Here is a 72089-nt window from a genome sequence, read left to right as displayed (position 1 = left end):
GGCATTCGCTGATGATCTTGCTCTCCTAGCCAACAACGTTCAAGAAGTGAAATCACTACAAGAAATAGCAGAGATAGTAGGCCTTAGAATATCATTTGAAAAAACGGAGATTATGCTAACTCACCCACCACTTGCAAACAAAATTACAGTAGGAGAACAGGAAATCAAAATTGTTGATAAATTTAAATATTTAGGCGAAATAATAACATACAATCTAAATGAGAAGCCATCATGTCAGAATAGAATAAAAAAACTGAACTACGTAAATTACATTACTAAAACTACATACAACAAGAAAAGCCGATCTATAGATGCAAAATTAAAACACAGTTACACAACCAGAAATAACGTATGCAGCTGAAACTACCTTCAAAACAACTAATACAGCAGAAATTGACAGAATACTAAAAATAGAAAGAAGAATTATTAGGACATGTATAAATAAACAGTACAAAATAAATGGACATTGGAGAATAGCATCAAATGAAACAGTATATAAGAAAATAGAACCTGTCATGAGCACGATCAGGAAGAAACGGATCTCATTCTTTGGACATCGGATGAGAACTCCAGAAAACAGAATTAGTAAAAAAATAATGCAAAAATTGTGGAATAGCAAGAGCGACATTAAATGGATCACAGAAATTAAGGAAGATATAAAAGAACTCCAAATTACAGTAGATGACCTAAAAAACAAGACAGAGAAAACCAGAATACTGCAAGACCCGCAAACCAGACTACAAATGAAAATCAATAAAAGTAGTACAGGAAGAGTGGTCTCAGATGAAGGAAGAAAGAAAATATCTGAAAGAATGAAGAAATATTGGGCAGACAGAAGAGCAAAACACCTTTCATATAAGAATAGACTAATAATTATATTACCTAAATATCATATTAAGTTATTGTTGAGCCAAATTGTATCCCTGTGTAACAACTTGTTTACAACTTTGTATTTTTGACTAGAGTGGTCCAATGAAGGCCATAAAAATATATAAAAAATATAAATAAATAAAGTCCCTCCTTCCTCGGATGAAGAAGCGACTGTGCGGCAAGGATCTCCAGAATGACGATCAGGTTATTTTCGGTTTGAAACGTTTGCTGAATACCGAAAACGTACAACTCTACAACCAAGATTTCTGCTAACTTCAAGGGAGAGATAATGGCTCTGAAGGGTGTGTAGCTGGTTAACGACTATCACCAAGTCACAGGTTGACTCTCTATTCCCGAGGCGACAGATAAAAGTTTATGATTACTCGTCGCAGATCATCCAGTAGCAGAATACGATTACAGGGGTGTTCTGGACAGTAAGGCCTCACAATCTTTTTCGTGGAAATTCGTAAAGCTGTTTAAATAAAGCAAACGTTATTAATATTCTACACCCATGTTTACAAAACATAGAACACCTGGAACGACTAGAGATGTGACATTCGTTCAAAAAATGGTTCAAATGGCTCTGAGCACTATGGGACTCAACATCTTAGGTCATAAGTCCCCTAGAACTTAGAACTACTTAAACCTAACTAACCTAACGACATCACACACACCCATGCCCGAGGCAGGATTCGAAACTGCGACAGTAGCGGTCGCGCGGTTCCGGACTGCAGCGCCAGAACCGCTAGACCACCGCGGCCGGCCCGGGACATTCGTATTCAGAGGACATGCACAGTAGTATGTTTTGCAGAAATGATTAGCATTTGAACCATATCGGCCCGCGGGTCCTAGTTCAACATCGATATCGCGGCGCAGCACCACCTACCGATAAAATGTGCCTGCGGCTCTCGTTGCCGCTATAAACCGAAGGTAATGAATAAGTGTGACTTGAGCATGCGTCCAGGATACCTCGCAGACGTATGCGTCACCGTACCGTCAAATCAGTGAGTTTGAAAGAGGGCGCATTCTTGACATGAGACAATGTGACGCATACATCCGGCAAATTGCTGCTCAAATGGGACGAAGCGTTTCGCCAACGCGATTGGTGTGTGCAGAATGGTCCACGGCAGGCCGTGGTTCACGACGAGATGTGTCAGGTCGCACCACCCAGAGTGGCCGCGCGGTTAGACGCGCCGTATCACTGATTGTGTGGCACCTCTCGCCGGAGGTTCGAGTCCTCCCTCGGGCACGGGTGTGTGTGTTGCTCTTCGCAAAAGTTAGTTTAAGTAAGTTTAATTAAAGTCTAGCGACCGATGACCTCAGCAGTTTGGTCCCTTAGGAATTCACACACGTTTGAACACTTGCACCACCCAGACCACCTGTAGAGAAGATTGGACACCTCATCCGAAGGGCGTTGCAGGACAGACCTGCGTCATCCTCGGCCCTTGCGCAACAGTGTAACACATCGTACAGTATCATGGGTGACAGTCCGTCGCCGTTAATTACGACTAGAATTGCATGCACATCGTCCATTTCTCCGCCTACTTTATGTGCAGAAACATGTTAGACGGCAATGGTGCATGTAACGACGTCATTGGGGACAGGAATGGCATTATACAGTGTTTTCGGACGAATCCAGGTTGTGTTTGTTTGAAAATGATAGCAGCATTTTGGTTCGACGGAGTCTCTGAGAGCGTCTTCACAGTTACTGCATTCGCACACATACACTGCTAGCTCAATGTTTTATGGTGTGGGGTGCAATTGGCTAGGCGGCTGTTGTGGCCGAGCGGTTCTAGGCGCTTCAGTCCGAAACGGCGCTGCTGCTACGGTCGCAGGTTCGAATCCTATCTCGGGCATGGGTGTGTGTGATGTCTTTAGGTTAGTTAGGTTTAAGTATTCTAAGTCTAGGGGACTGATGACCTCAGATGTTATGTCCCATAGTGTTAGAGCCATTTGAACCATTTTTTGCAATTGGGTAAAACTACAAATAACAGCTGGTGCGTGTCCAGGGCAGTGTGACCAGCGTGACCTACATGAATGACATCCTGCGTTGTCATACACTTTCCGCACAACACCCTAGACGCCATTTTTCAGTAACACAATGCATGACCACCTGCTGCTGCACGAACTCGTGCCTTTTGTTTTGGCCCGAAAGACTTGCCGCTAATCAAAAATGTGTGGGATATGGTGAAACGACGTCTGCAGAACTGTGACCCACTGCCAATCACCACAGACGAACTTTGCAACCAGGTGAATGCAGCGTGAATGTCTATACCATAGGACGCCATTCGCGCCTTATACGCGTCGACACCATCACGGTTGGAACAAGTTATCAAGGCCCATGGCGGACCCTGTGCCTACTAGGCAACAGGACACATCCTGAAACGAAGTGACTGAAATGCTTATCATTTCTGCAGGTCAAACTACTGTACATGTCCTGTGAATGAACTTCCTATCTCTCGTCGTTCAAGGTGTTCTGCTTTTTCTAAACGTGAGTGTACACCTTCATTATATTTGCAGCCTCCCCCCCCCCCTACCCCTAAAGGGCTCCGAATTGTAGCGTGTAACATGCCGGTGCGTAACGTAATTGTGTCGGCGAGTAAGAAACTGCATGCTCTAATCGAGTTTCGAAATCGAAGATTTCATCCACACAAGAAGCACGCTCTCCTTCTGCATGACAATGGCACACACGAGCGCTGCGACATCTGACACTGTCCGACGCCTTGGGTTCGCTGTCATTCTACAAGGAAGGTACTAATAAATTGATCTCTCGTTGGGAGAAATGTGTTCGTCTCTAAGGTGACTGTTGAGAAATAAATATAGAAACATGAAGAACAAAGGCGTAGAATGTTAATAACAACTGTTTCATTTCAAATCCTTTACGAGTCTCCACATAAAAGTTGCGGAGGCATTATTTTTCAGCACGCCCTCGTAAAATTAAGTAATTGCCAGGTAACGAGGACGAGAGAGACGAGGGCGAGGTCGGGATGGGGAAAGGGGGGGGGGGGAGGAAGGAAGAGGGAGCATACCAGCCAACCTTTCCATGACGGGACACAAAAAAAAGAATATTGTCACTCATGGTTACGCGTCCGTAATAGCGCTTTGGAAGCATCGTGTGGAGTCCCTTAGAAGGGAAACAAACCACCCATCCGCGCATAAGGTGAGTGCGAGGTGTTGGTCAGCAGAGCGTGGTGCCGCACCTTGCGTCACGCCTCATGCCACGTGGGTCTCTCAGGTCGCGACTCCGCCCACCCACCCCAACCCCCCCTCCGTCCACCCCGCGGTCTCGCTCTGATTGTACACCATTCACCGGCTACTTTGTTCCGATTTTCTGGAATCAAGCATCGCACTGTCACGACGGAGCAATTTTTTAAATTGCACTGTTTTCGCTCCCCCGCGGAGCTAATACCAAGGCTCCAGGGTTGTAGGCGGCCGCACACCCGCTAGCAAATAGCTCATCTGCCCTCGTCTGCTCCGCAGCGGCTGTAATTCTGCACTGTTTGTTCTCAGTCGCTCAGTCATACTTTGCACTATTAGAATGAAATTTTCAAAAAAATGGCTCTGAGCACTATGGGACTTAACATCTGTGGTCATCAGTCCCCTAGAACTTAGAACTACTTAAACCTAACTAACCTAAGGACATCACACACATCCATGCCCGAGGCAGGATTCGAACCTGCGACCGTAGCTGTCGCGCGGTTCCGGACTGAGCGCCTAAAGCCGCGAGACCACCACGGCTGGAAATGTAATTTTTACTCTACAGTGGAGTGTGCGCTGATATGAAACTTCCTGGCTGATTAAAACTATGTGCCGGACCGAGACCCGAATTCGGGACCTTTGCCTTTCGCGGGCAACGGTCCGGCTCACAGTTTTAATCTGCCAGGAAGATTCATATCAACGCACACTCCGCTGTAGAGTGAAAATTTCATTCTAGAAACACCCCCCAGGCTGAGGCTAAGCCATGTCTCCGCAATATCCTTTCTTCCAGGTGTGCTAGTTCTGCAAGGTTTGCGACTTCAGTGGTGACACCGGCAGGAGTGACCGAGCGGTTCTAGGCGCTACAGTCTGGAACCGCGCGACCGCTACGGTCGCAGGTTCGAATCCTGCCTCGGGCATGGATGTGTGTGATGTCCTTAGGTTAGTTAGGTTTAAGTAGTTCTAAGTTCTAGAGGATTGATGACCTCAGAAGTTAAGTCTCATAGTGCTCAGAGCCATTTGAACCATTTTTTGCAAGGTTCGCAGGAGAGCTTCTGTGAAGTTTGGAAGGTAGGAGACGATGTACTGGTAGAATTTAAGCTGTGAGGACGGGGCGTGAGTCGTGCTCGGGTAGCTCAGTTGGTAGAGCACTTGCCCGCGAAAGGCAAAGGTCCCGAGTTGGAGTCTCGGTCCGGCACACAGTCTTAATCTGCCAGGAAGTTTCTTTGCAGTATTAGGTTTACTTAATTGTTCATTTGCTGACACCCACAAACCTGGTTACCTACAGTACAACATAGGTACTCATTGTTACAATTATTTTTTATAGCACACTGATCAGCCAGAAAATTTTGACCATCTTCCTAATAGCCGGTACGTCTACCTTTGGCACGGATAACAGCGGCGACGCATCGTGGCATGGAAGTAATGAGGTCATGGTAGGTCACTGGATGGTGCTGGCAACGAGTTTGCACGCACAAGAAACCTAATTCTCGCGAATTCCGAGAAGAGGGGTGATGAGCTCTGACGCCAAGTCCAACTACATTTCAGATGTATACGACCAGGTTCAGATCTGGTGAGTTGGGGAGCTAGCACATCGAATGGAACAAGCCACTGTGCTCCTCGAACCATACCGCATTATCTTGTTGACAAATGCTACTGCCGTCGGGAAACACGATTGTCACGAAAGGGTGTACGTGGTCTGCAGCCAGTGTACTATGTTCTTTGGCCGTCATGATGTCTTGCACGAGATCCACTGGACTCATGTAGGCCCAAGTGAATGTTCTTCAGAGCATAGCGGAGCCGTTGCCAGCGTATTTCTGGCCAGCAGTGCAGTTGTCAAGGAACTGCTCCCCTGGAAGATGACAGATTCATGTCTGCCAATGGCATGGTGAAGAAGGTAGCGGGATTCGTCAGAAGATGCAACGTTCTGCCATTGCACCAACGCCCAGTGCTGATGACCACGTGCATATTTCGGTCGTAGTTACCGATGTAGTGGTGTTAACATCGGCACATGCATGGGTCGTCGGTTGCGGAGGTTGCGCTCTGTGATCAGACACCCTTGTACTCCGCCCAGCAATAAAGTCAGATATTAGTTCCGCCCCAGTTCGCCGCTTAACCTCTCTTACTAGTCTGCCCAACCTACGACGTCCGACATCTGTAATGAGGGGTGGCCGCCTAAGCCCTCGACGTCTGCACATGGTTTCACCTTGGTTTTGCCATGTGTTGAAGACACTCACCACAGAGCTCTCCGAACACAAGCCATTTAGTACAGTTTCCAGGTCATCACAATCTACCCTCGGTCAAATTAAAATACGTAGGTCGCGCGCCTTCCCCATTCTACACACGGAGAACGCGCTCGCTGATACTACGTGCACCGTGCGTGTGTGACCAGCAGTCATTCCTCGCGAAGTGATGCTGCTACCGCCTGGACGGGTTTATATCGATAGTAGGTCGGTAGTCATACTGTTTTGGCTGGTTAGTGTATGTTCACTAAAAGCTGTCATTTTTGCAATTGCTCTCCCAGAAACTACCAAATAATTAATAAGACTAAAAACAGCCGACCAGTTGCAATGGATAAAGTAATCTTTACCTTGGTTTCGACAGATTTAAATCTGTCTTCTTCAGAAGGCGGCAGTATTACATTAATATGGAATGATGTATCATCGTCGTTTTTACAAATTCCTGCATAGATCCATTAGTCCAAATTAAAATATAGCCCTGAAAATAGGGTTTGTCAAGTAAATAAAAATTAGTACATGGATGTTGCAGAGCTCTGCAACATCCATGTACTAATTTTTATTTACTTGACAAACCCTATTTTCAGGGCTATATTTTAATTTGGACTAATGGATCTATGCAGGAATTTGTAAAAACGACGATGATACATCATTCCATATTAATGTAATACTGCCGCCTTCTGAAGAAGACAGATTTAAATCTGTCGAAACCTAGGTAACGATTACTTTATGCAATGCAACTGGTCGGCTGTTTTTAGTCTTATTACGTGGAACCGTTGCTGTTGCGCAGCTATGTTTAAAATACCAAATAATTGGTTATTAACTAAAATTCCTCCCCCCATGAACCATGGACCTTGCCGTTGGTGGGGAGGCTTGCGTGCCTCAGCGATACAGATGGCCGTACCGTAGGTGCAACCACAACGGAGGGGTATCTGTTGAGAGGCCAGACAAACATGTGGTTCCTGAAGAGGGGCAGCAGCCTTTTCAGTAGTTGCAGGGGCAACAGTCTGGATGATTGACTGATCTGGCCTTGTAACATTAACCAAAACGGCCTTGCTGTGCTGGTACTGCGAACGGCTGAAAGCAAGGGGAAACTACAGCCGTAATTTTTCCCGAGGACATGCAGCTCTACTGTATGATTAAATGATGATGGCGTCCTCTTGGGTAAAATATTCCGGAGGTAAAATAGTCCCCGATTCGGATCTCCGGGCGGGGACTACTCAGGAGAACGTCGTTATCAGGAGAAAGAAAACTGGCGTTCTACGGATCGGAGCGTGGAATGTCAGATCCCTTAATCGGGCAGGTAGGTTAGAAAATTTAAAAAGGGAGATGGATAGGTTAAAGTTAGATATAGTGGGAATTAGTGAAGTTCGGTGGCAGGAGGAACAAGACTTTTGGTCAGGTGATTACAGGGTTATAAATACAAAATCAAATAGGGGTAATGCAGGAGTAGGTTTAATAATGAATAAAAAAATAGGAGTGCGGGTAAGCTACTACAAACAGCATAGTGAACGCATTATTGTTGCCAAGATAGACACAAAGCCCATGCCTACTACAGTAGTACAAGTTTATATGCCAACTAGCTCTGCAGATGATGAAGAAATAGATGAAATGTATGACGAGATAAAAGAAATTATTCAGGTAGTGAAGGGAGACGAAAATTTAATAGTCATGGGTGACTGGAATTCGTCAGTAGGAAAAGGGAGAGAAGGAAACATAGTAGGTGAATATGGATTGGGGGGAAGGAATGAAAGAGGTAGCCACCTTGTAGAATATTGCACAGAGCATAACTTAATCATAGCTAACACTTGGTTCAAGAATCATGAAAGGAGGCTGTATACATGGAAGAAGCCTGGAGATACTGACAGGTTTCAGATAGATTATATAATGGTAAGACAGAGATTTAGGAACCAGGTTTTAAATTGTAAGACATTTCCTGGGGCAGATGTAGATTCTGACCACAATCTATTGGTTATGAACTGCGGATTGAAACTGAAGAAACTGCACAAAGGTGGGAATTTAAGGAGATGGGACCTGGATAAACTGAAAGAACCAGAGGTTGTAGAGAGTTTCAGGGAGAGCATTAGGGAACAATTGACAGGAATGGGGGAAAGAAATACAGTAGAAGAAGAATGGGTAACTCTGAGGGATGAAGTAGTGAAGGCAGCAGAGGATCAAGTAGGTAAAAAGACGCGGGCTAATAGAAATCCTTGGGTAACAGAAGAAATATTGAATTTAATTGATGAAAGGAGAAAATACAAAAATGCAGTAAATGAAGCAGGCGAAAAGGAATACAAACGTCTCAAAAATGAAATCGACAGGAAGTGCAAAATGGCTAAGCAGGGATGGCTAGAGGACAAATGTAAGGATGTAGAGGCTTGTCTCACTAGGGGTAAGATAGATACTGCCTACAGGAAAATTAAAGAGACCTTTGGAGAGAAGAGAACCACTTGTATGAATATCAAGAGCTCAGATGGCAACCCAGTTCTAAGCAAAGAAGGGAAAGCAGAAAGGTGGAAGGAGTATATAGAGGGTTTATACAAGGGCGATGTACTTGAGGACAATATTATGGAAATGGAAGAAGATGTAGATGAAGATGAAATGGGAGATAAGATACTGCGTGAAGAGTTTGACAGAGCACTGAAAGACCTGAGTCAAAACAAGGCCCCGGGAGTAGACAACATTCCATTAGAACTACTGATGGCCTCGGGAGAGCCAGTCCTGACAAAACTCTACCATCTGGTGAGCACGATGTATGAGACAGGCGAAATACCCTCAGACTTCAAGAAGAATATAATAATTCCAATCCCAAAGAAAGCAGGTATTGACAGATGTGAAAATTACCGAACAATCAGTTTAATAAGTCACAGCTGCAAAATACTAACGCGAATTCTTTACAGACGAATGGAAAAACTGGTAGAAGCCGACCTCGGGGAAGATCAGTTTGGATTCCGTAGAAATGTTGGAACACGTGAGGCAATACTGACCTTACGACTTATCTTGGAAGAAAGATTAAGAAAAGGCAAACCTACGTTTCTAGCATTTGTAGACTTAGAGAAAGCTTTTGACAATGTTGACTGGAATACTCTCTTTCAAATTCTGAAGGTGGCAGGGGTAAAATACAGGGAGCGAAAGGCTATTTACAATTTGTACAGAAACCAGATGGCAGTTATAAGAGTCGAGGGGCATGAAAGGGAAGCAGTGGTTGGGAAAGGAGTGAGACAGGGTTGCAGCCTCTCCCCGATGTTATTCAATCTGTATATTGAGCAAGCAGTAAAGGAAACAAAAGAAAAATTCGGAGTAGGTATTAAAATTCATGGAGAAGAAGTAAAAACTTTGAGGTTCGCCGATGACATTGTAATTCTGTCAGAGACAACAAAGGACTTGGAAGAGCAGTTGAACGGAATGGACAGTGTCTTGAAAGGAGGATATAAGATGAACATCAACAAAAGCAAAACGAGGATAATGGAATGTAGTCAAATTAAGTCAGGTGATGCTGAGGGAATTAGATTAGGAAATGAGACACTTAAAGTAGTAAAGGAGTTTTGCTATTTAGGGAGTAAAATAACCGATGATGGTCGAAGTAGAGAGGATATAAAATGTAGACTGGCAATGGCAAGGAAAGCGTTTCTCAAGAAGAGAAATTTGTTAACATCGAATATAGATTTAGGTGTCAGGAAGTCGTTTCTGAAAGTATTTGTATGGAGTGTAGCCATGTATGGAAGTGAGACATGGACGATAACTAGTTTGGACAAGAAGAGAATAGAAGCTTTCGAAATGTGGTGCTACAGAAGAATGCTGAAGATAAGGTGGGTAGATCACGTAACTAATGAGGAGGTATTGAATAGGATTGGGGAGAAGAGAAGTTTGTGGCACAACTTGACTAGAAGAAGGGATCGGTTGGTAGGACATGTTCTGAGGCATCGATGGATCACAATTTTAGCATTGGAGGGCAGCGTGGAGGGTAAAAATCGTAGAGGGAGACCAAGAGATGAATACACTAATCAGATTCAGAAGGATGTAGGTTGCAGTAGGTACTGGGAGATGAAGAAGCTTGCACAGGATAGAGTAGCATGGAGAGCTGCATCAAACCAGTCTCAGGACTGAAGACCACAACAACAACAACTAAAATTATATTCTAGGTGAACCAGAAAGTAAAGGGAAAACGACTAATTTATAAAAGTAGTTGAAAGTTGCCTCTCTGATGACACATATTTTAATACGACATTGTATGCCGTTAAATACATATTGTAACGTCTGTTGAGAAATTATTTTTGCACTTTCTGGATGGTATGATGGTGACTTTTGTAAGCAGTATCTTGAAGGTATTCCTCCATCCACCTACACACGCACTCCCACCCAACCTCCCCACCTCCACCCCCCCTCACACACATACACACGCCCTGCCCACACACATGCACATACATACACACACACACACACACACACACACACACACACACAAACACACAAACACATAGACGCACATGCAAGAAGAAGTCAATTGAGAGTAAATCAAAAGACTGATTACGCCCACAACTATTTCGAAATCATTTGCCCATGGAAACTACGGTTCAAGAAATCTATATTGTTGTGAGCTGGAGCATCGTCCTGCTCAAAAGGCGTGTGCTTTATCTGGTCTTCAGCTACAGTTTTTACAAATTATTGTAACATCTGTATGAGACGCTCCCTGTTCACTGTGCCACGAACAAATGTTGACAAGTAGTCTTGAAGATACCATAACAAAAAGTAAGAAAATAGTCGATGGCGTAGTATTAAATTGGCTTGACAGAGGATGAATTCGTCTACCTTACAGACGACAGTACAAGACCACTTTTACGAATATTTTCTACACTTTATGGCGAATTTGAAGAAATCTACAACAGGTGGCGAACCTCAATTTGTGAATATAAACCAGTGTGCCTTATATTCAAGTATACGTGCCATTAGCAAGGAAAAGAGGGCAGATCTCACTACAAGACGCTAGTGACCGACGACTAGTGGTGAACACAACGCTCACGTGCCAGAGAACTATGATGTCATTTATTGTGATGGCTAGCTACATTTGAAGTTCAAGCTGACCTGAGACAAACTCCCCAAAAAATACAAATGTCACGTTGTTCTTTGTTTCTGTGTTGTGTTATCACAAAATTTGTAAATTACACGTAATTATAATTACCACAGACTACAGCAATATTGTGTTGAATAGAAATTTCGATTATAATTATAACAAAATTTTCATCAGTTTTTTCAGTTTCTGGAGTTATTCAGTTTGGCCTCTGAACGACGCATTAATTATTACGCTTTTGAAGAATTCTGCGTACAGTACAAATAAAACCATGAACACATTTTCGAGGTTTACATCTCTCTGGCAGTGCTTTAAAATAATAAAACAGAGATTCAAAGGACAGCAATGTTCTGGCTGCTGCATAACTACGAAAATGCTTCGCGTAAAACAAACAACACCACAAAAACAAGAGGTACTCGGACGGACACGCTGCAGATCAGGAACTGTGCACGTTCACACGTTTCCATTTCGTAGTGATTGGTAGCTAGTTTCAGCCATTGTCCAAGATCATCCCGGAACTGCGACACAGTTCCACTTAAGACAGGCAGCAATGCAGCAGTCCTTTCCGACATTGTAAGATGGGGACGGTGACGTTTTTTTCCTCTCCAGCATAATCTCTAGACAGCGTCTATTACCTCGCCAGTAGCAAAGTTCTGCTTGAAATACGAGCTCGACCGCACAGACCTTACTGCGTATTTGCTAATTAAATTGAACAGCAGCTGAAGTACGCCTTGGAGCGCAGCGTTATCCCGCAGTATTTGCGGTCGCTCATGCAGCAGCGCTGACAGAGTGTGTATTCTGCTGGCTCTTCGCGGAGCGGCCATTCGTATTATCTCAATGAGCCAGTCTTAGTTTTAATTAAAGGTCGACAGCTCGTGTTTGTTATGTAAGCCGCGCGATGGATGAGTCCAACTTTGTCATTGCGTCTTCTTTCAAATTGTTCGCTACTGGAAAGCTCTGTCAGCGTGATAGTCTAACTAATTATTTTGCTCGGTAATAACTGACAATAAGAATATAACAGAGATGACAACCTGCAATTAGTGTTCAGGCTCCGTTGCATCCTGGTTGGTGAAAAAAAAATGTATTCGTCGACTAAAGGTCACAATAACAGGTCCTTCACTGGCATATGTTAGTGGTCACAACCTGAACCAAGTATCTTTCAATTTAAATCATACTTCCATATTTCTAAATCTTATTTGCTACGATTCATGCACTAATAACACTGAAGCGCCAAAGAAATTGGTATAGCCATGCATATTCAAATACAGAGATACGTTAACAGGCGCTGACCGCTGTGGCCGAACGGTTCTAGTGGCTTCAGTACGGGACCGAGCTGCGGATATGGCCGCAGGTTCGAATCCTGCCTCGGGCATGGATGTGTGTGATGTCTTTAGGTTAGTTAGGTTTAAATAGTTCTAAGTCTAGGGGACTGATGACCTCAGATATTAAGTCTCATAGTGCTTAGAACCATTTGAATCACTTTTTTGTTAACAGGCAAAATACGGCGCTGCGGTCGACAACGCCTATATAAGACAACAAGTGTCTGGCGCAGTTATTAGATAGGTTACTGCTGCTACAGTGGCAGGTTATCAAGATTTAAATGAGTTTGAACGTGCTGTTATAGTAGGATCACAAGCGATGAAATACAGCATCTCCGAAGTAGCGATGAAATAAGGATTTTCCCGTACTATCATTTAACGAGTATACCGTGTATATCAAGAATCCGTAAAACATCAAATCTCCAACATCCCTCCGGGCCGGCCGTAGTGGCCGAGCGGTTCTAGGCGCTTCAGTCCGGAACCGCGCAACTGCTACTGTCGCAGTACGAATCCTGCCACGGGCATGGATGTGTGTGATGTCCTTAGGTTAGTTAGGTTTAAGTAGTTCTAAGTTCTAGGGGACTGATAATCTCAAATGTTAAGTCCCATAGTGCTCAGAGCCAACCATCCCTCCGGCCGGAAAAAGATCCTGCAATAACGGGACCAACGACGACGGAAGAGAATCGTTCAATGTTACCCAAGTGCAACTCTTCCACAAATTGCTGTAGATTTCGGTGCTGGGCCATCAACTAGTGTCAGCGTGCGAACCATTCAACAAAAGATCATCGATATGGGCTTTCGGATCCGAAGGTCCATTCGTGTAGATCACTGCACGACACAAAGCCTTACGCCTCGCCTGCCCCGTCAACACCGACATTAGATTGTTGATGACTCGATACATGTTGCCTGGTCGGACGTGTGTCTTTCAAATTGTAGCGAGCGGATGGACGTGTACGGGTATAGAGACAACCTCATGATTCCATGGACCCTACATGTCAGCAAGGAACTGTCCAAGCTGGTGGAGGCTCTGCAGTGGTATGGAGCCTGTACAGTTGGAGTGATATGGACCCCTGATACGTCTAGATACGACTCCAACAGGTGAACCGTACGTAAGCATCCTGTCTGATCACCTGCATCCATTCATGTCCATTGCGCATTCCAGCGGACCTGGGCAATTCCAGCAGGACAATGACACACCCCAGAGGTCCAGAATTCCTACACAGATGCTCCAGGAACACCCTTCTGAGTTTAAAAGCCTTCGCTGGTCACCAAACTCTCCAGACATGAACATTATTGAGCATATCCGGGATGCCTTGCAACGCGCTGTCCAGAAGAGACCTCCATCCCCTCGTACTCTTACAGATTTGTAGACAGCCTTGCACGATTCATGGTGTCAGATCCCTCCAAGACTGCTTCAGACATTAGTCGAGTCCATGTCACGTCGTGTTGCGGCGCTTCTGCGTGCTCGCGGGGCCCTACATGATATTAGGCAGTTGCACCAGTTTCTTTGGCTCTTCAGAGTATCTATTGATAATTTAGGGCGTTCTGAAAGATTCTTCCGGCTTCGCAAGAATGTATTTCCTACAAGAATTAAGAAAGGGCAATGACATAAACATGACATGCAACGTGGTGTTTACGTGCAAGCCGGTGACAAGTGAAATAATAAGTACAGAGGACTTGCATGATACAAGTAATTTATTACTGATCAACAGTTTAACCCAAAGGGCACAGTATTTACCCAAATTTTGGTACAAGTGTCTCTTATTCACAAGTCAGAAAATACATTACACAATGCCTTTGTAATTGAATTAGGTGCAAACAAGAACTTCTTATAACTTCTCTACTAACTATAAGCGCTTCAATAATAAAAGGTAAAATCAGTTTCATTTAACAAGGGCACTTGAATAATAAAGGTGAAATAAGTTTCTTCTAAATAGGTCACCTAGGCAAGCTCAATAGGACAATTCACATAATTTCCAATTTCCGCTACCCATCAAGTATTTCTCTTTAACACGTAGATAAGTTCGACTCCCGCCGCTCGTAAGGTATAATTCAGAACACTAGTCTCCTTCCATTATGGTTTTGAAGGTAAATATATAAGCAGTATAGAAAACGGAACAGACGCCTTGGCGTCCCAATGCAGAGGAAACTTAACTTAATGCAAGATCCCCACTCACTGCCATCCGAAGAGCTCAGTGGCCGCCGTATCGGTTGCCATTTCCCCCGCGGCCTAAAGAACCTCCATTCCCTATGGTACTGGTCGGCCAAGGCGTCGTACTCAGGACATCGATTTAGACGTGGACTAGGTGCCCGCTGCAGTGCTGCAACAGAAAAGCACAAACACACAGCCACAGCCCGAGAATATAGTAAGATAAAATTCTGCAAAGATAGATCACATAAAGTCAAAGGCAAATTAAAAATGCTTAAAAGCATTAACTGTAGACTTCAAATTTCAAAATATGTAAAATTGCCCCAGCACAAACATACCAGTTTAAAAAAGGCAACGATAATACAAACCATAATATTATTACACCAGTATGTCGCAGTTCCAATACAATATTGACTCTCATAAGAAAGGTAGAAGCTAGTGATAACACGGGTAGCCCGATTGCAAAACTATAAAGCTTGAACGTCTGCATCTTCAATAGACAGCTGCGTGGTACATAGTTCACTAGCCAAAACGAATAACGGATTGCTCAGCGCCCTGTGTAGAAGACCATGGCCCAGTCACGCCTCAAGAACTTGCAATAACAGGGCAGCTTCCGCACTCCGAGCCACATACACCGGTCAAATCCAGCTAACTCCACGCAAACACAAGTTTCACTCTCTGAGCAGCGACACGTACCGGCCGTTCCGAAGCTAAACCCAGTCTGCCCGCCAGCCCACCAGTACCACCACCGGCCAACGAGGCAAAGATAAGCAACGCCACAGGGAAACAATCGATCCGGGTGAATCGCGCCTCCCCACGTATCAGACAAAATGGGGAGAAATGCATGCTTCAACGTAATTGCAGATGCTATCCAAGCCTGTAGGTTGCGCTGTGGCATTTGACCATGAACACCACCTGTGCAGTGTCCTCAATACGTTGGAAGTGTCAGTCTTAGTCAGGACGGTGTTATGTACTTGTGAGGTCATCATGTAAGAGCAAAGTGAATTCCGACATAGGCAAATTGTTAGTGCTCTTGTGGAAAGGGCTTCCGTGACCAAAGGCTGCGGAGTGTTTCTTGTTTCAAGGCACGCCGCATCGAAGTTTCATACCCATACAGGGACGGAGAAAAAACATCATCCACTAAGTCACAACACGGGCGAGAGTGTGTGTTGAGTGATGAGCGGCGGCCATTGAAGAGGACTGTGAGGACAAATATAGAACGGCCGCTGCAAAAGTCAATGCAGGACAAAACGTCGCACGCGTGAACCCTGTCAGGACCAAAATAACACCAAGGGCGCTCCATACACAGGGAATTGAAGGGATAGCTGGAATTCCAAAATCACTCATCAGTGATGCAAATGCCCGTAAAACGAAAACGTCGTGCCAAAGGCATAAAACTTGGGCAATGGAACAATGGAAGAAAGTAATTTGGTCGGATAAATCCGATCCACACTGTTTCCTACTGTGTCCGAGCTTACGTCCCAAGAATGAAACATGGGGGCGGTTCTGTGATCGTGGCATTCCATTGGACCCATGTCTACTCTGCATGGTCGCATTACTGTCAAGGATTATGTGCCCCGTGGCACAGTGTTTGTTTCCCAACGTGATGCTTTATTCCAGGTCGACAGGGTCTCTATTCACATAGCTCGCACCATCCAGGAGTGGTTTTGAGAGCACGACAATGATTTGTCGCATCTACCCTGGCCACCACACTCATATTATTCAGCATCTGATGTTAATTTCGGAGACAAGTGTGCGTAATCGTTATCCATATACGTCCTCAAGTGTTAAATGTGTGTGAAATCTTATGGGACTTAACTGCTAAGGTCATCAGTCCCTAAGCTTACACACTACTTAACCTAAATTATCGTAAGGACAAACACACACACCCATGCCCGAGGGAGGACTCGAACCTCCGGCGGGACCAGCCGCACAGTCCGACTGCAGCGCCCAAGACCGCTCGGCTAATACCGCGCGGCCATATTCTTCCTCATTACCTGAATTTGACACTATTTTCCAGAGAGAGTTGTACAAGGTCTCGTGAAAACCATACAGTACCTGTAATTGCCCATCCTAGTACGGTACAGTACCTGTAATTACCCATCCTGGTACGACTGGAAGCTGTTTTTAATGCCAACTGGTTTCCTACACTGCATGAGGCCTGGTAATGTTTAGCGTTTTTGGCGCTTCCATATTTTCGTCCAACCCCTGTAGAAAGTTGAAGCGAATTTTAGCCTACGCATATAAACTAAAAGTTGGGCTTGGTGGCAGTTGCAAGCTGCCGATTCTTGTGGTAGCAGCAGATATCTCTCTGGCGCAGCTTGCTCGCTGGTTCACTAGTTCGTTACCCAAGTGCCTCAAGTTGAGACTGCGGTAACAAAACAACAGTAGGTTACACATGCGTGACATGATTTTGGCCCAGAGAACAGCACTTCATCTCTTTTACCTCATAACGATCGACAGTGGCACTATGAGTTTCAAGGCACAAGTTGTTCATATAAAGGGACGCATAAGATCACCCAGTGTGCTCGTTTAAGAATTTTGCATGTTCTCTACATAAGCCGTCGTCCCAATCGACAGTTAGCTACTCCTTACGTGTCGATTTCAGTCTTGGTGGGACATTTGTTGCTAAAAGCCCTTCATGGTTCAAATGGCTCTGAGCACTATGAGACTTAACATCTGAGGTCATCAGTCCCCTAGAACTTAGAACTACTTAAACCTAACTAACCTAAGGACGTCACACACATCCATTCCCGAAGCAGGATTCGAACCTCCGACCGTAGCGGTCGCGCGGTTCCAGAGTGAAGCGTCTAGAACCGCTCGGCCACTACGGCCGACAAGACCTTCATGACAATGATAAAGATCAACGGTCAGAGTTTTGTGAATTCATTCTGGGCATGAAATCCCCTCAGTTTGCTTTTACAGGGACATAAAAAGTGAACCTTAAAAAAGTGAATATTTCTTTTGAAAATAAAAACTTTGTAGTCCTAAGTTCATTCCAAATTTCTATCTTTCACCATGTAGATGATATCGTCTTGTGAAATCTGATGAAGCCTTTAGAAATGCCCTGTATAATGACGAAATTTTTACACATTTTACACATCTGTTATGCACCGAGTGGAATATCATACTTGTTTCATCTCTGTGTACAGATTTATTGTTCTCTTTGATAAATTTTCATGGGATCATCGGCCGAGTGAAAGTTTCGCTGAGTTTCCTACTCGTAATTTTCAGGTATCAATCAGAAAATATTTCGTTAGTGACATTCGAAAGCTAGCCTTCAGCTATTAACCTCGTTTCTATTTTAGCTGTTCATGGAATAATCGAACCCTTACCTTGCCTGGGTAACAAGCATTTAACGATTACGGGACGTCTGTTACTTTTAATTCACAGCTTTTTTAAACGTATCACCGCTATGTCTATGAGGCTTCCAAATTTCAGTGCAAGCTTCCTTGTGGATTTTTGGAACAGTTCAAAAGGATTGGCTTGTGAGCATTACAAAATCATAAATAACTGTATCTTTGAAATTCTATCCTGTGACGCACCACCCGTCGTTGGACTGCGGCCTCGTAGTGAAATACTTGCATCTACAGCTGTGGTACTAACGTTCTGTGGAGAAATCTGCTTAGTACCTTGATTTGCATATCGACACACACTGGATTGTGGCAAGCTCTTTCCGTTTCACGAAACTTGAAGTTGAGCTATAATCTATATCCCGATACCACAAGATTTAATTAACCTTTCGCTGATAAAATGATCACAATTCACTCCAGCGAAATATTTGGAACCAACCAGTGTACCTCGCAGGATGAATACACCCCACAGGCGCATTGCCACTGAAAATTAGTGTACAAGCGCAAAATTTTAGTGCGTTTCGTATTCGAAATTTGTTCGTGAAATGAAGGAATTGAAGACGTTTGCAAAATTATAGTTGTCTCTTCTCTTTCATCGCAAAATATACTGTGCATGGGGGCTTAATTATTTAAAATGCAAATATTTTTATTAGCTGTATGTCCGATTACGCAAGTCTCGTAAACGATTGGCCCTGACTAGTATTATTACGCAATCTGACTGCATGAAACAACAACAAAGAATGAAATGAAAATTTCAGTTAATACTATTAATTAATTAAGTACCCAGCAACTATAAAACCTATGAAACCAACAAAGCACAAGTGTAGCTGTTCTGTATGTGGTAGTATGACTCAACGCACATCTGGCACGGTTCTTCTTCAACAAGACAAGAATTTTTAAATACCAATTATACTGACGTGATAAAAGAAAATTAGAAATACTATAATTGTGCAAGAAAACCAAAATTACACTCTAATACAAGAACACAAGCCAGATGCTTTGTTAACTGAACCTGTAATGATGCATTATTTAGGTCACTGAAATAATAAAAGAATAAAAGAAAATACCTCCATATATATTGACGAAATGCACTTTGACCATTACAATATCTCCATTAGAACAACATCTGCTATCTCTCCCATCAAACCACTGCATAAAACATGGAACAACACTCTCCACTACCACATCTCACTCTGACTTCACGACAAGCAGTGTCCACCACAACTTCTCGGTAACAACTGCTTGCCGCTACGTCTCAACAATCACTACCAGTGGAGGCGGCGGAACAAAACTCTCTAGCGCGATCTTTGGCGCTGTGGCTCAGTGTAGCCACCTTTCAACTATGAGATGAGGCGAGAGTCAGTGTGAGAAACGAACTGTACAAAAAGTTGTTTTCCTGTACAGGGAACATCCCACCAGTGACGACTGTCTTCAGAAACGGAAGAAATGAATGTACGACTACAGTTTCTGTTCTCACTTTCTCTCACTTCTTCTTTCCGCCGTACATAGTGAGATGGTGCCAGGAAAACATATGCAAATAATCTCTTCCCAGCATACGGTGGGTCAACAAAAACGTTATTAGTTATTAACAGTTTAAGTGATAGTAGTGGATGCCAATAAAAAGGACATTATTAGTTATAAACAATTCAAGTCACAGGTAGTGTATGCTGAATTTGTACTGCCAACGAATGGAAAACAACTCTGGTCGGATGTACCTATTTCTATGCCCATATTATATATAGTGTTTTAGAATTTGAACGTGGAAAGAAAAGATAAATAAATGAAAACACCAATGATGTATGTCAACAATGTTCATGTTAACGCTAGATAATAACATTTTTAATTCATAAACACGAGAGGTTTATCCTTTGCGGTACCTATTTTTGATACTGACGTTTCATTATACACAGAACACATTCAAGCACTACTAACTGCAAATATGCACCACAGAGCGTCAGCCACTTTAATTTACTTTCAGTGTGTATCCTACTCTACCCAACCCATACGGCCCCTCCTCGCTTTTCAGTGAACTGACGTCGAGGGAATATACGCCGTCTGCGATGCTTTTGGATATACGTAAATCATGTTATGTGTGGCAAGTCTTTGTAACTGTTTGCGTGAGTGGGTTGCGTCAGTAATATAGTCTGCGGCTTCAAAGGCGTTCGTTGGAGCTCTCGCTTTGATCTCCGGCGTTGCTAATGGCGCTTAATGTATCGACTAGAAGCTGTTTGTGGTCAACAGCAGATGTTGTGTCGTCGGGGGAAGGATTAGTGGAAGCGGAGTACAGTTGAGAAAGTGGCTGCGTTGTTCTCCGTTCCTCACGTCACTGCACACACGACTCAAGTAATTGGAAAAAAGGTACAGCGAGTCCCGATTTTCAAGACAGTTACACGTAAGTACACTGGTATTCGCAAATATAAATAAGGGTTTCCATAAATGTTTACTCTGATAACAAAACTATGTAACTCTTTATTGGATACAGTAATTGAAACGTGCGTTTTGCCACATAAGAGGAGTGGCTAGAAAAAAACCGGACTAGTACTGATGAAACAATAAAACGAAGGCTGAAGGTCGCGTGGCCTGTCACGTGACTCTCGCTCCGCCTACTGCTCGAGTTTCATCTGCCTCCTGCACTCAGTCTGCCCGTGGCGTCTGTTTTAAGTAGTTGACGTTTTGTCTGTGCGTCGGAAAATGTTGAGTGTACAGAAAGAACAGCGTGTTAACATCAAATTTTGTTTCCAACTAGGAAAATCTGCAAGTGAAACGTTTGTAATGTTACAACAAGTGTACGGCGATGATTGTTTATCGCGAACACAAGTGTTTGAGTGGTTTAAACGATTTAAAGATGGCCGCGAAGACACCAGTGATGACACTCGCACTGGCAGACCATTGTCAGCAAAAACTGATGCAAACATTGAAAAAATCGGTAAACTTGTTCGACAAGATCGCCGTTTAACAATCAGAGCAGTGTCTGAGTTAACAGGAGTTGACAAGGAAACTGTTAGGCAGATTCTTCATGAAAGTTTCAACATGAACGAAGTGTGTTCAAAAATTGTTCCAAAGTGTCTCACAATTGAACAGAAGGAACGCCGAAGAATGATTTGTTCTGACATCCTGGAAAACATTGAAAGTGATCCCACCTTCTTACAAAATGTTACTACTTGCCATGAATCGTGGTTTTTTACTTACGATCCCGAAACTAAACGCCAATCGATGCATTGGAAAACTCCTGGTTCTCCACGACAAAAAAAAGCACGAATGTCAAAATCGAAATTCAAGGCAATGATGATTGTTTTTTTTTTTGACATCAAAGGGATTGTGCACATTGATTGGGTACCAGAGGGACAAACAGTGAATCAGCATTACTACATTAGCGTCCTGGCTACCCTACGTGAGCGAGTATGGAGAAAACGGCACGATTTGTGGAGAAAAAAGTCATGGATCCTTCACCAAGACAATACCCCAGCTCACAGTGCGTTGTCAGTGAAGACGTTTTTGGCAAAACACAACATTCCCATCTTATATCATCCACCCTACTCACCTGATTTGGCCCCCTGTGACTTTTTTCTTTTCCCTAAAGTCAAGTCAGCTTTGAAAGGAACTAGATTTGAGACTGTTGAAGCAGTAAAAGAAAAAGCGACGGAAGTAATGTATGGACTTACCGAAAATGATCTGCAGCATTGCTATGAACACTGGAAAATTCGTATGGAGCGGTGTAGAGACCGAGGAGGAGAGTACATTGAAGGAGATAACATGAAATTGTAAATAATTGTAAATAAATGTTTTTTCCAGCATCAGTCCGGTTTTTTTCTAGCCGCACCTCGTATGCCTCTACTCACTAAGTTTTGAATCTCACATAAACATTTAATACAGGTAGCACCCCTGGCAACACGCAAATAATCAAGCCGTTATTCACTTTCTTGCCACACATTCTGCGAAATGTTTGTGCTAGTGGCACCTCTGATGCGTTTTTGCAGTATCACAATATCAGAAACTGCTGTTTTATATCCCCAAAGAAAGAAATCCTAGAGGGCAGCGTCAGGTGATCCCTGGGGCCATGGAATTGGGCTGTCGCTGCCAATCCGCCTGTTGGGAAAAGTTTCGTTAAGAAAATCGCAGACTTCTATAGCCCAATGAGGAGGAGCACCATCTTGCTGAAAGAAGATGGTGTATTTCATATCCTGTATCTGCGGAACGGCATAATTCATCAACATGTCTAGGTAAACATATCAACTTACATTACATTGAAGGAAGACAAATGGGCCAATCAACTCGGTCACACGTTAACCTACACCACACATTAACCTTTAGCCAGTCCGAAATGTGTCCTCATACGACGTTAGGATTTTCTAATCACAAAATCAGGACATTAATGCAGTTAACTGAGCCACAAACAAGAAATGTAGCCTCGTCGGAGAAACGCACGTGCATCGAGAAATCATTGTCCTCATCCACACGGTTCAGCATGTCCATTGCAAATCGTTCACATACAATCTGAGATATTTACGAACCACTTGGTGCACTCTACTCTTTAGCACTTGAAGCTCCGGCGAAGCTTGTCTAATCGATTTCTATGGTGACCTCGTGAAAGTGGTTTGAACAGCCTGCACAGTCACCTCCGAAACAGACGCTCTGCCGCTCTTTGCACGTTTCTGAACCGACCCCGATGCTAAAGACGTTTTCATCCATGCTCTGATTAATTTGACCTCAGGTGCTTTCTTTTCATAATATGACAAAGACTTTCGGTGACTTGGTTTCTGCTAGCCGCACAACTCACTGAGTTTTGTCCTGAGGAGAAGCCATTTTTACGATATAGCTCACACACAACTCCTTGTGGCGAAAATGTTGAATGAGACACAGCGATATAGAAACTTCGTTGAGTTCCCTAGTAGACGTATAACAAAAAACAAACCGTATCATCAAAAATATGAATAATATTTAATCTTGAAACCAGGGTAAACAATTATGGCCTGTGTGCCATAGAGCAAGCAAACACATGTTTCCTCGTTAATGATGACTTCTCTGGAGACCAGAGGCTACTTCATTAAATTCTATAGAGATTTCTGAACAACCGATAATGTAAAACCTCTCTTATTCTTTGAATTCATGAAACTGAAATGTCTGTCAACAGTCCTGGCTAGTCTGATACCGCGTTTCTTGACTTTCATACTATTCCTACCGACTGCCTAGTGAACTAAGTACGTCCTAACATACACTGAAGAGCCAAAGAAACTGGTACACCTCCTCAATATCGTGTAGGGCCCCGCCAACAAGCAGAAGGGCAGCAACATGATGTAGCATGGACTCGACTGTTCAAATGTGTGCGAATTCCTAAGGGACCAAACTGCTTAGGTCATCGGTCCCTAGACATACACACTACTTAAAATAACTTATGCTAAGAACGAAACACGCACCCATGCCCGAGGGAGGACTCGAACCTCCGGCGGTAGGGGCCGCGCAGTCTGTGACATGACGTCTCAAACCGCGCGGCCACTCCCAGCGGCATTGATTCGACTAATGTCTGAAGTAGTGCTGGAGGGAATTGATACCATCAGTCCTGCGGGTCTGTCCATAAATCCGTAAGAGTACGAGAGGGTGGAGATCTCTTCCGAACAGTACGTTGCAAGGCATCCCAGATATGCTCAATAATATTCATGTCTGGGAAGTTTTGCAGCCAGTGGAAGAGTGTTCCTGGAGCCACTCTGTAGCAGTTCTGGACGTGTGGATGTCGTATTTTGCAGCTGGAATTGCCCAAGTCCGTCGGAATTCACAACGGACATGAATGGATGCGGGTGATTAGACAGGATGCTTACGTACGTGTCACCTGTCACAGACGTATCTAGACGTATCAGGGGTCCCATATCACTCCGACTGCACACGCTCCACACCATCACAGAGCCTCCACCAGCTTGAAGAGTCCCCTGCTGATGTGCAGAGTCCATGGATTCATGAGGTTTTCTCCTTACTCGGACACGTCCATCCACTCGATACAATCTGAAACGAGACTCGTCCGACTAGACAACATGTTTCCAGTCATCAACAGTCCATTGTCGGTGTTGACGGGTCCAGGTGAGGCGTAAAGCTTTGTGTCGTGCAGTCATCAAGTGTGCACGAGTGGGCCTTCAGCTCGGAAAACAGTTATCGAAGATGTTTCGTTGAACGGTTCGCACGCTGATACTTCTTGATAGCCCAGCATTGAAATCTACAGCATTTCGTGGAAGGGTTGCACTTGCGTCACGTTGAACGATTCTCTTCAGTTGTCGTTGGTCCCATTCTTGCAGGATCTTTTTCCAGCCGGAGATTTGATGTTTTACCGGAGTTCTGAAATTCACGACACACTCATGAAATGGTCTTACAGGAAAATCGACACTTCATCGCTACTTCGCAGATCCTGAGTCCAATCGCTCGTGCGCCGACTATAACACCACGTTGCAACTCAGTTAAATCTCGATAATCTGCCATTGTAGCAGCAGTAACCGACCTGACAAGTGCGCCAGACACTTGTTGTCTTATACAGGCGTTGCCGAGTGCAGCGCCGTATTCTGCCTGTTTACATATCTCTGTATTTGAGAACGCATGCCTACACCAGTTTCTTTAGCGCTCCAGTGTAGTATTAGATCAGTTAAGTGTTACGATGGTTCAAAATGGTTCAAATGGCTCTAAGCACTATGGGATTTAACATCTGAGGTCATCAGTCCCTAGACTTAGAACTACTTAAACCTAACTAACCTAAGGACATCACATACATCCATGCCCGAGGCAGAATTCGAACCTGTGGCCGTAGCAGCCGCGTGGTTCCGGACTGAAGGGCCTAGAACCGCTCGGCCACAGCGGTCGGAGGGTTTATTAACAAACACAATACACTATATCAAATTCCTCAATCCGAGTCATGGAAGACAGGGAAAGATTCTATCCGCATTAACTAAAAATAGCGAAAATATAGCGAAAAGAAGATGTTAATGTAGTATTAAGCTAACTGAGGAATCTTCTATCGCAATACTCCAGAACTTGTCTCGCTTATAAACAGTAATATCAATGCCCTCGTAGTACTAGGGACAGAAACCTAGCGGAAACCTTATGTTAGTAGCTGTTAAGTTCTAAATACCGACTGGAATCTGGATCGCAAAGGTAAATTCAACGACGGTGGTAGAGGCGTATTTGTGACCGTAAAAATACGATAATGTCTAATGAGATGCCGAGTGCCAAATAATTTGGGTGAAGATAAGTGTAAAAGGTGGAGCAAACATGATCACTGGATGCTTTCAGAGATCAGTAGTGACAAAACATTTGACAAGAAATTTGTTAAATATTACTCGTAAATTCCTTGTCGTGTCATAATACGTGCATCAGGTGAACATTTCAACTTACCAGCTACAGAATGGGACAATCTCGCGAATAAGGAGGATAACGAGGACAGGAAATCTATGAAATTATCGTGAACGACTTATCTAAAATTACATTAAGCAGCTAATCAGAGAACCGACTAATGAAAATAACCCACACTGAGATGACAGATTCATGAGACACCTCCTAATATCGTGTAAGACCTCCTTTTGCCTGGGGTAGTGCAGCAACTCGACGTGGGGTGGATTCAGTAAAGTCGTTGGAAGTCCCCTGGAGAAATATTGAGCCATGCTGCCTCTATAGCCGTTCATAAGTGCGAAAGTGTTGCCAATTGCAGAAATTAGTGCACTAACTGACCTCTCGATTATGTTCCATAAATGTTCGATGATGGCCAAATCATTCAGTGTAATTGTCCAGAATATTCAAACCAATCTGGAACAATTGTAGCTTGGTGACGCGACATCTTTGTTTTGGAGTATGCAGTCCATGAATGGCCGTAAATGGTCTCCTAGTATCTGAACATTACCATTTCCAGTCAACGATCGCTTCATTTGGACCAAAGGATCCATTTCATTCCATTCCATATAAACACAGACCACACCATTACAGAGACACCACCAGCTGGCAGAGTGTCGACGACTTTGGGCCATAGATTCGTGGGATCTGCTTCACACTCGAACCCTACCATCAGCTCTTACTAACTAAAATCCGGACTTATCTGACCAGGACACGGTTTTCCAGTAGTCGAGGGGCCAGCCGACATGGTCACGAGTCCAGGAGAGGCGCTACAGGCAATGTCGTGCTGACCTCGGTCGTCTCCTGCGATAGCCTATTAATGCCAGATTTCGCCGCACTATCCAAACGGATACGTTCGTCGTAAGTCCCAGATTGATTTCTGCCGTTATTTCACACAGTGATGCTTGTGTGTTAGCACTGGCAACTCTAAAAAGATGCCGCTGCTCTCGGTAGTTAAGCGAAGGCAGTTGGACACTGTGTTGTTGTCCGTGGCGAGAGGTAATGCCTGAAATTTGGTATTCTCGGCGTACTGTTGGCACTGTGGATCTCAGATAGCTATAATCCCTAATGATTTCCGAAATGGAATGTAACATGTGCCTAGCTCCAACTACCATTCCGCGTTCAAAGTCTTTTAATTGCCGTCAGGAGGCCATTATCACGTCTTAAACCATTTCACTTAAATCATCTGCGTACGACTGACAGCAACACTGCCCTTTTATACCTCGTGTACGGGATACTACCGCTATCTGTAGGTGTGCGTATCCTTATCCGATGATTTTCGTAATCTCAGCGTATAATGTCTCCTGATCACCTATAGGCCCGAACCTCTCTACTCAATTTGCGTACAGTAGGGAATCCATTATACCATGACTAAGTGCGGATATAAAAAGGAATATAATGAAAAAGAGGGAGATATTTCCGCTCAGAAAGAGCGACAAGAAACAAATTTTAGATTACATGAGTGATTAACATGAAAATTTCATCTCCAGCACTGACAACGTTAAACATCAATGGACAAAGTTCTAAAGTATTATACAGTGTGCTTCAAACAGGTTTTGTATGTTCCAAGCAAAGTTGTGACGGATGGAAGAAACCCTACGTGGCTGAACAGCTGTGTTAGAGAGCTGTTACTAAAGCAAAGAGACCTTCGTCAAATGCGACCATATAAAGCAATGCGGTAAGCGATAAATAAAATAAAATGTAAAATTCCAGCTTCTGATAGGACGAGAAACTAAGAAGTTTTGCCTTTAGTAATGTCAGTCAACATATCAAAAGCATCGACTCAGCTACTCGGTGATGACACAGGCACAGAAGATAAAATAGAGAGATGGTCGAAATTCTGAATATTATCTTTCGAAATTACTTCTATTCAAAACATCGTAAAACAGTTCGTCATTTTAATCATTGCACGAACACCGAAATGGTAGGTATTTGCATTACTGATCGAGGAATAGAAAATCAACTAAAAGTACTTAATGGAGAAAGAAACTGGACCCCGTGATACACCTGTATGATTCTATATGGATAGTACGAAAAAGCTTGCTCCCTTTTTAACATCGGTATACCTATTTAGCTGGAGTACCGAAGAGTTCCAATTCCTTGCAAAAGTCGCACGCCATTCACTTTTTCAAGGAGATTGATCAAATAGATGGTTATACTATAGCGTTTCCGCCAATTTGTTTCATGTTGGTTTATTACCCAGTTTACAGACCGGAAATGTTCTCTGTTTGAATGAACTTTGATTCTGCAAACCACTGTTCTGTGAATTTCGGCCCGTTATGTTTGTTCCACACATCCTGACAGTAGTATACGAGGTGTGTAAGGAAATTAATGAGACTGGCTTTTTATGAATCAAAGTTTTTATTTTCTTTCAAACAGAAATATTGTCCCCTTCGGCAGCTACACACCGGAGGAGTCGTTGTTACCAGTCTTGGCAGCAGTGCTGAAAGGCTTCAACTGGTAGGGCCTTTAAAGTGTCCACCACATTTTTTTAATGCTCTTCAGAAACTCAAAGTGACGTCGTTTTGAGACTTTTTCAACTGCGGGAAAATAAAAATTTCAACTCAGATCAGGTAAATAGGGGGGCTGTGGAACAGCAGCCTTTGGAGGCAAAAAATTCCGTGATGGAAGTGGCCGTGTGACATGGAGCGTTGTAATGAGGCAGCGTCCACTTGTCTGCAATATCCAGTCTCACTCGTTTCACCCTTTTCTTGAGACTTTCAGTGATAGCCTTGTAAATCATCTGATTTGCAATACGTCCATGAGGAAATAATTCTTTGTACACGATACCCCTACTGTCGAAACAGGAAATTAGCACTATACTGATCTTTGATTTGCTCATTCAAGCTATTTTATGTCGAGGAGATGTCTCGGTGTGCCAGTTCTCCATTTACCAGTGTCAAGATCACTTGAGATCACACGACTAAACCATTCGTGGTTCTCAAGAAGATCAACACACACGTTTCTCCGATTGTTCTTCTTCCTAGTTGTGAGGTTTTCCGGCACCATTTTGGCACAAACTTTTCGCATGTGCAAAACTTCGATCGAAATTTGATGTAGAGTGAAAGTGTTTAACAGGTCACCCCCGATCATTATTGTTAAACGTGGGTCTGATTTGAAAATAGCACGCTCACGTTCGGCGTTTTCGTCGGTTTTTGAAATTGAAGGTTAAGCGAGATTCATCTTGAACGCGTTCTCGGCCTTCCAAAAATGATGTGTGTGAGCGAAAACCTTTACTCTTGATGTGGAATGTTCCCCATTGGCCAGTTTCAACTATACAGATGTCGCGAAATTTCATAGCATAACTTTGCTCTGAATCCCACTGTCCCGTTTTCGTAACACACAACAAAAACACTATTTCACTGACGGCGCTCTGAATAATCACGCAATGGCTTTACGGAGCTGAAACTCGAATTGAGCATCTGGAAGAGATGAACACACCGGTCTATACAAGTAGAACAACACAGCTCTACCAGAAACCTAGCAGTGTTGTCAATTTCATTATTTTCTCTCACTCCTCGTATACCGGCGTCCACATTGGTACTGCATTCCTTTATTCTCAGAAGACGATCGAGATTGTTTTGCAGTGCCGACCAGTAGGAAGCGGCGGAGTGGGGGGTGGGGGGAGGGGCTTATTCACGAGCGCTCATTTTGTTCATAGGTATCAGTGGTCATGAGGCAGTCAGTGTGCTACCGCGAACGAAAAAGTGTAAAGGGTGAGGGCTGGGGATCAGATGGGGAGGCTGTATTGCTCACCCGCTGCCTCTGCGGTGTGCCACCACGTGTGTGGTTGTTGTTGTTGTTGTTGTTGTTAGTAGCGCAACGCTGAGCTGTACTGCGCTGTGTTGCTGTTTGGTTTGCAGGCGCGAGCGCACGAATGCCCCGTCGACCAGTCCGGCGCGCGCTGTTTTCATAACTGCACAATTGTGAAAAGGTGTTCTGATGATAATTATGGCGCTCTTAATAAGCATTTGCGGCTGCCGCTGCCGTCGGGCGTGCATTGTCCGCGGCTAAAGCGCCACGTCATTAACTAGGTGCAACATTAATTACGATCCCGTAAGTAAATACAAAATAGGCAGCGGTGCGTGATCGGCAGGCGCGCGCGCCCGCATCGACCCGCGGGGGGCTTCTTTGTGCGACATGCTTCATTACGGAGCGTCCCAGCGACACGGTCCACGGCCGTTAAGTGGGCTCACCAGGGCCAGTCAGCGGGAGCGCCGGCGCCGAACACCGAGCACCGGGCGCTGCAGCCTGTTGAGCACGTTGCCTCAAAAAACACAACACGTACTCCACTTCACAATGCGTTTCGGAAAAGACGGCATCATCAGGTTATTCTGAGTGCTACCACACGGATACTGTCATTCCTCTCTGTCTTTCTGTCTCTCTCTCGCTCTCGCTCTCTCTCTCTCTCTCCGGCCCTCTACTCCCGTCCTCTCTCAGTGCACGTCTCCTCTCGACAGGCATCTCCTCTTTCCCCGTTTATTTCGTCTGTGATAGTAATTCCGCGAAGTGCTATTCCCTGACTGATAGATAGGGAAAAGTTTTCGTATAATAATCGATATTGTTGTCTTTTTTCTGTTCGAGCTTTTACTCAAAGATGACGATTTGGATGGAGGGCCTGCGAGGAGAGGTGAAAGAATGACATAGCCTACGCGTCTGTCAGTCAGCCACAGTATTATTGCACCTGAGAGTGGGAGTGTCTCCCTCGGCGTATCGTGAATCAACGCGTGATCGGAGTTGTAGTACGTGCACAACTCACGTGAAAGCGTTGACAGTACGATACGTTTTGCTTACTTTTCCTGTACTTGTCTACTCTAAAGTCACCGTGTGTTTCCGGAAACGGCCAAGTGCCATAATATCGTGCTTAAGTAATAGAGAGGGAATGATTACTTGTTTTGCGGTCAGTACTGGCAAACCACATATGGGCTCGTCTCTTAACGATCAGTAGTCATGGTGTAAACAACACACTCAAAATTTGGAGGAGGAGGATATTAGTGTTCAACGTCCCGTCGACAACGAGGTCATTAGAGACGGAGCGCAAGCTCGGGTGAGGGAAGGATGGGGAAGGAAATCGGCCGTGCCCTTTCAAAGGAACCATCCCGGCATTTGCCTGAAGCGATTTAGGGCAATCACGGAAAACCCAAATCAGGATGGCCGGAGACGGGATTGAACCGTCGTCCTCCCGAATGCGAGTCCAGTGTGCTAACCACTGCGCCACCTCGCTCGGTCTCAAAATTTGGAAATTTTTGGTAAGTTCCTATGGGACCAAACTGCTGAGGACATCGGTCCCTAGGATTACACACTACTTAATCTAACTTAAACTGACTTATGCTAAAAACAACTCACACACCCATACCCGCGGAAGGACTCGAACCTCCGACGGGGGGTTCAAATGGTTCAAATGGGTCTGAGCACTATGGGACTTAACATCTGAGGTGATCAGTCCCCTAGAACGTAGAACTACTTAACTAACCTAAGGACATCACACACATCCATGCGCGAGACAGGATTCGAACCAGCGACCGTAGCGGTCGCGCGGTTCCAGACTGAAGCCTCTAGAACCGCTCGGTCCGACGGGGGGAGCCGCGCGAACCGTGGCAAGGCGTCCAAGACAGAATTTTTAATAGCTTATGATTTCTTAGCGGTGGTGGTGGAGGGGGGGGCTGAGAAGGAAGCACAAATACCGCACACTCCATCGAGCTCATGCTTGCAAACCAGTAGGTCGCAGGATCGAATTCAAGCCGCGTCACTGAAATTTTCAGTGTGACTTATTTAGCCTTCACCTCTCAACGATTGAGGCACTATCAGGAACGAAACGTGGTTCGGATCACACGCTGCAATGCGGGTCTCCTTTCCCCAGATTGGCAGGTGGGATGGGTTAGGGAGACTCGAGCCCCACGTGTCCTGTACTTTTGATCAGACAGTGCTTTATGATTGCTGAAACTGACTGCTACAGTTAAGTAGCATAAAGTTAGGATCTAAGAGTTACCAACTTCATCCATAGTTCGCAGTATATCATGTGAGAAAAGGGCAACCTGAGTTTCGCAAGTGCGATGCTTTCTAAAACGATGCTCATTCGTGGACGTAAGCTTATCAGTCTCAAGAAAGTTTATTATATTCGAACTGAGAATATGTCCATGGATTCTGCAGCAAACCGAAGTTTGGGATATTGGTCTGCAGTTTTGCGGGTCCGTTGTTTTACCCTTTTCATATACAGGAATCACCTGCGCTTTTTTCTAGTCGCTTGGGACTGTGCTGGGCGAGAGATTCACGATAAATGCTATCTTGGTAAGGGACCACTGTCGTAGAGCACTCTTTGTAAAAGTGAATTGGGATTCCATCCGGGTCTGGTTCCTTATTTTCTTTCAAATCTTTCAGTAGTTTCTCTACGCCAGAGATGATTATTACTATGCCGTCCACAAGTCTGCCCGATAGTCAAATGAGGGTATGTTTGTACGATTCTCCTGTATAAACGGTTTCTTGAGCGTGAATTTCAAAATCTCGGCTTTATTTCTGCTATCTTCGACTGCCACACCAGACTAGTCAACAAGAGATTGGATGGAAGCCTTAGACCCGCTTAGCGATTTTACATAGGAATAGAATTTCCTCGGGTTCTCTGCCAGATCTATTAAGGTATGATGGTGGTAGCTGTTGTAAGCTTCGCACATGTTTTCTCAGACGCAAGAATCTCCACTAACCTTGCTTGTCGTCATTTGCGCATTCTCTGCTTCCTCAGCATCTCCTGAATTTCGTTATTAAACCATGGTGGGTCTTTTCTATTCTTTATCCACTTAGCGGGCACACAACTCTCCAACCGCAATTTACAGTCTGCCTAAACTTTGCCCTCAATTCCTCTACACCCACCTTATTGAAACTAAGTCATATCAATTCACTCTCTAAATGAGGTACTAACAACTGCTTATCTGTTCTGTCTAGCAGATACACTCTCTTAGCCTTTTTGGCTGATTTATTTACTTTACTAATTATAGCGGCTATAATGACATTATGATCGCTAATCCCCGTTTCCATACTGACATTGTCGATAAGGTAGGGCCTATTTGTATCTATAAGATCTAAGATATTTCAATTGTGTGTGGGCTGCCGAGCTAGCTGCTCAAGACAGTTTTCAGAAAACGTGTTCAAAAGTATTTTTCGCACGATTGTCTGTCTGAACCCTACGCAATGAATCCATAGACGTCTCAGTCTGTACTCAGTAGGTTAAATTCGCCACCAACTAACACTACATGATCTGGGTATTTAAGTGGCTTTTATTTGAATGACTCAAGAACTGTTACAACCGAATCGGGTGGCCGATAGAAATGTCCTACAGTTAACTTGGTTTCACCTACATGTGTTATACGCGTCCAGATAATTCCACTGTCACACTCAACTTCGACCTCAATAGAGACAATATTTTTGTAAACAGTAATGAATATTCCCCCTCCTGTAGCCTCTAATCTGTCTTTTCGATACACGTTCCACGACCCACGAAATATCCGCTTCCGATTACAGCCAGCCCTCTGTCGCAAGAAGAATTTGAGCGTGAGAAGTTTCCCAGAGGGCAATAAATTTGGGAAATTTATTACGAATACTTCGACAATTTGCTGATAAAATTTTGACAGTCGGAGTGCACTCTGAAAGCGGTCTGACTTTCCTTGCTGGCCGTAGTGGCCGTGCGGTTCTAGGCGCTACAGTCTGGAACCACGTGACCGCTACGGTCGCAGGTTTGAATCCTGCCTTGGGCATGGATGTATGTGACGTCCTTAGGTTAGTTAGGTTTAAGTAGTTCTAAGTTCTAGGGGACTGATGACCACAGCAGTTAAGTCCCATAGTGTTCAGAGCCATTTGAACCATTTTTTTGACTTTCCTTGCTGCATATCGACCGACGATGTTGTTAAGGAAACAACAAAAGAATTTCGTTACTGCACGTTCTGTGTGTTACCGTCAGTCTGTCGGCCACGTTTGTCGAGCGGCTGCCCGCATACCTTCTGACGGTGGGATCTGAGAATTACGAGAGAGCACATTCCGGGAAGAGATGGGCAACATATTGCTACCGCCCACATATATCTCGCGTAATGATCACAACGAAAAGATCCGAGAAATTAGAGCAAATACGGAGACTTACAAGCAGTCGTTCTTCCCACGCACAATTCGTGAATGGAACAGGGAAGGGGGGATCAGATAGTGGTACAATAAGTACCCTCCGCCACACACCGTAAGTTGGATCGCGGAGTATAGATGTAGATGTAGAGAGCGCCTACGCAGCAGTCTCTACTCTGTTTATCCTCGCAGTAGCGGCCTGGTGTAGTCCTCTTCGAACCTTTGAACAAGTCTCCTTGTCACTTTCTGACTTCCCACAGCTGCGTCTTGCTAGTTATCGGGGCTGCAGACTTCCGAAGTAGTCTCGTTCGCTTCTCTGCTACTCTTCAGTTGCCCCTCGTTCGTGTCCCTACTTGGGAACTCTCTTGGAACTGCTAGAATTCCGAACTGCCTCCAAGCGTAGTTCCGATAGCCAATGAAAAGATCGAGTGCTGCTTTGGTGTAGAGGGTGTTTACCGGCCCAAGGTCTCTCGATCGTCGCTATGCGTTACGACCATATGATAGCATCCCGCGTCTGATTTCTTATAACTCCAGACAACTGTTACGCATAGATCCAAATTGAAAAATCTCAAATTCACTGGCAATCTTCGAAGCTCTCACTGTTTACTTCGTAAAGCCAGTGTAGTGACCGTTTGTTAAAGAATTGTTTCTACATGCTCATTCACGTTTGGAAGAATCGGTCTTGAAACCCGTCCCGAAAAGCCCTAGCTTGAGGAGAAGTGCGAATACCTTATGTAAATACTCTAAGATTGTTGGTTGCCGTATTCTCAGTACGAGTCTCGTCAACAATTCTCTTTCTCTTAAGCTGGAAATGTAAAAATCTATGGAGCGAAGTAACGAGGTAGTTATTATTACGCCGCGCGGGATTAGCCGAGCGGTGTAAGGCGCTGCAGTCATGGACTGTGCGGCTGGTCCCGGCGGAGGTTCGAGTCCTCCCTCGGGCATGGGTGGGAGTGTTTGTCCTTAGGTTAATTTAGGTTAAGTAGTGTGTAAGCTTAGGGACTGATGACCTTAGCAGTTAAGTCCCATAATATTTCACACACATATTAAGTTATGATTACGGGCATATATATTGGGTGAGTGGGGTACAAATCATAGCCCTGTCATCACGATTCACGTTTTCCTTCGTTTTCTGAAATCACATCAAATGAATGCAAACAAACTCTGTCTAGATTATTTCCCCATCTTGTTCACCTCAATTACTCCTCATTTCTCTTCTCTGCTTCCTCTCTTATTAGACATATTTGTAGATTAATGACCGTGATATGGATGATAAATTTAACATTTAGCCTTTCCTTTTTCCACATTTAAAGTGTGATTGACTGTACTGCATTATTTTGAAGTGAAGCTGAATTCTATGAAGTTGTGGATTCGTGGGAAGAGGAAGAAATGGAGAGATGAACTCGCTAGTGTCACGTAGTCTACACTTCTCCAATGCGGAAATGGCGTCCATTGCAGAACTGCATAAATACCGATGAGCCAAAGCTTTACAGTCGCTGCCAATCGCTAGACTGAATGCCGCTTTATGGCGCTACGCTCCAGTGACGCGGTTAGAAATATAGCGGGTGGCTACACTTAAAGAGCAGCTACTCACTGAGGTCCATTGAGTGCTGTAATTATCGTATGGCAGCTACAGTTGGTAGATATACTGATGCGTTGATGTGGGACTGACTCACGCTGCAAAAAATTAGTTCCAATATTGGCCACCAGTTGCGAATCTGGCGTCGTATAACACCACGTCAAAGTCTCTGGTGCTCATATAGAACAAATTGTGTAAGCATGATTAATAATAAAATCAACATTATTTCTTTCTGATTTGTTTGACGTTTTCTGTCCACGTCCCGCTCCTAATCCATTACATATGCAGACATTTTTATTCGTATTTTTTGCATTCACACGGCCAGATTTTCACGTAGTGGTCATATTGGAACCTATAAAGTTTCACTGCCACGCGATAATTACAGCCCAAATTGGATCTCTCTGGGTAGCTGCAATTGAATTGCAACCACCTGGTATGTAAGTGGAACAGAGACGAATTACTCTAGCAATGATACATAACGTAAATAGTGGAATCCTTTGACATAAGCGACTTTGTGAAAGAGAACTTTGTTCCGACCCTGAATCTGGAGACGAGCATCTCGAAAACAGAGAGGCTGGTGGGTTGTTACCGTGCCGTTGTCGTGAGCATCTGTTGACAGTGGTTTCAGGACGGTGAAGCCAGAATTAGGCAACAAGGTGTTGGACGGCCACGACTCATCACTGAATGTGGAGGTCAGAGGCTATTGCCCATTCTGCATAACAAGAGAGGTCGCGATCTCTGGAAGATCTGGTGACAGAGTACAGTCTTGGTCAAGGCGCAAGTTCATCGAGGCATACCATTCAGTGCACATTGCTCATCATGGTGCTGCACCGCATACGACCCCTATGTGTTTCCATTTTAGTCCAACGACATCATCAATTACGATTGCAGTCGGCAATGGATCATCAACGTTGGTCCGAGGATAAATGAGGACCTGTCGTCTTGTCGGGTGATTCACATTTTTTGTAACACCAGGTCGATGGTGGTGTCCAAATCGCCTTCATCCAGGCGAACAGTTGCTTGAAATATCCATCGCGCGACGGACACATGCCAGAGGAACAGAATTATACTGTTGGGGACACTCACCTGGGCTGTCATGGGGCCTGTGGTAGTACTCGAGGGCACCATGACAACTATTAACACTTCATGCTTGATATCTTCCCCGGCGACGACAGCATCTTCCAGCAGGATATGCGCTCGTTTCACCTGGCCAAGATCGTCTTACAGATGTTGGAGGAGCATGAGAGTGAGCTCAAGTTAGTATCTTGTTCACCGAATTCGACGATCTGAACCCGTCGGGATGCATGTGGGACGCTCTGGTAACACATATCTACGGAAACCTATCGAGGACTTATCGATTCCACGCCACGCAGTCTCATTGTTGTCACCCTGCAAAAGCAGTGTAGAGAGGTGAAAGAGAAACCACTACTCTGTGGCCCAGTTCGCTTAAGCACACTGGTGCAGTTGTTTCCTTAACTTGTACTCGACCTATACAAGAAGTAGAGGAAATGTGAAACGTCCATTGGAATAAGGCCTTAAGTGAAGCCCATGCGAATCTAAGGTTATTTCTGTAACATTCGTAGCCAGGTACGTTTGCCTAAACACTGCCTGCAGGTATCAAGGTTATTATGAAGATAGTCTATGGTGTGAGAAATGGTGGAACAACGTGTTATTGATCGGTCATACACGATTCTTCATGTTGTTATGTGGGCGTTTGTGAGTTTGTCGCATATCTGTTGAGTAATACCTGTCTATTCGTTCAATAATTACTATGGAACTGTGTGTAATCAAGTAATGGCGTGGAGTAGTTTAATATGGTTAGGTGCTGTATCATCAAGTTTGATCGATAAGCAAAATTAACACAGAATGTATGTAATTATTTTAGACTGTTGTATGCTCCCCACCGTAAGACAACAGTCAGGGGTCAGACTTGTTGCGTATCAGATGCAAACGACAGATTGGGCAGCTTCGAACGTTGTCCTGAACTTCACTAAAGTATTTTGGAAACGTCGGTTCGTACGAGAACAATTCTTTTTAAAATTCAGCAGGAAGAACGGACACATATTCCATACTCATTGTGTAAGATGACACTGGAAATGTAAAGTGTTACCGAAAATTAAACGCTGTAGTAATATCAGAACGCGTGCATGTGCGCTACTAGACTCTCCACTCGCACATACGGAAGGGATAGACTTGACTACGTAGTCTACTCGTACGTCAATGTTGGAAAGAAAGAACGAACTTTAGAATTCCCAGTGCTCCTTGATAGCGAGAATCTGAAGAGGGACGAGGAAAGGTAATGGCGTCGTGTTAGCAGAAGAATCTTATAGATATCTCCTAAATCATGGCGTCCGGAAGGGAGACTCCAATAAGATTCCAGTGCAGTCACTGTCCGCCAAATTGTTAAAAATCACCTGCTTTTATATTACGAGTAGTCTTACTAGCTGTTCTCAGCCACACTTTCCTGTGACTCGGTACAGTGAATTGGAAAGAAACAAAAGAGAAAGGACACGTTTCTATTATTATGGGAATTGGATATACGTCCTAATCTGCTTCTCTCCCCTGTCTCTGTCCATCTTCTCCTCCCCCTCTCTTTTTCGATTTCATCCTCCTTTCTCCTCTCTCTGTGCATCTCCTCCTCCTCTTCTCTCTTATCCCCAAGCTGCGTCCATCTCCTCCTGCCCCTCTCTATCCCGCTCTCTCTGTCCATCACTTCCTCCTCCATCTCTATGCCCATCTTCTCCTTCACCTCTCACTTCAACTTCTCTTTCCCCCTCTCTCTGTCCACCACCTCGTTTCCGCCTTCTGTGTCCATTTCCTCTCGTCCCTCTGTCCATCTCCTCTTCACCCCCACCCCCCTCTCTCTCTCAGAGGTTTACTTATAGTTACTATACGTTCAGATTCTGTAGTAGTGTTCTATTCATAAGCTGATAAGCAATAAATACAACGTTTCTGTTTGCTAACAGCTTTTCACTGTTCGTACCAATGTTCATTAGTCTACTGTGTAAGCATTTACAATAAATCGGCCATGTGTACTAGGCACGTATAAACATGCGTCTATTCGAATGCAGCGTTGTGTTAAAATTTCAATTTCAAACCAGTCAGTGAACTTTCTTAGACTTACGATTTTGCACAAATGAATGTTTATATTTTTATCGATTTCTTCTATAATTATTACATATGTGATTATCCATTATTTGTTGCTCTCTAGTAAGGATATAAAGACACGCACGTATTCAAATAAAACGTTGTGTCGAAATACCGAAGCAATCGCTGAAAAACTTACGGAGATTTAAAATTTTGTATGCACAGACATTTACATTTCTACTTATATTGATGTAAAAAATTGTATGTAGAAAATTGTAGATCAACGAAAGTTCTTCAGAGAGTGCTTTGAAATTTCCACATGAAGTTTCATTCCAATACGTGCGTGTTCTTAAATACCTACTGAAGCGCCACGTGGTATACATAAATGTATATACAATCTGTAAAGGGAATACATTGTTAGCAAAAATTTCATGCTCTTTGTTCAAAAGTCTGAACTTCTGGAAGTTCTTCATCCTCCGAAAGTTCGTCACCGATTCCTGTGAAATTTCGACGCAACGTTGCATTCGAATACGCCTGTGTTTTTATACACTTACAGGAGCACCATATGGTAAATAAATATACAGATTATGTACATTACATTTTATTTATTATGTATATAATATTTATTTACTTACTTATTTATAGACAATATGGTGCTACAATAGGTTTACAAAAACACGCGTGTACCAGAATACAACCGTGTGTCAAAATTTCAAAGCAATCGGTGAAGAAATATCGGAGATACACGTTTCTGAACAAACGAACATTAACATTTTTATTTATGTGGAGAGGTAGCATAAAAAGTATAGTTTCATTTGCTCGCTTTAGAGTTGCATCATTTATAACGCGCATAAACAGAAATATTTTCTGTCGTCGACTACTGCAGCACATGCCATTTTACAGAACGAGACAGAGAGAAGGTATTTTTTGTTTGCGCTGTGAGCCTAGCGCTGGGCTGTTGTATGCCAGGCTGAAGGTGGATGCCCGTTTTTGTCGCGCAGAAAAGTTTTTCTCTCCAACTTGGCTCTCCCGCAAGTTACGCAGTGTAAGAGAGCGCGCGAAAAGTAAACATTATGTGATTGTTTTAGCGCGTGGAAGCAACTTGCCCAGATATTGAAGCGAACTCTGAGCAAACTCCACTCCGGCATAAATTCGATAAAACTTTTATGATTCTGTTTACTTAACTGCGTAGAAAGACATTATTGCATTAAATTATTCATATTCTGTCTGTCAATTATTTTATCGGCTGATGGACTGGCTGTTACGTAACGAGTGTACACTGCACACTTTGTGCCACTCCCGATCGATTTGTGTGTGTGGATGTGACCCGTTTACTTGTGCATCAAGAATGGATTGTGCGTGACCAAATACGGTGACAAAGCAATTTTTATTCACTGTTTTGCTGTTTCTGCTGTTTGAATTCTTACGAACTCGGAGTTACAAACTAATGATTTCCGTTAAAACTGTGTCAACACTTATTAATTTTCGTGGAAAAACGTTATAAAATGTAGACAGTCGGCCCATACCGGTACATAATTTTCAAATATTCTCCTTATTCACTATCTCATTACTTCTGCATTATAGCAACGAAAGTATCTCTTTTAAGCGGCCTACATGTCACGTTTCATAAAACAAATTATTAAAAAAATTATACTACCAATAATTAATTACAGACCGCATCGATGGGTGAAGTGGAGAGTATACAAAATGCAGAGCGGCAACATAAAAAAATCGTTTCCGAAAAACAGAAATTTTCTAACATCAATCATAAATTAAAGCGTTAGGAAGTTAAAAGTCGTCTTGTTCTGTATATTCAAACTTTCTCAACGCACTCTGAAGATCGCTGGACGGTATACAAACGAAATTTCAGAAGATGTTAAATTTATGCGGCTGCACGCCCGAAATTTTATGGAACGAAAGGCATCTTCTTTAGACATAAGAGATTCATGTAAAATATCCATTTTCAAGATTGGTATTCCCTCACAGAGTCCATCATCAATGGCATCTGACACAGAGAGTAAACGACTGACTGAATGTATGTCAACATCTACAGCGCAACAAGATTTGTATACATAACAGTAGAGATTTAAGCTTATTATAACTGTAGGAGAGCGAGGACAGCCTGCAGTGTTGTAAGATTTTTCATCATTTATATGAAGTCATCAATGATGTCAAGAAACGTTGCCAGATTTCTCACCTCACCTCACCCTTCTGATGTTATAGGCCATTTGCTCTGTGTTTAAATGGTGGGAAATTCAAAGAAGCCCACTTACGCTACAGGTTTCTCCCAACCCCTCCGATGTCACAATGGAAGTGGGGCAGGTACTCTAAGTAGAAAATGGTGGAAAATTGAAGGTGGTACTTTGATCTGTTGCGTAAAATTCAAGGATAGTCTGCATGACGTCATAATCCAAGATGCGACCTGGGAATACGAGGACAGTCTCTATGAAATCAGAAACCAAGACAGCTTACCTGGAGATATGAGGACTAGCTCTGTGATCTTAGAAACCAAGATGGCAATCCAAGATGGCGACCTGGAGATGCATTGTTCTCACCATATCCCACGGCGCATAATACCACTCTCTCATTTGCATACTAGCCATAGCATTCCGTCCACCTAAAGTGCTCTATTATCTTGTCCGGGTGCCACATTCGGGTACAGTGCTATACTATATTGTCTGGCAAATATGCTGTACACTTCCATCCAGGAATCGCATTGGCATGGATGTGTGTGATCTCCTTAGGTTAGTTAGGTTTAAGTAGTTCTAAGTTCTAGGGGACTGATGATCTCAGAAGTTAAGTCCCATAGTGCTCAGAGCCATTTCTCCTTCTTCCCACGAATTTTTATGGTACACTTACTCATACATTACTTTTTAGCAATCACATTCTACCCAGTTTTTGTCTAATCTAATAGTGAACTACCATGTCCAACAACGGTTCATAAATGCATCAGCTGAACTCCTGAGTTTCACCCTATGAAAGATGTGCTATGTCCGGTCAACATAGCAAAAACTTCCACTATGAAGTCCCTCTTTAGATGTAGTACAATGCTTTATACACTTATTATGCAGTGGATTTCTGAGGTAGTCAGTTTTGAGAGTTCTCTGTGGTAATCTAGATAACATTTATGTATACTTAGAGCAATTTTTTCCAATTTTTGTGTAATGTAGAGCATTTTGCTATAACTTAAGCGTGATGTATTTTTTTCTACAGCTAATGTCTTCCTCACTCTGTGACATTAAAAATTGCAACAGCCGAACTGTCGTTTCTTCTCGTGCAAAAATATGCTACGTCTCTTCCCTATAGCAATTAGCAGACTAAGTATGTACAGGGTGTCCATAATTAAACTTCGTTTCAAAACGCTGTAGAAAGAGACCCACTGCTCAGAATGACAACAAATTTGAACAGCATATTATCGACGCAGAGGGAAATGTCGTGGAACAAGAAAAAAAACGTGGCAAAAACTTTACCAATAGATGGTACTATAATCGTCTTAATGTAAAAAATGTGGATCAAAACAAAATGTCCAGACACTCTGTGACCAAAATGGTACAGAAACAGAGGATGACAGACTAAAGGCCGAAATACTAAATGTCTTTTTCCAAAGCTGTTTCACAGACGGTGACTGCACTGTAGTTCCTTCTCTAGATTGTCGCACAGATGACAGAATGGTAGATATCGAAATAGACGACAGAGGAATAGAGAAACAATTAAGATCGCTCAAAAGAGGGAAGGCCGCTGGACCTGATGGGATACCAGTTCGATTTTACACAGAGTACGCGAAGGAACTTGCCCCCCTTCTTGCAGCGGTGTACCGTAGGTCTCTAGAAGAGCGTAGCGTTCCAAAGGATTGGAAAAGGGCGTAGGTCATCCTCGTTTTCAAGAAGGGACGTCGAACAGATGTGCAGAATTGTAGACCTATATCTCTAACGTCGATCAGTTGTAGAATTTTGGAACACGTATTATGTTCGGGTATAATGACTTTTCTGGAGACTAGAAATCTACTCTGTAGGAATCAGCATGGGTTTCGAAACAGACGGTCGTGTGAAACCCAGCTCGCGCTATTCGTCCACGAAACTCAGAGCGCCATAGACACGGGTTCCCAGTTAGATGCCGCGTTTCTTGACTTCCGCAAGGCGTTCGATGCAGTTCCCCACAGTCGTTTAATGAACAAAGTAAGAGCATACGGACTATCAGACCAATTGTGTGATTGGATTGAGGAGTTCCTAGATAACAGAACGCAGCATGTCATTCTAAATGGAGAGAAGTCTTCCTAAGTAAGTGTGATTTCAGATGTGCCACAGGGGAGTGTCATGGGACCGTTGCTGTTCACAATATACATAAATGACCTGGTGGATGACATCGGAAGTTCACTGAAGCTTTTTTCAGATGATGCTGTGGTGTATCGAGAGGTTGTAACAATGGAAAATTGTACTGAAATGCAGGAGGATCTGCAGCGAATTGACACATGGTGCAGGGAATGGCAATTGAATCTCAATGTAGACAAGTGTAATGTGCTGCGAATACATAGAAAGATAGATCCCTTATCATTTAGCTACAAAATAGCAGGTCAGCAACTGGAAGCAGTTAATTCCATAAATTATCTGGGAGTACGCATTAGGAGTGATTTAAAATAGAATGATCATATAAAGTTGATCGTCGGTAAAGCAGATGCCAGACTGAGATTCATTGGAAGAATCCTAAGGAAATGCAATCCGAAAACAAAGGAAGTAGGTTACAGTACACTCGTTCGCCCACTGCTTGAATACTGCTCAGCGGTGTGGGATCCGTACCAGATAGGGTTGATAGAAGAGATAGAGAAGATGCAACGGAGAACAGCGCGCTTCGTTACAGGATCATTTAGTAATCGCGAAAGCGTTACGGAGATATAGATAAACTCCAGTGGAAGACTCTACAGGAGAGACGCTCAGTAGCTCGGTACGGGCTTTTGTTAAAGTTTCGAGAACGTATCTTCACCGAAGAGTCCAGCAGTATATTGCTCCCTCCTACGTATATCTCGCGAAGAGACCATGAGGATAAAATCAGAGAGATTAGAGCCCACACAGAAGCATACAGACAATCCTTCTTTCCACGAACAATACGAGACTGGAATAGAAGGGAGAACCGATACAGGTACTCAGGGTACCCTCCGCCACACACCGTCAGGTGGCTTGCGGAGTATGGGTGTAGATGTAGATGTAGATGTAAGTCGGCGGCAAATGACAGATGAATCGCAGTACAACTGCTATGGTACGAGCTACACATTGCACCATCCGTACTGTTCAATGTGCATGACTGCACAAGTTCGACAGTCAACAGTTATAACCCTGTTACGTAGGTAAGCCCATCGGATGGGTAGAAGCGGTTTTTAACTGCCCTGAGGTAAAAAAACCGCACAAAGAGCAAAATGACATCGGTTTCTAATTGTCATGAGACTGGTGCAAGACATCTTCACTTTGCTGTCCACCGTTTCCGCCACAAACTGAAATCGCGAAACAGCATATTCCACAACAGGTCGTAGTGTCTTGGTGGTCACGTTCAGAATGCATTGCGCAGTTTGTACCTTCAGTCGAGCAAAATTAGTAATTGGAGCACTAAACACAATATCTTTCAGATAACTCCAAAGTCAGAAGTCACGCGAGTTAAGACCAGGTGATCGGGACGGCCTGGCTGTAGGGACACGACAGCTGATAATTCTAGAATTCCCGAAATGCATCTGCAGCAGCCGCTTCCCTGCTGTGCAGTCCGAAGAGGAACGCCATCTTGCATATAAATGATCCTAGACACACATCTACGCTGTTGAAGAGTTGGAATGATGTTGGTGCGCAAAAGACTCTCACAGCGTTTACCAGTGACTGTGTGGGTAACGGGATCTGCAGGACTCATCTCCTCAAGAAAATACGACCCTATAGTGAAAGATACCGTCAACCCGCACCACACTCTTACCTTTGCAGAATGAAGTGGTACTCCTTGTTTGTGCGGATTGACATTTCCTTGAAGGGGGAAATGGGCTTCGTCTGTCCACAGAATGTCCATTTACTTGCAAGAAAGAAATTCCAAACCGAACGTTTGTCTTTCTGGTATGTCAGCAGGGCCCCCTGAACAAGGGGTAATTTTTTATGGACAGCAATGCAGGGTATTTCGTAGGACTTTATGCACCATGCTCGCAGGCATGTCGAACATTCGGGAAATTCCCCGTGCACTGTATCTTTGCACATCACCACTCGACGGCTCCTTCAGTACTGTGGCCACTTCTTCGACAGACGTCAGATAACTCCTTTCCTTCCTTCGCCACATTGCACACCAAAAGAATTCGAATTATGTAATATTTTTCTCCAGACCCTTAGCAATCATCGGACCAATACCTCTTCTCATACCCTTGATTGTCCAGATCTGCTGCAGGCTCCTGAGTCACAATCACCGTTTTTGTAAAAGAGCTTTACCAGCAACACGCGATTCTTCACAGCGACAGTTATGATCGGCGTCTGGCATGCAAACTGAGAAAAAGCCGTGTGCCATGCCTCTGTTGGTGTACATACTCTGACGCTTACAGCGCCATCTACTGGTCAAATTTTCGTCTTTTTCTGTTCAAATTGGACGTCATTCTGAGAAGTGATTCTCAGTCTACAATGTTTTGGAACCGTAACTTTCATTAGCTATCCTGTGCGTGGATGATTATTCTATTCAACTTGAGCTACATTTCTGTTACATGTTCCTGCCCATAGGTAAATGTTTCCAGTTCATCCTTGAGACATGTCGCAATTGCTTACTTATACAGATTACTGAACATGTAAATCATTTTCATCTTCATTTGTGCCTTAGTAATCGTAAATGTACATAGTATTCAACAAGTTCGAGGTGTCTGAAAATTTTCACTTTTTTGAATTTGGGTGAAATTGTAGGGTATACAACAAATACAGGGCTATTACAAATGATTGAAGCGATTTCATAAGTTCACTGTAGCTCCATTCATTGACATATGGTCACGACACACTACAGATACGTAGAAAAACTCATAAAGTTTTGTTCGGCTGAAGCCGCACTTCAGGTTTCTGCCGCCAGAGCGCTCGAGAGCGCAGTGAGACAAAATGGCGACAGGAGCCGAGAAAGCGTATGTCGTGCTTGAAATGCACTCTCATCAGTTAGTCATAACAGTGCAACGACACTTCAGGACGAAGTTCAACAAGGATCCACCAACTGCTAACTCCATTCAGCGATGGTATGCGCAGTTTAAAGCTTCTGGATGCCTCTGTAAGGGGAAATCAACGGGTCGGCGTGCAGTGAGCGAAGAAACGGTTGAACGCGTGTGGGCAAGTTTCACGCGTAGCCCGCGGAAGTCGACGAATAAAGCAAGCAGGGAGCTAAACGTACCACAGCCGACGGTTTGGAAAATCTTACGGAAAAGGCTAAAGCAGAAGCCTTACCGTTTACAATTGCTACAAGCCCTGACACCCGATGACAAAGTCAAACGCTTTGAATTTTCGGCGCGGTTGCAACAGCTCATGGAAGAGGATGCGTTCAGAGCGAAACTGGTTTTCAGTGATGAAGCAACATTTTTTCTTGATGGTGAACAGACACAATGTGCGAATCTGGGCGGTAGAGAATCCTCACGCATTCGTGCAGCAAATTCGCAATTCACCAAAAGTTAACGTGTTTTGTGCAATCTCACGGTTTAAAGTTTATGGCTCCTTTTTCTTCTGCGAAAAAAACGTTACAGGACATGTGTATCTGGACATGCTGGAAAATTGGCTCATGCCACAACTGGAGACCGACTTCATCTTTCAACAGGATGGTGCTCCACCGCACTTTCATCATGATGTTCGGCATTTCTTAAACAGGAGATTGGAAAACCGATGGATCGGTCATAGTGGAGATCATGATCAGCAATTCATGTCATGGCCTCCACGCTCTCCCGACTTAACCCCATGCGATTTCTTTCTGTGGGGTTATGTGAAAGATTCAGTGTTTAAACCTCCTCTACCAAGAAACGTGCCAGAACTGCGAGCTCGCATCAACAATGCTTTCGAACTCATTGATGGGGACATGCTGCGCCGAGTGTGGGAGGAACTTGATTATCGGCTTGATGTCTGCCGAATCACTAAAGGGGCACATATCGAACATTTGTGAATGCCTAAAAAAACTTTTTGAGTTTTTGTATGTGTGTGCAAAGCATTGTGAAAATATCTCAAATAATAAAGTTATTGTAGAGCTGTGAAATCGCTTCAATCATTTGTAATAACCCTGTATTTACAGAATTCTATACCAGCATCATGTAGTGGTTCTGATGTGTCTTGCAGACAACATACTGAAGCACAAAACACATCGAAATTCGTAGGAAAAACTGGACTCACCTGAAGCGCTGAATTGCTCTGATGGGTAAGCTCTGTAAGCACACGGCAGGCACTCCCATAAAAGGTGTCATTCCTATAAAAGGTGTCACCTAAGATTCTCTGTGCTCCACTGTGCACTGGATGGCTGCGCTACCATACATCAAGTTTTTGAATGAAGATTTCTGAAGATGAGTACACTCATTGTTGTATCTCGTTTCACTGTTCTATGGCAGTACCCAGCAGATGTTGTATGGCAACTCACTGACACTGCTAGCATTTGAGAATTGAACATTGCAGTTTTTTGTGCTGAATTTTGACATAAGTGATACCATTCATGGTCTGATAATACTACTTACGTGTCACTAAATTGTGGGCTTCAAAAATTACCACTGCATCGAATTCCAAGCTGACGGCAAGCCAATAAACAATCCATTTACTATCACTTGCATTCAACTTGTATGTTACAAAGAATAACATCAAAGTCATAGATGCACTATAAAATTCTAGTAGTTCACTGAGTGGTACAAATGTTGGTGATAGCGAAAACTCAACTTCCGGAAACAGTTCTGTGCAATGATTTGATTTCAGGTTTACCATCATGAAGGCCATCTGTATGCTGATTTGATTTCTGCTCCTGTGTGTCAAGGAGCTGTTACACAGATTGAGACACTTCTTTATCCACTGAAATTTGGTTTAATATCAACAAGTTCAAACATGAACATAATTCTGCACCAACGTCACGCACTGATGCCAATAAATCGTTCATAATGCTGCTTGCTGGTGCAAAACACTCATCGAATATCATAGTAATGAATAATTCTGAAGTGTTCTGATGTGTTAGCTATATAAGAGATCATCAAACATTTCCATAAAATTTATCTGCTTGAGGATGCCACTCAACACGCTCATCTTCCGTACAATGTATGGCTGAGCTAGCATACATCAAGTTTCTGAATGTAGATTTTTGAAAGCGAAAGCACTGCATGGTACTCGCAGTGTTGTACATGTTCGCTGTCCCTGAGCAGCTTTCCACACATATTGTATGTAAATCCAGTAACACTTCTGCCATTTCAGTTTTGAATTCTGGTATAGTTGGGACCATTTTCATGTCATTAAATTATGGATTTTCAGAAATTACCACTACATTAAACTTCTGATCTGATGACGTGCCTATAACAACAAATTTCCTGTCATTCACATTCAGCTTGTAGACTGTTGTGAATAACAGCACCTTCTTCTTAGATGTAGCATGCAATGATATCAATTCGACTCGACAGTTGGCACAGATGTTGTAAATAATGTTAACATGAAGTCAGGAGACAATTCTGTTGCCTGCTCCAATACATCAGGTGCTGCATTATGAAGTCTGTCTGCATACTGAGTTGATTTCTACTGCTTCTCACATGTATCAGGCACTGCATCAGCTTCGTCAGGGAGCTGTTGTGGTAATTAAGAAGTCAGTAAAGACCATGGAAACATACATATTCATACAAACACATAACAGTCATAGAGAGAGAAGAATGGGTTAATACTAACAATCAGTTGTGCAGTCCACGTTTTCTGTCTGAAGGATGTCAGATTTCTGATGACAGTTTTCATTATAAGCCTTTCACTATGGCCTGTGGAGCACAAGTGACAGGTCAACTTGATAGCTAGTAAGGCTGAACATTAACGCTGAGTGGTGTGGGTAGATGAATGCAGTGCCTCAGAAAGTGTAACCACGATTTTGGACTGGCAATGTTGAAAGGTGTACTCGTATCATCAGTTTTACCATTTTGGATTCTGACTCATTGATGAAGTCTTGCATCGCCATCTTGAATTCCAAACTTATTGTTAGAACCATACGTCGCAGATCGTCAACTTGGATTGCTCACCCTGCACACTGCACCAAGCTCAGTCATCCAGTTAACAGTTTTGGGACAAGTTATTCCAGTTTAGGGTCAATTTCTTACATTGTGGGAGCATTTTGTTACAGTTTTACGTCATTTTGTTATTGTTTTGAAGACCATTAAGTTGCAATTTTTTGGTGAGACTTGGAGCAATATGTTACAGTTTTGGGACAATTTGTTACTGTTTTGGGACAATTTGTTACAGTTTTTGGGGTATTTTGATACAGTTCAAACTCCTCATGAATTAGAGTATCTCTAAGTTAGATGATTGTCAGAAGCACATCACTACAATTAAACATATTTCAATACCGTACAACATAGCAAGTTTGTAGAATTCCTCCAATTCTGCGTGTATGGCCATTTCACATATCATTTCCTGACACCTGCTATTGAAACCAGTAAAGGACCTCCTACATAAGCGCGCTTGTTGAAGGAATCATGCAGGCATTTGTCAGAAAGCGATTTAGAAATCCTATGGAAGCATGTAAGGTTGCAGGTAGGAGTCCTACTACCCCACCAACCGATTGCAAACATGAGGACACTTCATATATTGCTCACACCTTCAGATTCCTCAATTGCCACAGTTTAGAAATCCACTGTAAATGTTAGATGTCTTGTGAATCACGTAAAGCACTTACAGTTTGTTTGAGAAGTAACTTAAAAATCACTTAAAACTGCAACGCTAGCCTCGATGTTACATTTTCTTTGCATAGGAAGGATAACTGGAATTTAATGTTTTGTCATCACACCAAAAATCACTGTTAGTTAAGGAATAAATTTGTTGTCTATCAATACTGTGTGGACATTGTGGTACAGCTTATTGAGAATCTACTGCATGAATCTACTATTGCTATTACTGCTACTACTACATCTAGTTGGGAACCTATTTGAATCTATAGTATAAATCTACTTCTGCTGCCATACTGAATTCACCCTGGGGTCTACTTTTTACATCTATGGAATGCATTTATTACTAAAATAATTGCTAGTACTTTACCAACTGTGCCATAACGATCAAACATCTTTAAAACCCGTTATAGCACAGTTTGCCACACAAAAACACCTATAATGGACTGTGTTATTAGACTCAGACTGTGCTAGAGTCATTTGAGGAATCCCCACGTCGATGCCTTAGACATCAAATTCGTCTGACCTAAATGCATCTAGGACACTATTGGATATCGGATCTACACCTACAAATTATGGGAGTTGTTTGTTAAATGTGTGATGTCAAATACCTCCTGAAGAAACTACTGTAGATCTGATTCATCTGCATAAAAGTAGACCTTCACTATCATGAGTGTTTGCAGCCTTAATTATCAAACGTCCTTGCTGAAAGAACACACTTACATTCATCATAAATAATTTATAAATGCTGTGGAAACATTTGACATCTGTCTGATAATTAGCTTACTACACGAGTTTTGCAACATTTACAAATGAATGTACAGTCCTGTCAATTATCTTCAATTGCAAAACCTGCTACACTTGTCGTCTTTCAGCAAGTATAGAGCAATGCAAGACTTTCAAATTTCAAAAGGGCTTTTCTTCCTTGTTGGGAGCTATTTGAAGCACTAGTGGGTATAAGACTTTCAGACTACTTCTGTCAACCTACGAACTGCGATCTTCGAAATATTATCGAGTGATCGAAATCACAAACTGCACCGCCGCGCTGGGTAGCTGCGCGATCTTGGGCGTCTTGTCACGTTGCACACGGCTTTCCCCGTCGGAGGTTCGAGCTCTCCCTCGGGTATTGGTGTGCGTGTCGTCCTTAGCGTAAGTTAGTTTAAGTTAGCTTAAGTAGTGTGTAAGCTTAGGGACCGATGACCTCAGCAATTTGGTCCCATAAGACCTTACCACAAATCAACCACAAACTGCATATCTTCATGTCATTGCTTCCTCTGTTCTAAGGAAAGCAATGCAACAGATATAACCAGGCGATGCCTACCTCGAAGGAACCTATGTTCATCTTCCTTACAATTACAATGAGCTCCATGGCTCACAGGTCCAACTGATGTTCAACCTTAGAAGACATAATCATTAGATGTTCGACTCACAAAGTAAAATACAATATATATGAGCAGTCACTTGAAAAATAAAACGATAGCATGAATACCAGACCGCTTTCTGGTTTTTTTTGTTTTTTTTTTTTTTTTTATTTGGGAGGGATGACTGGAGTTTAGCGTATTGTCTACATCTGTAGTGAGATTGTTGAAGGAGCCACATCGACACAGCCGTCAAATTCGTCTGATCTGAACACATATAGGACGCTACTGGACGTCTGAACTTCCCAGTATTCGTTAGAGTGATGAGGAAATCTTATGGAAATGTGTAAACTCGTTAAAAGTGCAACTTTCTGGCATCAGGCTTCCACAGATTTTTTTGGTGTGCTTGTGAAATGGACGTGACAATAGAAATCGAAGGGAATTTCCGAGTGAGGTAGCGCAGTTGTTAGCACACTAGACTCGCATTTGGGAGGAAGACGGGCATCCTGATTTAGGTTTTCCGTAATTTCCCTAAATCGGTTCAAGCACGTGCCGGGATGTTTCCTTTTAAAGGGCACTGCCGACTTCCTTCTCCACCCTTCCCAAGTCCGAGCTTGTGCTTCGTCTCTAATGACCTCGTTGTTAATGACCTCGTTGTCGACGGGAAGTTAAACACTAATCTCCTCCTCCTCCTTCGCCTCCTCCTTCTCCTCTAAGGTAATCAAACACGTCCTGCTAGTATCATAACAGTTGCATGTAGTCTTGATGTAAGTATAATGGCACAGAGCTCTTTTGACACGAATTTAACTGATTCCGGTAGAACTTTCGTTGATTTCAGCATACAATTGATGTGAAACTTGCTGTACACACTATACTGCACATAAACCACGTTGGTAACAAATAAAATTATCAGCCCCGACCAATTAGTTATGGTCATACAAACTTTCGGCAGACTGGTCAGAAGAGTGTGCATGGTTACGTTGGGTGCAGGGTCGGTGTCTTCGTGATTGCTGTGGCTCCTATCTGGCCTCTGGAATGTTTACCGTCCGACCACAGTTGCTGTGTGCCACTGCACCACTTTGGCCGACTTAATTATGCTTCTCATGTTATGGGAGGCACTTGAGCCATGCAGCTACCACTGTTGAATTTTTCGTGTTGAAATGCCTCTTACAGCTGCTTTACAAACCATTATTCTCATAAAAATATCAATCTTTTAGGCATCTATATTGGTATTGTTTTTCATGGTCGCGAATCAACTAAGCATTTCATATTAACATGTTTCGTTCTCATTGTTCTTGATACATATCTGGTGCATAAGACTGAAGTTTGTTTGAGAAAACAGAGGCTTTGCTGTGAACAAGGCTACTTACTGTTCGTTTAATAGAACAAACGAATCTTTCGTGAAGAAATTTAAGACAAACATATTACCGTCCTTTTTTGAGTTTCTGATCCATTTGCATAAGATCACCGAGCGGGAACGTTTGCATCTCTCTTTTTTAAAAAAATTCTTAGTGATACATTTTAAATTACATGATGCCCCATGACGTGTGTATAGGTCACTGGTCATTCTGAATTTCTTACATTATGCGATAAAGCATATCTGTGCTGCTAGTATTTTCAAAATTCCCCGCCATTATAACTTGAGTTATGAAGGCTGTGCTGTCAAATGACTGCATTGCAACACAGACAGCATACTAGTTGTGGGAATTGCTACTACTACCTTGCACTTTGAGTTAGGTGATTGAATCAGCTGAAAGCATGCTGCGCCCCTGTCTACACAGCGATTACTGGTGGATAATGGTGTGACTACTTGGCTAGTCCTCACTGAACATCTGGTAGTGGGGCAGTGGCAGTAGCAGCGATGATGGTGTTGCTGCCAGTGGCAATGGAGCGGCAGTGGCACAGCACTTAATTGCATGGAACCTTACTTGCAGCAATATGGGCGAATCAGCTGCACTTGATGTGATGCAAGATGTGGGGGCACTCCATGGCGTGGTTCAAATAGTTCGAATGGCTCTGACCACTATGGGACTTAACATCTGAGGTCATCAGCTCGCTAGAACTTAGAACTACTTAAACCTAACTAACCTAAGGACATCACACACAACCACGCCCGAGGCAGGATTTGAACCTGCGACCGTAGCAGTCGCGCGGTTCCGGACTGAAGAGCCTAGAACCGCTCGGCCACCGTGGCCGGCCATGGCGTGCTATTAGTTTGAATAAAGACATAACCGTTACTATTCTATCCCAGCAGTGGTGGCAGTTATTTAAACTATGTCAGCAGAGGGGCAATTGTTTAAGCTTTGAGCAGCTGATCTAGTAAAATTTTGAACCTAGGGCAAGAGAACTGCTATGTCACAGAGGTGGCGAACACCAATAATTTTTGACTTTCCAATCATTTTGAATTTAGGGTAAGTGATTTCAGACCGATGCAGGTTGTCCTCATTTCCCTAGGTCTATCATCTTGGATTTAAGTGACCTAGCAACCATGTAGACTGTCCTCATATCTCCAAGTCGCCATCTTGGATAGCAATCTTAGATGCCTGTCTTGGATTTTGTCATTGTAGAGACTCTCTTCGTATCTCCATGTCAGCCATCTCGGATTCTGCCATAATAGAGACTGTCTCCATATTCCTAGGCCGCCATGTTAGATTATGAAGCCATAGAGACTGTCCTTGAATTTGACACCAACAGCAGAATGCATCATCTTGAATTTCCCACCAATATAAACTTAGGACAGCTCTCCTACTTCCATAGTGACGTCAGAGGGTTAGGGAGAAAGCTGCAGCACACTGGGCTATTTGGAATTTCCCAGCATTTTTTTTTTAATATTTCCTACTATTTTATACATAAGGCAAGTGACATATGACGTCAGAGGGGTCCGGAGCGCGGATCTGGCAATATTGCTTGATATCATAGTTGTGTCATATGGGGAGGGGAGAATTTGGCAACTATGAAGGCTGTCCTCCTTCTATGGGTTTATTCATAGGTTTACTTACATGTTTTGTAGCTCTGTACTAAATAATGATAAGCAGTTCAGAGAAGGAACAGAAGCCTTTGAAATGCAGTGTACTGAAGAATGATGAATATTAGATGGCTAGATAGCATATTACTACTGAGGATGAATTCTGTTGGAGAGAAAACATACTTGTGGCACAATTTGACTGCACTGCACAACATAGTTAAAGGGTCACTTTTGCGAAACCCCTTAATTCTGTCCCACTGCGACACAGAAGTTTTAAGTTTGGCTCACAGCTGCTTACAACCTTCGTCTGTATTGGTGCAACAGCGTGGCGCCCTGCGACGCCACTAACGGACTCGGCGACGCTACAGACAGCAGGGTGTCTTGTCAACACATGCGAAGAAAAGACCGGAGTCGAGAAGTTCATTTGATGTATAAGATGGGCTAACGATGTCACAGTGACAGTCCTGCCCAACACCACTGTCAACGCGTCACAATGGCAAGATCGTCACATCCCCTCTTACCCACATTGCACCCATTTTCATGACACCTCTGGGATGCAGGTCAGAACTTTGACGTCCAGCGTTGAATCCTCATGGTTTTCTTACGGGTGAACAAGAAAAACATTTTAGACACCACGCCGCTCAGAATCGACGCTGGGAGCCCTCAGGGGGTGGCAAAAGGGTGTCAATGAAACCACCCCTTCCCTTGGGGGCGTTGATTCCCACACATTTCGCGATCGAAAACGACATTGACTCTCGCACGAATAAACCGGCGTAGGGCCTATGACTTCCTACTTTATAACACCCTCGGTGTCTTCCTGGGCACTTTAGAAATGTCCGTGTATGGAGAGAGCCATTCACTGATTCCTAGGTGCATGCGGCCAGCAGGCACTATCCATCTGAGGTGTGTCGAAATGGTTGTCTGTCTTACCAGCACCTAGGAATCGGTGGATGTCTGTCTCCTTACAGGTACATTTCTAAAGTGCCCAACAAACATGTGCAGGTGAGCAGTCGACACCAGTGGAATTATCTTTTCCGTTTGATTCACAAATGTGTCAATATCGCATCCCATCTGCCATCACGCCACAGGATAGCCCCTAACACGAGAACTGACATAAACTGGTAAGACATAAACACCCTTTACTGGTTCGGATCACTTTCAGATTTCGTCAAATGGTGTTGAACAGTCCCTAGTCGTTCCACACTGTACACTAGAGCAAAACTTGCGGTCGCGCTGTATTCCAAAGAGCTACGGTCATGTTCAATTAATTTGCAAGCCCACGATGTCCTTAGAGAAGGGTTGAATCGCCCGACGAGTGTTAATAGTGGCAAAGACTGTCAAAGAACATCGTCATGGTGGTCATCGCACTACGGATTGTCGTTTTCGACCGCGAAATGTGTGGGAACCGACGTCGCCGGGGGAAGGGGTGGTTTCACTGGCGCACTATATGCCATCCCCTGAGCCGCCTTCGTCTCGACTCTGAGTGGTGGTGTGTGCCTGGAATGTTTTCCCCGCCCACTCATAAGAAAACCGGGTCATTTCATTGATGGGCGTCGCGGTTCTGATCTCTATTCCTGAGTCGTCGAAAGAAAGGGTGAAATGTCTGTAACACATGTTCACGGTGGCGTTCTGCAGAATTGTGGTGAAACTTGGTGCCAGTGTGACATAATCAACCCACCTTGCATCTCATATCAACTTCTGAGCTCTGTCCATTTTTTTTGGATGTTCGAAGTGACACCTTGCTATTCGAAGTGTCGCTAGCAACAGGGTGACGTTGCAGAACGCCACACATTTGCACAGAATTTAGGAAGAGAAGTATGTGGCAGCCACCTGTGAACCAGATTTCAAACTTCTGCGGTGCGTTGGGAGACAACTACGATTTTGAAAAGGTTAATTGTATTGCACAGTCTAAGAGAAGGGATCAGTTGATTATTCACGCTCTGTGTCACCAAGGAACAGTTAATTTGGTAAGGGAGGCAGTGTGGGGAGGGGGGGGGGGAGGGGGACAAGTCTAGAACATAGTAAACGGATTCAAATGGACGAAGTTTGCAACAGTCGTGTCGCGATGTGGAGAATTTCACAGAATGGACTAGCGTGTACATGTCCATCAAACCAGTCTTTGGACTGAAGACAATAACAACAATGGGATTTTAGATCTAGAGAAAGTCTGTGACAGTGGTAAATGAAATTAAAAGCTCGAAATCTTGAAATGAATTATGGTAAAGTACCTAACCAGACAAATAGCCTACAGTGTATCCAAATAGGTACGAATAATGAAAGTGAAATACCCAGAGCCACAGTTTCTTGTGAAGAAAAGGTATGAGGCACGTCTACAGCTCAGTTTCACCTCTACTTTAATCGTACGTCTAAAAAAACAATGAACAAACTAACTAAATTTCAAGAAGTGATGAAAGTTCAAGGGGAACAGAAATCAATTTCGAGGTTGGAGACAGCATAATCTTCTGGCAGGATGTTGTCAGGTTATAACCCTACCACTACTATTGTAATTTAGTATGCTTTTACCTAAATAACTGAAACCCTGTCTCTATGTTGCCACGTATAACCTTCTTATTAAAATTTAGTTTAGTTTCCAAATAAAGTACATTATGGGAGGATAGTCTTGTTAATAGGAAAAGCTAATCAATAGAGTTACCCTTTTTACAGGATTTGACAGTGTGCTGTGTCTAATGGATAAGTAAATGAGACTATTCAATTCTTTTCATAAGATCTGATCCAGTGTTTTTGAAGACATGCAGTATTTTTTGACTATACGTTTTTAAAAGAGAAAAAGCCCAGTAGATAACTTCAAGGAAACTAAAAAGTTTTGGCCAGGGTGACCTTTAGAAAAGCCCTTTCCATAACCAAAATCTTAAATACTAAAACACTTAGATACTAAAGCACACACTTTTTATACCGAACATTCCACTTCAAGAAAACCCCTTTTTTACTGTAGTTTACTTTCAGAAGCTATTACTCTTAGAACTAACTCTGTATAGTCATTTAACAGATTCTAATAACTTGGCTTCACTCTGATTGGATTTTATGTAAACAAACTTTTACTATAACATTTTGCAATAGTTAAGAAAGCTTATTAAACAATAATAGTTTCACTTTGTTTCTCAGAAATGTACTAAAACATGGACGTGTCATTACTCTAACTAAAATTCTCATTACGCCTTTCAGTGAAACAACTAAGACAACTTTTTACACAAAAACAATTTAAATGGTGCCTCTTGGCACTTCATAAGTCTGTAAACCAGGAGGGAACCCTATATAGGTGTATGATTAGGATGGATTAACAGGGTACAGCAGTTTCTTTAAAGTTCAAATATGTTTCACGATGTACATAAGCAAAATACCAAAGCAAATCTTATCTGGTGGCTGCAGGCTTGGGTGTGGCAAACAGTTATGACGGCTACACTACCCACAGTACGGCCTGTAAGTATCTTGCTGTATGGGCTCAATTTCTCTTCTTGTCGTCGTTCAATTTTACATGCAGTAGCCCAACAACTCACAGCTATGCTGTAAGGTGTTTGCAGTCTTCATCCGAGGCAATTTGGTGAAAATCTGCAGGCAAAGCTTCTCCTGCTCCACAAGGGTGTGGCCTCAATCACTGCTGCCAACAGACTGTGTGACTTACTTACCACGCTTGCTCTAGGCAGCGCGCTAGTTCACCCGTGCCACCTTTTCCACTGCCCAGAGCCACTTTCGTTTCAAACAAAAGCACACTGGCTTTTACATAACACCTGTTTCTTACATTGTTCCTGAGCGTGACCATTTCTTACAATTGTCAAATTTACATCTACATGAACAGTTTATACACACAAATGTTTTTAAATACAAAATTTCATTAGATAATTATTTAACGTAATAAACAATTTGCTAGTATTTGACATACATTACTCACATACAATGCAAAGAACTTCGACCTCCAGTATAGCACACTTTACATATACAAAAAACATAGCACCAGTATGTGACAATTTTAAGCAAAAAATTTAGATGAACCATAAACAAATAGTGTTATAAGGTGTGTACCAGAATATTACTGAGATGATCTGTAAATTTAAGACAATGTTCTGGATTCGAGTCTCATTCCGGGGTATAGTTTTAATCTGCCAGGATGTTGCCTGTGGTATACTTTACACCACAAGGCGGGCGCCGCAGACACATGGAGCGAAAAAGTCTTCTTTTATAATTTCAAAAAAATTGTAAGTTCATATTATTCATTGCCTTTTCCGCTCTTAAGGAGATATCGTGCAGAGACCGTAGTCGTTCAGTTATTGGGGTTACGGTATACGCACAAGGTTACAGACAGTCGCACATGACGCATAACGTCCATACATAGAATATCATACAACATGCAGTGTCTTGCGGAGTATGAAATATGACGTAGACATACTGAGCCGGTGATCTTGCGGAAGTGATACATTTTATTATCTCGTTTAGCCCTCCGTTACTGGCGCGATATCTCCTGACACAATCACTCTCGCAGACGACAGGCGTCATCCCCAGCATAAACCGTGTATTTGGACACTTTGAACGGTTGTAAGTAGGCTGTTTAGGTTTTTATGTTGGTAACGCCACATAGCGCTCTGTATGAAAATCACTGGCTGTGCTGTGTGAAGTCTGTGGCTGGTTTGCATTGTTGGAATTTGCTATTGTTGTGTTGGGCAGTTGGCTGTTAACAGCGTGCAGGGTTGCGCAGTTGGAGGTGAGCCGCCATCAGTGGTGGATGTGGGGAGAGAAATGGCGGAGTTTTGAGAGCGGATGATCTGGATGTGTGTCCATCAGAGACAGTAAATTTGTAAGACTGGATGTCAGGAACTGATATATATATATATATATATATATATATATAGTATGACTTTTGAACACTATTAAGGTAAATACAATGTTTGTTCTTTATCAAAATATTTCATTTGCTAACTATGCCTATCAGTAGTTAGTGACTTCAGTAGTTAGAATCTTTTATTTAGCTGGCAGTATTGGCGCTCGCTGTATTGCAGTAGTTGGAGTAATGAAGATTTTTGTGAGGTAAGTGATTCATGAAAGGTATAGGTTATTGTTAGTCAGGGCCATTCTTTTGTAGGGATTATTAAAAGTCAGATTGCGTTGCGCTAAAAATATTGTGTGTCAGTTTAGTGATGATCAGAATAAGTAAAGAGAGTAGTGTCTGAGTACGTTCAGTTTTGCTCAGCTGCTTGAAAATCAAATAACGTAAGGGGTTTACCAGGACAGTAATTCAATAATTTTTCTAAGGGGACGTTTCACGGTGTATATCAATGCTTTTAGGAATGTTTTTTTAAGTATACTTAATACACAGACACACTAAGGTATACACTTGGTGATTAATATTTGTGATCCTCTATCGAGGATACTATTAAACCTCAGACATCTTAAATGAAACCTGAATCGGTTTTACTCTCATGCATAAGTAGCATGATTCCAATCCGTTGCCCTTTGACTTATCCCACATCTCTGATAAACCCTTTCTAGAACACCTCATAGATCCACACAGATATTACAAGCAAATGAAGATTCTGATCCTAATAACATTTTTTTTAACCTTCATTTCCCAAGAAAAATTATCACTGATGTAAATATTAGCACATGTTGCAATAACCGGTATTATATTTTCATCCAAAAATAAGTTCGTGTTATCCGCTCATGAAGGCTGGATTAAATACAGGAAAGCAGTAAAGCGACATTCACTGATCAGCCATAACATTATGACCATGGACTTAAATATAAACGTGTCCAGAAAATAGCAGAGGCGCCTGGCGAGGACTGACCGCCGACTGTTGTGGCCGAGCGGTTCTAGGCGCTTCAGTCCGGAACCGCGCTACTGCTACGGCCGCAGGTTCGAATCCTGCCTCGGGCATGGATGTGTGTGATGTCGTTAGTTTAGTTAGGTTTAAGTAGTACTAAGTTCTAGGGGACTGCCCGCATCTCGTGGTCGTGCGGTAGCGTTCTCGCTTCCCACGCCTGGGTTCCCGGGTTCGATTCCCGGCGGGGTCAGGGATTTTCTCTGCCTCGTGATGGCTGGGTATTGTGTGCTGTCCTTCGGTTAGTTAGGTTTAAGTAGTTCTAAGTTCTAGGGGACTGATGACCATAGATGTTAAGTCCCATAGTGCTCAGAGCCATTTGAACCATTTTTTTCTAGGGGACTGGTGACATGCGATGTTAAGTCCCATAGTACTCAGAGCCATTTGAACCATTGAGAACTGACCGCTAATCAGACACGTGCACGGTGCGTGTAACATCAGTGGGTGTATTGGCCGTGTATGGAATAAGGAACGCGCGCTATCTGTCTGAGGCTTACCGAGGGCAGATTGTGATGGCCCGGAGGCTCGGCAATGAGCATTTCGGAAACTACACGACTTGTCAGGCATTCAAGAAGGTCTATGATGAGTGTCTTCATCACGTGGCGAACCAAAAGTGAAACCACATCCAGACGTTGTGGGTTTGGGTGGCCGCCCCTCATTACAGATGTCGGACGTCGTAGGCTGGACAGCCGGGTAAAACAGAACAGACGGCTAACTCTCATGGAACTAACATCGAACTTAAATGATGGGTAGAATACAAGTGTGTCTGAACACACAGTGCACCCAACACTTCTAACGATGGGCCTCCGCAGCCTACGACCAACGCTTGTGCTATGTTTGCACCACGACAGATATGGACACTTAACACTTAACCATCTGGACGTTGCGCAGTGGCAGAGCGTTACATGGTCTGATGAATACCGATACTTCATCATGCCGACTGGATGTAGCGAATCGATTGTCTTCCAAGGGAACAGCTCATTGACACCTGCACTCCAGGCTGGAGACAAGCTCGCTCCATTATGCTCTGGAGAAAATTCACGTGGGCATCCATGGGTCCAGTGGAACACGCGCAAGGGACCAAGCTGGCCAAGAAGTATCGTACACTGCTTGCAGAGGAGGTACACACCTTCATGACGATCATGTTTCCTGAAGGCAGTGGCTTTTTTCAACAAAATAATGCCCCATGTTACAAGGCCAGAAGTGTGATGCAGTGGTTCGAAGAACACAGTGGCGAGTTCCAATTGGACATGGCGTCAGAGCTCATCGCCCCCCTCTCCGTAATTTACAGGAATTAAATGACTTATGTGTGCAGATGTGGTGCCAACTGCCTCCAGCGACCTACCAAGGCTCCATTGCTTCCATTCCACGACGCGTCGCCGCTGTTACCTGCGCTGAAGGTGGACATACCGGCTGTTAGATAGGCGACCTTAAAGTTCTGGCTCATCAGTGTACAGTTACTTTGAAACTGTAACAGTAGTACTCGCGCGGATGACCTGTGTCCTACAAGCTATAATAATATTTCATAAGCAGTGCAACATCGCGTAACTGAAAGCCAATGATGGCTGAAGTTAACTGATAGAGAGTTAACGGAAAGGTACTGAGAACGGGGAGATCTGAATCCAGTCGAGTCAGACAAAACAGAGCGAGAAAGTCGTGTGGATAACGAGTGTCATACGCAAGAGCAGCAGAGGTTCAAATGGTTCTGAGCACTATGGGACTTAACATCTGAGATCATCAGTCCCCTAGAACTTAGAAGTACTTAAACCTGACTAACCTAAGGACATCACACACGTCCATGCCCGAGGCAGGATTCGAACCTGGGACCGTAGCGCTCGCTCGGTTCCAGACTGAAGCGCGTAGAAGCGCTTGCTCACGACGCCCTTCAGCAGCAGACGATTAGGTAACAATTCTGTACCGAACGACGTATCAGCTTGCTGAAAGTTAGTGCCATTGCTAATGTTTTTCGGTCTGACTACTATCAATCTTTTAAAATAGCTGTGACAAAAGTTTCAGCTCTTCACAACTGTCATTGAAAGTTTAAATAAGATGTTTTATTACGTAATTAATCTTAGACTGGGATCCAGGGGAAATCATTTAAAAGACAAGTTCCCAACTGTAATTAATTTTTCAAGCCCGCAGAACTCTGGGGGGATTTAATTTATGTCTCTTCAAGCATGAAACTGTTGAGCTGCTAGATAGACCGGTTACATCGCCCGGTTCTTCCTCATTCAGGAGGGCGCGCGGCGCAAATTCGCAGGGGGAGAGACCCGGCGCGGGAGATGAGTACGAGCGCAAAGCTGCGAACACGCCTTTCGCTTTTCCGGCGTGATGTTGTTAAAGGCGTTGTTAATAGTGTCCGCCTCCTCATTCGGAATGCGCCGTGCAAGTTGTTCCTCCTCGGAACTTCTCAGGCTTAAAATTCTCGGCGCAGAATGCGGAGGGCGCTTTTGTGCGCCAAGTATCCAGAGTCGCCGGCTCGGCGAGCAGCACTGCAGCCGCTGCGTGCGACGCTGACTGACCCTGGTTCGCAGCAGGGGCCGGGGAAGCCCCGTCATTTCTTACGCTAGTGGCGCGAGTCTCGCCTTACTGCAGAGAGGAAATGCCCTACGTGTATCCGACCGGATTGCTAGCGACATGACTAAGCGCTGCCGAGCAGTGATGAAAAGCCCGCCTGGCCATAGGGTGTGCCGTGTCATTTACTACACCTATTATTTTTTTATCGCCTTCCCTTATCGAAAGCGACATCTGGATACGTTTTAACAGAAAAGAAGGGTCCTAATTCGTCGCATATTTCTTGCAAATCGATTTCAATCACTACGTGACCATCGTCAGTGCTGTAGATAAAAAATAAAGAATAAAATAATTAAACTGCGCAATAACAAACTACATCAGCCCAAATAAAGAAGCAGGAATATACAGAAGAAATCGGTTTCATAAATGTACCTAGTATTACAGCCCTGTGTTCTTGAAACTGTTGTTCTTGTTATTGTTGTTGTTGTGTTCTTCAGTCCGAACATTGGTTTGATATAGTGCATGGGGGCTTAATTAATAAGAAAGGACTAATTTAGTAGCTGTGTGACCGGTTACGAAGTAACCGGTTGGCCCTGACTATATTAGCACGCAATCTCACTGCATAAAATAAAAATAAAGAATGACAAAGAATTTCCATTAACACAAATGATTAATTAAGTCCCCTGCAACTACAAAAGCTACGAAACAAGGAAGCACAAGTGTAACTGTTCTGTGTGTGGTAGTGTGACTCAACGTACATGTGTCTGGCTCGGTTCTTTCTCAATACGACAAAATAGTTTAAACACCATTTACAATGAACTAATTGAAAAACCAGAAATACTATAATTACATATAGAAACCAGAATTACAAGTCTAATAAATGAACGCAAGCCAGATGCTTTGTTGACTGTACCTGTGGGCAAGAGTGATAGTGATTAAAGAAAACCGTAATACCTTTTTACCTCATTGTATATTGACGAAAATATTCCATTACACCAGCATCATAAATCAAAAGCCCATCTCCTTTCTCAAATATATTTTGACAACTGCAACTTCTCCATCTATACATTACACCAACCGAACAGCGTCTATTCTCTCGCCCAACAAAACAACAACTGCCCTCGACATCCTCTGAACTACTACTGCCCGGTGGAGGCGGCGGCGGCGGAATAATAATCTTTGGCACAATCTCTGGCGCTGTGACTCAGTGTAGCCACCTTTCAACAGCTCTCCATGCTGTTTTATCCTCTTCGAGCATCTTCATCTCTGAATAACTACTGCAACCTGAATGGTTACTGTATTCATTCCTTAGTCTCCCTCTACGATTTTTACCTCCCTCCCCTCGCCCCTCCCTCCTCCCCACTTCCGACCATTACGAGATTGGTGATCCCTTGATGTCTCAGAGTGCATCCTACCAACAGGCCCCTTCTTATAGTTAGCTTGTGCCGCAAATTCCTTTTCTCCCCAATTCTGTTTAGTACTTTCTCATTAGCTACGTGCTCTACCCATCCAATCTTCAACATTCTTCTATAGTACCACATTTCAAAAGCTTAAATTCTCTTTTTGCCTAAATTGTTTATCGCCCATATTTCACTTCCATACATGGCTACACTCCAGACGAATCCTTCACAAAGGAAACTTAAATCGATACTCGATATTAACAAAATTTCTCTTCTTCAGAAAGTCTTGTCTTGTTATTGCCATTCTACATTTTATATCCCCTCTACTTCGACCACCAAGAAGCAAAACTCATCCAATACTTCAAGTATCTCGTTTCCTAACCTAATTTACTCGCCATCAGCTGGTTTATTTCGACTACACTCCATTATCCTTGTTTTGCTTTTGTTGATGTTCATCTTATATCCACCTTTCAAGACACTGTCCTTTCCATTCATCTGCTCTTCCATGTCTTTTGCTGTCTCTGACAGAATTACAATGTCATCAGCAAGTCTCTAATTTTCTATTTCTTCTCTCTAACTTTAATTCCTACTCCAATTTTTCTTTTGTTTCCTTTAGTGCTTGTTCAATGTGCAGCTGGAATAACATCGGGGATAGGCTACAACCCTGTCTCACCCCCTTCTCAACCATTGTTTCCCTTTCGTGCCCCTCGACTCTTATCATTGCCTTCTGGTTTCTGCACAAATTGTAAATAACCTTTCGCTCCCTGTATTTTACTCGTGCCACCTTCAGAATTTCGAATAGAGTGCTCCAGTCAATATTGTAAAAAGCTTTCTTTAAGTCTATAAACGTATGTTTGCCTTTCTTTAACCTGTCTTCTAAGATAAGTCGTAGGGTTAGTACTGCCTTGCGTGAAAATACAAGGATTAAAATTGCAATAGCTGCACATATCAATGAAGGTTGCTTACAGGGACCTAGGCAGGTATGTTCATTCCCAACATCGGACGCAACAGTGCCTTCTTAAATTATCATTATTGTAAAATCATCTGTTAATAAATATAGATGACATAACGGAATACAGTATCCAATCCATGCACACAACGAGAACCTTAAAAGTAAAAATCTGTAGGATTACATCGTAAAGTCATAGAACAGACGGTGCGGACGCCTTCTGGCGTGTATTTTAGAGTTCGTCGCGTATCATGAAACATACTCGAACATAGTGTTGCAACCATTATATTAACATAACACTGAAATAATTCGAACGAAACCAAAAGAATTGGGTAACCATATTATGCCCTTTGACATTATTTTTTATTCTCATAGATTTTACAAGCGCCTTTTTGATAGACGATGTTTAAAATACTCTGTAGATATAAAAATACACACCACAGTGTAAAAGATTTGAAGAAACCAAATTGCAAATTGGTCATTATTCACATCCTCTGACCTTAATTTTAACACTCATACATTTTTGAATAACGTACAAAGTAATGTTGATACAAACATACCTACAACACCACTGTTAGTTTTATGACAGTACGCTGTAATCCAACAGAGTTTTAAGGTTCTTGATGTGTGCATGGATCATATGTTCCATTTTCACTAATAAATGATTCTGCAATAATGATCGGCGAAGAGGGTGCGGTTGCATCTGGTGCTGGCAACGAGCATAGCTGCCTAGGTCCCTGTAAGCAGCTAGCTCAGTTGCATTTGTACCTTCGGTCTGACAAGTACTCTTCATTCGTACAGGCTGATATTGCAGTTTTACTGTTTGTATTTATGAGTCCACAGGGCTTCAATACGAGCTATGTTGATGAAAATGAACTGTTCTGTATGTTCTTACTTGCATATTTGGGCAAATGTAGTATGTTATAGTGCAGTCTGATTATTTTATTATTGTTTTATACGCAGCACTGATGATGGTCACGCATTGATTGAAATAGATTTACAACAGAAATAAAGATTTTTATTTCAGCGACGAATGCTGACCTTTTTTTATTTGTTATTAATACTGGTGTGGCAGTCGTGGTAGACGCAACTCCTGATGGAGTCCCCATTCATCTGGTTACGTGTAAAAACACAGTAAATGTCCATAAAATTGTTTAATGTTTATTTTGTAATTATGAGGTGGAAGTCATAACGCCAGAATTCAGTACGTGTTAGTCCAGGACACGCTGCGGTGCACGAAGACCTGTCACCTCCGCAGACCTGACGTATCTGACCACTGAGAGTGCAGCCGACAGCTTTCACCAGAAATTCTAAAACCATTAAAAGGCATAATGTGCCGTACATTTGTTCAGAATTTAGTGGCTCGCAACCTTTTACGTGCAGTACATAAGTAGTACCATGTTTACCACACAAGAAGTCGGTTCATGTCGAGGACATATGGTCTTGGGTACACGAGTTGTCGGGATCCTGCTAACGTGTACAGCGAGTCGTAACGATAAAGAGACCACTGTATGTGTATATTTTCAAGTTCCCTACCACGATGGATTTTGGTAGGATTTGGTTCGCTCGTTTCGTGGTTAAGGAGTTATGTTTTGCTTAATAGGTACTGTTATGCTGGGAGATCTATGATTATCGTTTATAGTTTGCCGAATTTGCAATTATTTACAGTTATTTATTGGTAGGGAAGTATTCGATGATCCGTAAGCAACAAGATCTACAGATCGTGAGTTTTGGTTTGAAGATAGCGGACTGGGATCCGTATGCTTCCGTGCTGTTAATCTCGGGATTCGGTAACCACGCTCAAAGGTAGTTGAGATGTGGATAGTGCGTTGTGTGGTGCACTCTGAGGTAGTAGCGATGAGGCTGTTTTGTTGATGGTGAATTGCTATTTGGCCCTTTAGCGTAGTACCTCAAAAGTGTTTTTATTGTGATGGACCCTAGCGTATGTATACGAAAATTTGGCTTGTTCCTACAGCGTTAATTTGCACGTGCCCTAGCATTATTTGAGGTACACCACAAATATTGAATGAACCATTAAAAGGTGCAAATTTAGATCAAATATAACACTTATCATTATTAAATCTGTCGAGTGACCATTCGACCTAGGGATTGTAGTGTCACGCGTAATGCCAACACCTGAAGGGGTTGTGAGCTTTGAAAAAAAGTTTAATCGTATGGTTAAAAGTGGTGGCGGCACCTAAATTTTTGTTTAATGTTTTTAGTGCTTCTGGTAGTGGGACGTAGATTTTTGCTGACATTTCTGCACTACGACGATTTTGGCTCTACTGTATTGGAATAAAAACAAAAATAAAGCTACGTTCCTCAAAAGAAAATAATTAGTTCCCGACTTATAATTCTGAATACGATTCTCTTCAACGACTTACATTTGAAACGAGGACAAAAGATCTTAAGAATACATTATCTGGAAAATGTCCTATTAAGAAAAGCAGAGAAAATATTTCCTAGATAGAACGAAATTTTCACTCTACAGCGGAGTGTGCGCTGATATGAAACTTCCTGCCAGATTAAAACTGTGTGCCGGACCGAGACTCGAACTCGGAACCGCTGCCTTTCGCGGGCAAGTGCTCTACCAACTGAGCTACCCAAGCACGACTCACGTCCTCTCCTCACAGCTTTAATTCCGCCACTACCTCGTCTAGATAGTCATGACTGCGCTGGCGTTATCATAAAGATTTAATAAAGTTAAGACTGTCTGGTTATGAAAAGGAAAACTATTATTCTTAAAAGAGGCTAATTCAGAAGCATAGCTTTTCACATTGTTTTCGAATTATTCACGTAAGATAAATAGTTTACTTAATGCAAAGACAAACGAAAGTGGAAATAGCAGGATTTTATGATCGCAACAGAAAATAAGGGGAAGCCAGCATAGGTGGTAAATAACATCGTTGTACCTGCTTGCAACGAAATCTCTGGTACAGTATCGAGCTGATAGAACGAAAGAGCGTAATTCTTGCCGGATTTAATTTTATTTTTAAGCAACAAGTTTAACTAAGTAATTTTGCTATTGAAACTGACACACTCTCACAGACTGAAAGCTTTTATTTACAATCTAATAATAAGTTTGAACGGATTAGCCTCTATAGATAGCTCGATTTTTAATACAACTATACGGTAGACAATTCACAGTACAATCAGGTTTAAAGTGGCTTAAGTTTTGCATATCGATGCAATTAATTCCATCCAGCTAGAGATAATATTACTAGGAATACAGCTGCGTTTAACTGCATTTTTTGTAACGCGCTATCTGTGAGTGCTTATATATACTATTATCCCAGTCCTTGAAATTCACGCATATGTATGAGCACCCCTTAAGAAACAGAAAATCCTTTCTGATATCAAGACAGTCCGGTGCGTTAACTTTAACAATGCTTATAAGTATATTATTTCAGTTGTCCCGTAGAAGCTATATTAAATTACCTGGACGCAAAAGGTGATACGTAGTACATTTGTAAGTTGCTATCTATGTTTTTGTTTCTGTATGAAATTTAGCTCCATGTTACCTCCCGCTCTATAAAATCTACGTATTTCAAAAACTATGTATTCGTAAACAGTTATCCAACTTAAACTCCTATGTTAACGTTTGACTAAACAGAACCTAATTTGAACTCAACTGCAACTGATCTGAATGCAACTGAAGTAAAACAGTTATCATTATTATTTCTACTTACCTTGTGTCTGGAAAACATTTTTGCAGATTTCTCGAAAGCACAACGACAAACAGCAAGCAGGCAGAGGCTGAGCTACATTTTTATTTCTAAATACATGTTCAAATTGTTGCGTGTGGCAATGCGTAAAGATAAACAGTGGGGTGGGGACAGTAACTATTCCTATGAAATGATATTCCAAGACAACGATTTTAGAATGAAGTATACATTCAAAAACCCAGAGTAAAACTTCACGTGATCTTCACACATAACATGGGTCTGAACCATATTATGCTTAACAAAGTGCACAATGATTTAAAGACGGTACAATTTTAACAGAGACTTTCTATAAGAATCAAACACCTTAATAAATTAATATGTTACGAGTTCAGGGAAGTGGGATAGTCTTTCTCTCACCTCTGAGCAAGTTAACTGGCTGACAATAATCATTCCTAGCTGCGTAGTGCAGCAGCCTTACCTCAAACTTCTCTTCAAGAGAAATGACATTATTCATAATTTATATTCCTTTCACCTATCATACTCATCCTTGCTGTCCTTTCTATATCTAACAGATACAATAACAAGTCCACACAGCACTACTAAATACGTCCATCACCTACCACACTTGCTAATAATGCATCTGACTGTGCAGAGGCAAAGACTGTGCCACAAGACCAACGATTGTTTAACAGTAACGTAACTGCTCTCTCTCTGACGTGCATATCTATGACGTACAAAATCAAAATGGCATGACCATCTTACACATTGTACGCATATAGCGAGCGTCGTTTCTGAGGCGGCACAGAACATGGGGATCTCTGGTTTGCTGTCTTTCTGAATGGTTTGTCTGTTCTTGGATTCCCTAAGCGATATCTGGTACGGTACCTTAAAGAAGACCAGGGATAAATCCCTGCATCTGTCCACTATTTAACTGATGCCGTATTTGGTGACGTCGGCATCAGTGTTGCAATAAACTTCAAGAAATAGTGCGATGTGGATGATGAATAGATCTGAACATAATCTATGAGTTAGGAACCACTTAGAAAGAGAGAGAGGCCGAGAGATAGCGAGAGACAGATCAGATAGGAAGACAGAGAGAGAGAGACGTCGTGAAGAATCATACTTCGAGAATTGGAAGATTAAAAGTGCAACACATTCTCGTCTAACCTCTGCACAAGAAAATATATTACTGAAGGTACAAGTTCTCGTACTTACAACTTAAACAGTTCCACTACTCATCAATCCACAACATAATTGTGACTAATTTATGAAATGTCTATGTTATAAATAAAGCAAAAAAAATAATGAAGCTGTCAACAATTCGAAGACTGGTTCGAACATCTTAGTGCCCCACGCACGGTCCCGTTGAAGGTGGTATGATGCTGCCTTCCTCCGACCTTTGAAGTGACTTGTCCACTCAGGTATAGGAAAACTACAGTTTAACGTGGATTCCGAGCCCATTTCAGCTAGACATTTTTCACATTAACCGATAATTCAAGAATGAAAGAAGTGATAAGTGGCAGATAGAAAACGTTGAACGTCATATGAATCAGAAATACAAAATTCCGAGCATAATTTTGCATTTTGTCTTATTGAACTCGGTTACTCGTAATTATTTTCAAGTTTTACATGTCCTTCGAGTTTATTTAAAATCTGAAATGTAATAAAAGTGCAGCCACTTTCCCTTCACTTGCAGAAACTATATTTGTTCGGTCGGATTTTCACCCGTTTCCACTGTAAAGTTGGCATTCCCACTAAAAAAACGTATGGAATAATGTACAAAGATTCCTTGTGCCTGTCTGTAATCAACCTATACTTCTTTCTAGAGAGTGGTCTGGTGACAGAGTGGTCCACCTCACCTGTGATTCGAAGAAGTTAGTTAAGAAATACCGAGCTTCAAGATTCGACCATAAGTCGGTCCAAAGATTTTCTTCTAACATTTATTGAGGTTTTCATCTCTGGCAACGCAATATGTGAGAATGAATAAGGAGAATCGCAAACAGGAGGAAGACAAAGGCATCGATACAATCACTCCCAGTAAAGCACTGCGAAGATCAATAAATCTGAGATTAATACTTCTCTTGTGACGGTATTATGCTTAAGCTAAACTTCGATTACACGATAAATCAGTCTAATCTAAAAGCAGTAAATTCAACTAAATACCTAGGTATGACAATTACGAACAACGTAAATTGGAAGGAACACAAAGAAAATGTTGTGGGGAAGGCTAACCAAAGACTGCGTTTTATTGGCAGGACGCTTAGAAAATGTAACAGACCTACTAAGGAGACTGCCTACACTACGCTTGTCCGTCCTCTTTTAGAATACTGCTGCGCGGTGTGGGATCCTTGCCAGATAGGACTGACGGAGTACATCGAAAAAGTTCAAAGAAAGGCAGCAAGTTTTGTACTATCGCGAAATATGGGAGAGAGTGTCACAGAAATGATACAGGATTTGGGCTGAACATCATTAAAAGAAAGGCGTTTTTCGTTGTTACGGAATCTTCTCACGAAATTCCAATCACTAACTTTCTCCTCTGAATGCGAAAATATTTTGTTGACACCGAACTACACAGGGAGAAACGATGACCACGATAAAATAAGGGAAATCAGAGCTCGCTATACGATATTGGAATAACAGAGAACTGTGAAGGTGGTTCGATGAACCCTCTGCCAGGCACTTAAATGTGATTTTCAGAGTATCCATGTAGATGCAGATGTAGAAGTTACCTATGCAAATAGTATTTAAAATATTCACGGTATTCCTGCATTTATTAATGAAAATCAACTCATAAAAGCTAAGTCGAGTGTCCTGTATTGGATCGACCTCTTTCATCTGTCACTTTTGTGACTCATATTTGTATGAATTTTCTTTACGTGTACTAAATATTTTACCACGTATGCTGCTCTTTACCGTCCATTAAACGTATAATTTTAGATATTCATTTCACACACAGTTGAAGAAACTTTACACAAACAGTATATTAAAAGAAATTTATGTCTAATGTAGTCCATGCCTAAACGTAGAAAAAATATTTCGGCCATCATCACAGTGGTCCACCTCACCTGTGCTTCGATTCGTTGATGGATCGCATACGCTGTGTATATAAAAAAGAAAAGAAAACGGCGCACCACTAAAAAATTATCCGAATTGGAGGGAGATCAGTAGATTTGATGTGCATGTACAAACCAATAAATGATTACAGTATCTGAAAAACTGCTTGATTTATTCAATAGAAAGAGCTTCACAAATTGGGCAAATCAATAACGCGTTGGTCCACCTCTGGCTCCTATGAAAGCAAAAAACAAGAAAGGAAATAGGAGTAACCCATTGAATTACAGATCCACATCGCTGACCTCAATTTCCAGTAGGATTTTGGAGCATATACTGTGAAAGGTCTCTGTTGGATTCCTTTCATGTTAATTTCTTAAATCTGTTGTCATTTACGGCATAAATTCCTCTTCTAAAATTTACTGTGGCGTTTCTGACTAACTGGGAGGAGACTGAGTAGTGGAATGTGTTACTTTTACACATAAACAAGAACGATCTGTCACACTACTACACTTCAAAACACAGTTTATATGTAATTCATGTCACACAGTCTCATACGGAACCTACATCCGCTTTCTTTTATATACTGTATATGATAAGATACTGTCATCCCCCTTCCCTTCTGTGTGAGAGGATGAATGAGCACATGTATTTCTAGTTGCATGCTTGAGGGTAGCAGACAAGCCTGTCTGCTAGAGAACAGTAGGACCAACGTCGGAACAGGTAGCTACGCTTTCTAAAAGCAAAGAGGTTTCTATCCTTAGTATGGTCCTGTCCGTCTCTTGTCATGTTGGTATAGGAAGCTGCCCCTCTGGCCACTTCCGTTTGTATTTGTGAGCCACCCTCAGAAAGGGACCAGGGCAGTCTGTCCATGGCGAGCGTCTGAAGTGGTAAGATCTCCGGCTAGGCGCGTGTCTGCTAAGTCCGTAGGACAATGGATTTCTTAAGTTCAGCCTAACTGAAAATTTAATCACCTTTATTTCAGGTTTAGCTCTAAAATATCTAATGTTATCTTAAATTTCAGCGCAGTGTAATTCTCGTGTGAAGTTCATAATATATTCCGGTAGTTGCTTTGTCACTACTTTGTGAGTAAAGTGGAACCACGTGTTGATCAGTAACTCTAACTAAGTTCATCAATCTTAAATGCGAATGTGCGTGAGATTATAACGTCTCGTCTTGACAATAATTTTCAATATA

Source organism: Schistocerca cancellata, chromosome 1 (assembly GCF_023864275.1).
Source record: "Schistocerca cancellata isolate TAMUIC-IGC-003103 chromosome 1, iqSchCanc2.1, whole genome shotgun sequence".
Lineage (NCBI taxonomy): Eukaryota > Metazoa > Arthropoda > Insecta > Orthoptera > Acrididae > Schistocerca > Schistocerca cancellata.
This window is presented reverse-complemented; position numbering follows the sequence as displayed.